The sequence below is a fragment of the Anabrus simplex genome, chromosome 5, assembly GCF_040414725.1.
Source record: "Anabrus simplex isolate iqAnaSimp1 chromosome 5, ASM4041472v1, whole genome shotgun sequence".
Lineage (NCBI taxonomy): Eukaryota > Metazoa > Arthropoda > Insecta > Orthoptera > Tettigoniidae > Anabrus > Anabrus simplex.
Window position 1 is genome coordinate 401,670,516 of NC_090269.1, and position 72,089 is coordinate 401,742,604.

The window sequence follows — 72,089 nt, forward strand, 5'->3', positions numbered from 1 at the left end:
GTGCCTTCTGTAGGATAGGCCAATCTGTTTTATTCTGATTATTGCTTAGAACCTTGGTAAAGTAGTTGTTCTCTTTCAACTGGGCTGGATTAAATTTTGGGATTCTGGACCTGGTGTAACTGTTACGTCTGCACTTCGTGAGTGGAATGAAATTTGCTTTGACCAAATATAGGTAGTGGTCTGAATCAATATTGGCACCTCTCAATACCTTGATGTTCATTATTTCCTTGCTATTCCTTCTCCTGATGGCAACGGGATCTAGCTGGTACTCTCCTAGCAAGGGCTTGGGACATCTCCAGGTCTTGGCTTTTCAGGGGAGATGTCTGAGTGCTGTAGATTTAAGAACAAAGTTGTGATTTTTACACAGATTGATCAGCCTCTCACCATTACAATTGGTTCTCTTATGGGCCGGGTATTCTCCTACTATGTTCTTAAACCTGCGCTCCTTATCAATCTGGGCATTAAAGTCCCCCATCAAGATGATCACATAATGTTCTGGAATCTTATCAATTGTCTCTTCCAGTTCTTCCCAAAAGTATTCAACATTTTCAATATCACTCTTAATAGTATCATTGGTATGTGCATGGAAGTTAATGATCGTGTAGGCTTTGTTGAGACTTCTGAAGGCTATAGTGGATGTTCTCCCATTTGGTAATGAGAAGGAGATAATGGAGTTGATCATTTTGTTGTTGACTATGAAGCCTGTACCCAGGTGAGGCATATTCTTCATCACTCTCTGACATGGCTGTCCCTTGTAGATCCTGAAGCCTTGTGACTCAAAAGGTTCTTCGTCCGTAAATCTTGTCTCCTGTAAAGCCATTATAAGAATGTTGTGTTTTGTTAGGATGCCCAATGTATGTTTCAGTTTTCCAATTTGTAGGAGGGAATTAATGTTTATCGTTGCCAGATAGTTGATGTGTTTCTTCCTCTTACATGAAGATGCAGGCTCCCCAGAATCCGATGACCTGCTTGCCCCACTGTGAGTGGGGGTGGATTTGTTACCACCTGGGGTAGATTTCCAATTAGTCATTTGCTCCATGTTTCCAGAGTTACGAAAAAGTTTAGTGTTGTTACCTAAAGATAACGTGGTAATTAACTGTCAAGGTTGTAAACCTTGAAGCCCCCAGCACTGATCAGTTCACTGACCCAGCTTCCCACTGGGATTGGTTACCCAACCTTCCACTGGGTTGCTCAGCTTAACAGGGGGCACCTCATGTAGGTTACGTGCTGGAGTTGTTGTGAAAGTTTTCCTCTTTGATACTCTTGGGCAACCTGCACGTCTGTGTGTGGGATAATGGTTATGAGATAAGGAGAAAATGAAGCATACTCCTGTCGAATAACAACAAGGGGTCATCTGATGGATGAATCACTTTCAGCAGTGTCGTGCTTTCACTCCACATGAACACTGCAGAGAGATTTGAAATTGAATCTAGTGTTTTGGCACACAACCTAGGGATAAGATATTATATACTACCACCTCTCCTACCCTGCCAGGAACATTCTAATGGTGAAAACTTTTTTCCACCAACAGGACTCAGATGGGCTAACCATGGTGTCAGACATTATAGACTTGATATCTTAATGATCGTAGACAGAGGTCCAAATCAAATGATGATAAATACGGTAATTATAATATTCAAATTAGTCGAGCTCTTTGGCCTTTTCAATCATGAAATTGCCAGCGTTTCCCCTCAGAGGGCTCATCAGTTGGACTGCTGCACCTTTCCAAGATGCTGGCTGCTTGTGCACCATTGAGGCACTACCGCAAGCCTCACTTGTAAAACTATGCGGTAACAGTGCACTAGGGGAAGTATTTACCTCCACTTGTATAAATGCTTGCAATTGTAATCAATTAAATTAAATTATGATTTCCTTCTGGGAGTTTAATTTTTAATTATAATATTATTACTTCTCAGACAAATCTTTTACATAGTTTTAATGGGGTTAAATTTTTAATTTTTTCTTTTTTTCTTCTTCTTTGACTGATTGCACGAAGCTAATTTAAGTGTAGAATTAACTTGCACAGTCTATGTATACAAGCAATAACATGTGCAATATTCTTACAATGTTGTGTTATCAGCACAATCAATTCATTTCATAAAGCCACTCATGTTGCGTTAAATCTGTGTAATCCACGGACACAGGGATGTATTAATCTGTGTAACATTTGGACATTGTGTTTTACATCATAGTCATGTTCGTGTCAGTTTTAAGGGTCATTCAATATATTGCCAAGGTTTTATTGGCAAGACACCAACACACCACATTGCAACAAGATGCAAAGACTTTTTATCTAATGGTTTTATTGTGTCCTTACTAAATTTTTAATGGTTTTTGATTGTGACTGTAGATGTCTCGAAAGCGGTATGACACATGTCTCACTAATATATTTTAATGTAGTCTTATCAATAAAGACAATTTATAGAATTGTACATTGAAGTATTGTAAATTATAGTACTGTAGAATTGTGGTAAATTGTAGTATTGACAATTTATAGTATTTGATGTATTTTACAAGTTAATAGGTACTGTACTTAATGACAATATGGGCTCAAATGTGAAATTTATCACATATAAATTCAAAATTTCAGCCAATGGCATTGCGTCTTTATGTTTATGAAGATGGAAAATATCACACAAATACATTCATGCCAGTTGTGCAGGAGGAGAAGCAGCCTCTGATATCAGTTACATTATTCGTGTTTGATTATGCCAAGTGTTGACCAAAAACTTCTTCGTTGCTTGGTGAAATATGGTATCAATGTGCAACTTTTCTAGAAGGTTGTAGTAGTGACAAGGCTGTGTATTGACTAATGAAAGAGTATATTATGACATCCTAACTGACATTTTGGACAATGAATTGGAGGGTTAGCGTTTGAATGAATGTTACATCTGATGAGGAAATACAGCAGCTTTCAAAGACTGCCATGGCCCCCTTCCACATGCAAACACTATGTGAATGAGACTTGCATCAGTGTTTGGCAACTGATGATCACTGACAAAATGCTGAAACATATTGTGGCGTGCATTGAGACAGAGGCACATTGCGTACTGAGGTCAGATGATTAGTCTATAAAAATCCAGGAACTGGAGGAATTTTTAAGTGTACCATACATCTGTGGTGTGATAGAAACAAAGAGCTTAGAACTGGATTTCCTATGGTCAGTGAAGTGTGGGTGTTCCTTTCGTTTTTTTTTTTGCTAGTTGCTTTACGTCGCACCGACTCAGATAGGTCTTATGGCGACGGTGGGACAGGGAAGGGCTAGGAGTGGGAAGGAAGCGGCCGTGGCCTTAATTAAGGTACAGCCCCAGCATTTGCCTGGTGTGAAAATGGGAAACCACGGAAAACCATTTTCAGGGCTGCCGACAGTGGGGTTCGAACCTACTATCTCCCGAATACTGGATACTGGCCGCACTTAAGCGACTGCAGCTATCGAGCTCGGTGTTCCTTTCGTAAAGGCTACAACTGTATGGGACAGGTTGAGGGAAATGATGTGATTTTTGAGATTTTATGCCAAATCTACAAGACCCAAAAGGATGAAATAAGATAAGATTGCTTTGATATCCAATATTTGGTATGATTTCATTGCAAATGCACAATGTAGCTACAGACGAGGGCCATATGTAACTACTGATGAGCAACTCTTTCCTTCCAAATTTTGCTACAGATTTACACAGTTCATGGCCTGAAAGCCAGATAAATATCTTCTTCTTTCTTCTTTCGGTGCCTATCCGTTTCGGATGTTGGCGATCATGATGGTTATTTTCGTCTTGTTTGTGTCAGAGTGGAACAGTTCAACTGATGACATATTGCACCAGCCTCTAAGATTGTCAAGCCAAGATATTCTTCTTCTTCCAGGACCTCTTTTGCTGTTGATTTTCCCCTGGAGTATTTTTTGGAGTAGGTTGTATCTATCTGTGTTGTGCATTATATGTCCCAGATACTGCAGCTTTCGGCATTTCACTATCTTGATCAACTGAGGTGTTGTGTTCATCCTTCTCATTACTTCCACGTTTGTAATTCGCTGGGTCCAAGATATTCTCAGGATCCGCCTATAAAGCCATGTTTCAAAAGCCTCCAGCTTCTTCTCTGTGTTTTTATTTAAGGTCCATGTCTCTACACCATATAAAAGAACAGAAAATACATAACAGTGCAGAAGTCTGATTTTAGTCCCTAAAGTTAGATTGTGGCTTTTAAACACATTACTCATTTTCTGGAACACACTTCTTGCTTTTCCAATGCGTACCTTGACTTCTTGTGAGCAATCCCAGTCTTCATTTATTATGGTTCCAAGGTATGTATATTGTTTTACCCTTTCTATACTCTTTTGATTTATAACCAAATATGGTCAGAAATATTGGGTGGCAATAGACAAGGACTTGAAGTATATTGTGAATGCTTTCCCTTATCCCGGAACAGATGCCAGTGGACCCGATGGTAAGCATCTTGGTGACTTTGTTGTAAAAAAAACTGATGTTATCTTTCATGCACAAAGGAAGAAATGTTACATGCAACAGTTCCTTTACCTCATTGTCTCTAACTGAAAGCTTGAAAACCAATTCAACTACCCTTGTGGGTACTATGAACAGAACTCATATAGAAGTACTAGTTTGTGTCAAAAAAGGCAAGGGAAAAGTCATATACCACAGCACTGCTGAAGACCAATGATGCTACACTAATAATCGATGAACAAAAATGTTCTCATTCTGTGTACATACTATGCATCCAGATGTTCACATTGAGTGTGGTGAAAAGAAGAAAACAGACATTGCAATATTTTATAATGGATCTAAATAAGGAGTTGATGTGGTCGACTAAAATGTCCCGTAAGTACTTATCATCCAGGCGATGGGCAGTTCACACTATATCTACGTCTCATTAAATCTGTCATCTCATTGCATTTCCTTGTTAGCGTTACTATGTTCAAGATTCCATTCTGAAGCTGATTTCTTTGATTGGTTGTTCTTCTGCTTCTTGTGTTTCTTGGAGGATCTTTGTACCTAAAGATGTCATTAGTTCCAAGAGTACTTAAAACAGGGTCTACAATCAGTATATTCTTTCCCAGGCTTGCTTTAACTTTGAAAGCACCACCTTATTTTATTCTTATTCTGCTGAGTTGCTAGGCCTGTCACAGAATTGTATTTTCTATTGAGGTTTATGCCCCTAATCTTTGAAGATCCTTCTTCGCCACAAGGCAGTGGTGTCCCTTCAAATTAATCCTTGGGATTGCCTTTTCCACCATCTATACCATATCGAAGAACTACTACTCTGCCACAGATACTGTTAAGATCTTCACCCGCAACCCTCAGCATAGTTTCCGCATCATACCCTGTGGGACCTGAACTTAGCCACCCTACCATTCTGGCCTACTGAAGAGGAAGATGCCCACCCCCACAACATAGATACACCAGGCAAAACTTACTCAAGTGGAGGATAGGGAAAGAGACCCAACTCCCTTGAACCTGGTTAATGATTGTGTATGATGCCACAACCGACAAAGTCATACTTAAGATAATTTAAACTTTTTTTTTTTTGAGGTTGTAACAATTGCATTCTACCTTGGAAATCTTCACTGGTGCAGCACTAAGGAAACTTAACAATCTCCTACTTGACCATCTTCTGTCGAGGTGATTCATAGACTAAATGCAGTGTCTCTGCATGATTCAACCATCCACATCACCACCAGCATCACACTTTCCATCTGTGTTCCATCTGAATAAAGTTAAATAATCAAAAACAAAGATATGGGAAAGGGCTTCAGTCAAGGATTATTTTCAATGTGTTACACCAAATCACACCAAATGTTTGACAATGCAATATAAGAACTTTCACTAAATCACACAATCTACTGTACCCAGGAATGTGTGTACACAGCTAACAGATGATGAAAGATGCCATGAGGGCAAGAGGCAGATAGCACTCCACACTGTAAAACTATGTGCACAACTTTCAAGGCAAATAAAGAATACATCGTCAAGTTTGTACTGTAGCTATGTTCCTAAATCTGTACTATCCTGAAAATCTGCTCTTTTCACTGAGCTTAATTTACATTCATTTTAAAATGAACAACGTTCTGAGTCATTTTGAGACTCTAAATACCAGGTAAATTGGCCATGTGGTTTGGGGCACACAGCTGTGAGCTTGTATCCAGGAGATAGTGGGTTTGAACCCCACTGTCGGCAGCCCTGAAGATAGTTTTCTGTGGTTTCCCATTTTCACATCAGGCAAATGTTAGGGCTAGACCTGACTTAAGACCATGGCCGCTTCCTTCCCACTTCTAACCCTTTCCTGTCCCATCATCATCATAAGACCTATTTTTATCGTTTACATCTTGGACAGGTTCTGCTAAGTTTTTTATGTTAATCTCATGGGACCATACCATTTTTCCATTAAGGTCAGGTTTTCCCTATGTAAAGGTTACATAGTGGGCAGGTTTCACTGTATATAAGAACAGACCAAATGGTGCAATGATCCTTTAATAATTTGAAGATCAGTAAGGCTACTGGCTAAGACAACCACACCATCAGCAAAGAGGATAATATCAATGACTTTCCATTGAGTCTGGTGCCACCAAGCTTTGGTTGGCCTTGCAGCTCTACATTCAGGAGGCAGATGGGCTGGTCCCCACTGTCTGCAGTCCTGAGAATGATTTTCTGTGGTTTTCCATCCTACTTTACTCCCACGTGGCACTTCCCAGGTGGCGGATAGGTGGGTCCTAACCGGCTTGCCGGCGGACTTGAGGGAAATAAAATACCTCTCGCGGACCAAACACACACCCCCTGTGGGTGGGGGAGGCAGACGAATAATACACCCATGGTATCCCCTGCCTGTCGTGAGAGGCGACTAAAAGGGGCGACCAAGGGATGATTGTATTAGAACCATGAAACTACTTGTGATTAGTACCATCACGCGGAGAACACCAAGGGTCGCATTTACTTGCGCATAGTACCACTATATTAGGTACGAAATAGGTCTGTGATTAGTAGCATACAGGAGCACTGTGCGGTCGGCTTTTGCAGTACCTGTGATTAGTACCACCATATGAGCAGGACCATGGGATGATAGCTACCATGGTTCTGCCTTGCCTATGATTAGTACCCACTATATGAGGAATACCACGGGATAGGGGAAGGTCCCTGTGGTTAGTACTCTTATGCGATGAATGCCATAGGGTTGCGTTGCCTATAAATGGCACGACAATGTGAGAAAAACCATAGGTCTGTATTATATATTGAATTTCATAACTTGTGAGTAGTACCATAATGTGTGGAATACCACGAGTCTCTGCTACTTTTGATTAGTACCGCAACAGGACACATAACATGGTTCTACTTTCCTAGCGATAAGTACCATTATGAGGGGCCGATAACTTGGATTTTGAACCCCCTTTAGACTGCAAGCATCCTCGATTCAGTATTATGCTCTAGCAGCAGTCCCTTGGTCAGTAATCCTATTGTTTTTCCGTCAGTTTCTATGAATATAAGGTATTGCGGGTCGCATCCACTGATTGTTTTAAATTCATATTCATCCATTCATTCTTCATCCTCATGTTTTGAATTCTGCTCAGTGGAGAATTTTGGACTTTTAATTTGTCATGCCATTTCGTCTCATTTCGTGCCATTAGGGGCCGATGACCTCGATGTTAGGCCCCTTTAAACAACAAGCATCATCATCATCATCATCATCCATTCTCCTGCGCTAAGGCTGATGCCAGACAATTCCTAAATAACGATTTTAAAAATTGTTATTTGCTTTAGGTCCCACTAACCACTTTTACAGTTTTCAGAGACACCAAGGTGCTGGAATTCAGTCCTGCTGGAGGTCTTTTACCTACCAGTAAATCTACCGACACAAGGCTGATGCATTTGAGCACCTTCAAATACCACTGGACTGAGCCAGAACTGAACCTGCCAAGCTGGGGTCAGAAGGCCAGCACCTCAACCATCTGAGCCACTCAATCTGCAGACAGTTCCCATTATAGGCCATGGCCACTACCTCCTCACCTTCTCAAATCTCCTTGGCTTGAAACTAAGAATGAAAAAAATAAAAAAAATAAAAAAATTAACGCCACGGGAAACATCCTTGACAGTTTTTCTGATCACAGCCTCAGAGTAGATGTTTAAAGGGAGAGGTGAGAGGACACAGCCCTGTCGCACACCTCTCCGTATAGCTGTATCCTCAGTTGTGGCTCCCTCTATTTTGACTTCTGCTGTTTGGTTTCAGTAGAGTTGAGTGATTATACATAGATCTTCAGCATCAACACAAGTAGTTTTTAAAATCTTAGTAAGTTTTGCATGAGATACGCAAACAAAAGTTTTTTGGTAGTCGATGAAACATGCATACACATTGACATTCATATCCAAGCATCTCTGATTCAAAACATTCAAACAGAAAAGAGAAGCCTTTCTCATGGAAAGTCGAGATTTTCTTCTGATGGATGCAGAGCAAAGTTCTCTGGGAAACGTAAATAATTTCACCTTATTTTCTTGACATGACATAAACCCACAAGCCTATATCATGTCTAGAAAAGAGCTTTGCAAGTCCTGAATCCATTTCTAAAACCAAACTGGGTATGACCAATTTGGCATTCACATTTTGCATAGGTATGGGAGTGAATGATACGTAGGAATATCTTTAAGGCATGGAACACCAGGCTGATTATGTGATAATCATCACAATCTAAGGTATTTAATTATTTCATTTGGGTTTAAATGCTCAAATGTTCTGCCATTCCAATTGAACATGGGTGTGTTAGGAAGCCTACCCTTTTTTATGTTTGTGATTTTTTATGTTAAGGGGTTTCTAAGATAAAATTCTAAAAGAATTTAATTGTATCAAGTCCACCTGTTAGGTAAATGGTCTGTCTAAAAAGGACATGTTTTGACCTAGCCTAGAGGTCATCATCAGCTAAAATAACAAGTTATTTTATACTCTGAGAGATGCTTCTACTTTTCCAGTCAGTGTAATTTCATCTTCAACCACCATAACAGAAATTCTTTCTATGCCATCATATAATTGAAAATCATCATTCTCACTTTTAGTAAGTTCTTTGAGAATGTGGTCATTAACAAGGACACAAGACTCTAGAAGAAATAGGAGAACATTGTGCTATATAATACCACCGTCTACTCTTAAGATTCTTATAGCCTACATCATCGTATGCTTTTGAAATACCCAGGAACATAATGCAGCACTCTATTTTATTTTTCTTGGCATTTTTAAGACAGCCTTTGATAAGGGATGTATTGATATGTGTACGCAGGACTGTAACAAATTCACATTGGTAACTGGAGAATGCTATATAGCGTCTTGATCATTTGTGAATCACTTTTTCAATAACACATCTCATTACTGAGACAATGTCCAGTTCCATGACTAAATGGTTAATGTGCTGGCCTTTGGTTCAGGGGATCCTGGGTTCAATTACCAGCCAGGTGAGGATTTTAACCTTCATTGGTTAATTCCAACGGTTTAGGGACTGGATGTGTGCACTGTCTTAAGCATTGGAAATCATTGTAGGTGCACAGACGCGCAGGTCACCTGTACAGAGTCAACTCTAAAGATTTCCACCATGCCATTTCAGAGGCCACACGCCATTATTATTTTGCCTCTGTGGATCAGTGGTAGAGCGTCGGCCTCCAGATCTCAAGATAGCAGGTTCAAACCCGGCAGAGGTAGTTGGATTTTTGAAGGGCTGAAAAGAGTCCATTTGACACTCCATGTCGTATGATGTCGGCATGTAAAGGATCTCTGGTGACACATTTGGTGTTTACCCAACAAAATTAATTAAAATCTCAGTCATAAACACCGAAGAGAGCTTCAGTTTACTCGGTCTGCTGTCTAGTAGGCCTAGAATAAAACGGAACGTCAAAGTTGACAAGCAGACAGCCAGATTGCGTCAAATTGAAATGTCTGCACATGGTAGTTTAGGCCATAAGATTATTATTGTTATTATTATTATTATTATTATTATTATTATTATTATTATTATTATTATTATTATTATTATTATTATTATTATTATTCCGGGATATCTGTGGAACAGCAGAGGTGAAAGAAGGTGCCGGGATGAATGGGTCTAACTACAGAGTCAAAGTTAATTTAAAATTTTAACAAAGGTTATATTTTCCAGAAAACAATAGAAATTTGATAGCTTTTCACTTTAGGGAAATTACAAAGACATAGTAATCTAAAAACAAAACTTAGAAGGATCCAAGAATTTTAACTCTCTTGGGCTACAAGCCCCTAGTTTTACAATTTTGAGCACAAATTTGTTCAAGGGCAAAAATCCCCTAATAACATGGAGCACTTGCTCCCACTTCACAATGTCAAGCCTCCCAGAGGCCTTCTTACAACACTAGAAAAGAGCTGACACGCTCTCAGTTTTTCAAGCCTATTCAAGGCAATATCAGACTTTACAATTACTTGCCATAAAGGCACAACTTACACAAATGAAACGGGGGTATCTCGTACCCAACCTACTGGGCCTTAGCAGAAAAAGAACAGGTTAACTGTATGTTGGGTATTCAGCCCAAAGGCTGGTTTGATCCCCTGCAGCTCCACCAACAGCGGTCATAAATAGCCTAGGCGTCACTGAAGAGGCGTACTAGGGAAATGAGGAGCGAGGTAGTTTCCCGTTGCTTTCCTCACTGAGCCAGAAGTTGTTATTACATATCAGTCTGCCAAGCCCACTGAAATGCATGCACCAACCGACCCTATGAGCGATATTTTCACACCATTCATAACAGGGACTGGCTAAGTAAATGGCCCGAAACACCAAGTTGAATGGAGGCGTGTACTTGCACTCCTAAATATGCATTCCTAAAACCTAAAAGGCACTAGGCCGATGAAACAGGGGCTATTCCCAAACTATGGAGGTGACTCGTATAAGAATAATTTAAGACATTACCGAAAGGAAGAAAACCAGTTACAAAACATAGTCACCTCAAACCAATATGAAGGGGAGCTCAAGAGTGTAAATCACTCTCTAATCCCGAATTACAGTTGCAGATTTTATTAAGTTTTTATATAAGCCGGCAGAAAATTACATTTTTAGAAAAGTAGGTTACATGGTAAAAGTTTCGGAACTTTCCCGCAGGTTAAACTGCTGAGCTAGCAAGAAATAAAGATTTTAAACGGCCATTACCTTGCTAAAGAACTATTGCCTGATGAAAGAGGCACCTCCCGCCTCCTGCTTCACATTGCAAGTAATCAACTTCATTTTCCGTATCAAAATTTAATCACTAAGTTTTACAATATTTAAAATTGCAAGTAATCAACTTCATTTTCCGTATCAAAATTTAGTCACTAAGTTTTACAATATTTAAAATTCTTCCACCGTTTTGATACTTTTTTTGCCTTTTGGCAAATTTTTTATTTATCAACAGTACATGTTTCGTTCCTTATTTCGGAACATCCTCAGCTGTTATTGTAGCTTAGGTGAATTGCTAAGATTTAAAACATGTTAATTTGCAGGTACGGTACATTGATTTACTTAAAAACTACTAAAAATACCAATTAAATTAAATGATATTAAAAAACAATGTAGGGGTTAATGTGTTAATGATATGAGAGCGGATGATGATATAGTTGGTCAGCTTAAAAACTATGTCTATTCATTTGAATAGTTGTTAAAAATTTCATTTTCTTACATTAAAATGTCTGTTTGCGGTTAAAAGTTTAGAAAATGTTTGACTTCGTAACACTGTTCAAATTATTGAATGTTTTATCTTCTGTTCCTTCCAGGTAAGTTGTTATACATTATGAGTTTGCTTATGGTGCCTTTGATTGAGTCTAATGTGGAACTTTGAAGCTGATTGCTGAACAATATTTGTGAAGGGAGCTTCGTTTCAATTTCTGAAATGAAATAAAATAAGGAAATGGAAATTTGTTTAAAAAAACATGTGTCTTTACATAATAACTAAATGTATAAGAAAGTTCTTTACCTTGCTATGTTAGACTCCAATTCTACTGTGACCCTGGAGAGACGTTTGTTGCTGCTTTGCGTCTTGTATAGTAATGGTGTGTGCGTTCCGTTGTATGCTCCTCCTTACGGGGTGGCAAGGTTGCGGAGAGGGGAGGGGGCGTGTCGGTTACTGTCACGGCATCAACTTTAGAAGGGCTAGGGAGAGGAGATGTACAAAATGGCGGAAGTTCGGTCTTATTTATCCTTTTACTATTTGTATTGCGTCTTTTGCCTAAAATTTCAAGACTTGATAGTGTCCCTTCAAATATAGGATTTCTAATGTCAATAGTTTCATTTAGGTTATTGTCCTGATTGCTTTTTTGTTCTAAATAAATGTATAGATTTTCTAATGTGTTAAAGAGAGCTCCTTTGTTTATTTTATGCAATATAGTTAAATGGTTGTAAATTGATGTCCGGTTGAACTCATGTGTTGACCCATCGCGGAAAATTTTTGTCTTTCAGCGTTGACATGCTCCTGGTATCTTACAGTAAAACTGCGCCCTGTTTGTCCGACATAACTTTTTTTACATTGGTGACACTTCAATTTATAAACTCCTGATTCAGAATGTTTGTTTTTTTCCTAGGGAATTAACACTATTGTAATTAAATAATTTATGCTTTGTGTTATTGCTGGTTGAATATGCGATCTTATAATTATATTTTCTAAACAAATTGGTTACTGTGTATAAGTTAGGGTTATTGAAGGTGAACTTGGCGTATTTGTCTTTCTTTTTTGTTTCGGGTTTTAGGTTAGTTTGTAATTTCTGTTTGAATTTACCGATTATTTTGTTTATTATTTTTGGTTCAAAACTGTTGTATGGGCTTGCTTGCGAATAAAGCGTAGTTCTTTTTCTCTTTCTGTGTGTGTAAGGGGTATATTAAACGCTCTGTATATGTAACTGTAATAAGCTGACCTTTTTTGCGATTCTGCGTACAATGAGTAGTTCTTTATTGTAATGGGGGTAAAAGTGGATTTCCTGTGTATCTTGAAGACAAACTCTTCCTTTTTCCCTGTTACATTTATGTCTAAAAAGTTAATGGAGATTTCTTTTTCTTTCTCTAATGTAAACTTTATTCTGGAATCAAGTGTATTTAATTTATTGAGGATATCGTCACTGTTATTCTCTCTTTGATCTATTACGGCATAAGTGTCGTCCACAAAGCGGATCCATAAATTGAGACCTTCTATTTGTCCTATTATTTTGGTATGTTCGAGGTAATCAAGATAAATATTGGCTAAAATGCCGGAAGCGGGAGCACCCATTGGGAGGCCTTCTTGTCTGCATATTTTTTTTATTGAAAGTGAAGTAATTGTGTTTAGTAACGAATTTAAGTATATTAATGAAATCTTCTACTTCTGGTATGCCGAGTTGTTTATGTTCTATAAGATTCTTCCTGATAATTTTTATTGTTTCGTCCACTGGAATATTTGTATACCTATCCTTGATATTAAAGGAACATGTTACTTGATGTGGTGTTACTTTAAAGTTTTTGAGTACTTTGCAAAAGTCCACTGAATTTTTTATTTTTGTCTAGTTGTGAAAAACGTAATGTTTGGTTAGGAACGTATGTACGTATTGCGACGTTTTATAAGTAGGGCTGTTGAGGAAGTTTATTATTGGTCTTATGGGAATTCCTTCTTTATGTAACTTTGGTAAGGCTTTTGCTGTTGGAAGGCCAGGATTCATGTTTATCAGTTTTTGGACGTCTTGTTCACTTAAAATAAAGGTTGCGTTTCTTAATAGTGTTTTAACTCTTTCTGAGTTTTAGTTGTAGGGTCTCGATCTATTTCCGAAAAAGTGCTATTATTGAAGAAAGTTTCTGTTTTTTTAATGTATTCCTCCTTATCTAAAACTACTATTGTCCCTCCCTTGTCCGCTTTGGTAATTACTATTTCCTCTTGTTTTATTTTATGTGATAAACTTGAAGTAGGTTTATTTCTGTTATGGGAAACTATTAAGCCTTTTACTAGGTTCAAAATTTTCTTTTTTACCTCGTGTCTGACGTCACTCTGAATTTCGTTAGGGAGTTTTTGTATAGCTGTTTCTACTTCTGCAATGGTAGTTATTAGCTCTTTTTCTTTGTTTCTACCTATCCAATTGAAATTAGGGCCTTGACTTAGGGTTTTCATTTCCTCCTCAGTGAGATTAACCTTAGAAATATTCTTAACGGGCAAAGGGTATTCTTCCAATTCATTTTCTGAACTTGAAGAGTAAGCTTTGCCATTTTCATTTTTTATTTTGGTATTTTAACGATGTTAATTTGTTATTAAGGGTTTCCTGCTTTTTTACTTAAAATGATATCCATTTTTTCATGGATGTATCTTTGAAACGAATCCCATTCTAAGGGTAACAGTAGTGTTGGACTTTGGAGATGTCCCAAATACATTTTACCATTGAGAAATGCTTTCTTTCTATAAAGGTATTTTATTTCATTTTTTAGCCATATTTGATTGACTCTCTTTTGTGTTTCAAAGTGGTGCCTGGAGGGTACGTGTTTCTTTTGGGTTTTACTTAGAAATTTAGGAACTAGGTTGTCTTTAAGACATTTCTTTAAGAAACTTAGCTACCTTCACCTTTAGATTGAAATAGATGTTGCCTTGTTTATTTGCCTGGTTGGCCTTAGAATTGCAAGTAATCAACTTCATTTTCCGTATCAAAATTTAATCACTAAGTTTTACAATATTTAAAATTCTACCACCGTTTTGATACTTTTTTTTGCCTTTTGGCAAATTTTTTATTTATCAACAGTACATGTTTCGTTCCTTATTTCGGAACATCCTCAGCTGTTATTGTAGCTTAGGTGAATTGCTAAGATTTAAAACATGTTAATTTGCAGGTACGGTACATTGATTCACTTGAAAACTACTAAAAATACCAATTAAATTAAATGATATTAAAAACAATGTAGGGGTTAGTGTGTTAATGATATGAGAGCGGATGATTACATAGTTGGTCAGCTTAAAAACTATGTCTATTCATTTGAATAGTTGTTAAAAATTTCATTTTCTTACATTAAAATGTCTGTTTGCGGTTAAAAGTTTAAAAAATGTTTGACTTCGTAACACTGTTCAAATTATTGAATGTTTTATCTTCTGTTCCTTCCAGGTAAGTTGTTATACATTATGAGTTTGCTTATGGTGCCTTTGATTGAGTCTAATGTGGAACTTTGAAGCTGCTTCACATACACACACACTTAGTTAGATGTTGATCAATTGGCCAAGAGACGTGAAAATCAGCAGTTTATAAACCCTCGGGGAAAGTTCAAGACCTTTCATGAATAATCAAGCCACACCCTCTCACTTTTATTGGCTACCTGAAAGTTACACACCAAATCGAAAACGAAGCCGGTGATTGGTTAGAAATTAATTACAGAAATTCTGGATTGGCTAAATTCAAAACTGGCGGAAAGAAAAGATAATATTGCCAACCCAGAAATGAATGAACGAAATTTAGTAAGGAGAAAACTTATGAATACAAAATTTCTTCAAAAAGTTCTTTCACTTCGCACTAGGGTGCATGATCATAGGTTTTTTGTAGTGATCTCTATGAGAGAATGTCCAAATTTCTTGATGAACGGAAAACAAAAACAAGTTGAAATACACACAGTACTGGAAATTTCACCATCACAAAATTAAGGTAGTGACATCTTCTGAGTAAACGTTTAAGTAGGTCTAGTTCCAAGTTCAGTGTTTCTCCTGTAGAGGATGTTTTGATTGGCACAAGATATAAATGTGCGGCGTATAGGTGTACCTCCCGATACAATTATTATTATTATTATTATTATTATTATTATTATTATTATTATTATTATTATTATTATTATTATTATTATTATTATTATTATTATTATTATTGTATGAAGAAGATAGAAATAGGACACAAATTTGAAATTATCTTTTCATCATCACCTCCCTTAAAAATTATGATAGTTATAAATAATAATCTTAAGGCCAATAATTAAAAATAGAATACATTACCCCAGACCATGAGTTGAGGTGGCCATGACTATATCATTACATATATGGGAAGCCCTCCTCTGCGAACCATGTGACCTTGCCACGGTGGGGAGGCTTGCGTGTCCCAATGATGCACATAGCCGAGCCGCAGGTGCAACCATATCGGATGGGTATCTGTTGAGAGACCAGACTAACGAATGGTTCATCGAAAGGGGGGTAGCAGCCTTTCGGTAGTTGCAAGGGCGGCAGTCTAGATGATTGACTGATACGGCCTTGTAATAATACTCAACATGGCTTAGCTGTGTTGATACTGCTACACGGCTGAAAGCAACGGGAAACTACAGCCGTAACTACCTCCCGAGGACATGCAGCTCGCTCTGTATGAATGATGTACTGATGATGGCTTCCTCCCGGGTAAAATATTCCAGAGGTAAACTAGTCCCCCATTCGGATCTCCGGGTGGGGACTACACGAGAGGGGGCGATCATCAGGAAGATGGATACTGACATTCTGCGAGTCGGAGCGTGGAATGTTAGAAGTTTGAATCGTTGTGGTAGGTTAGAGAATCTGAAAAGGGAGATGGATAGGCTAAAGTTAGATGTAGTTGGTATAAGTGAAGTTATGAACCATCCTGTTCATTGGGACAATTGTATTAATTGGAGTATTGGATATTAGTATCACACAAGGCCACCCACGAAGCCAGTGTCTTACAGTATATGTCATAAAGGAGTCCAGAAGAAGCGTTCTTGTGTGAAGTGAGCGCGAGCGTCATTATGGGAAATCTCCAGAACTCATTAAAAGGAGTTATGTCCCAAGCCAAGCCTCTTGATGAAGATTGGGGACGCTTCCCAGATCCCGGCTAAACTTACTATAGGAGGGAAGAAAGAATTAAATTAATATCTTTGGTTACGGAGGAGTTGCATTGGATTTGAGACAAGAATTGCAACCTGTATAATTTCTGCTTTATTTTGATATGCATTAGGGCTGCATTCATTAATGCATTCGTTAATTAGAGCTCATGATATACTTAAAGCGGGAAGAATTACGCGGGCGCGCGCGGATTGCACGCGACCAAGCGGCTTGATGACGCTAGACGGGATTATAAAAATAAGGCCGCCTGGCATATCAGGCTCATTCTTGGACAAGAAGACTGCTTGAACGATTCGTCATACTGCGTGTTGGTACTGAGAACAACGCTTTGTCTTCGAGCTACACCTACTACCCGTACTGCTATTTCTGCAAGGAAGTAAGTAATCAACTTGAATATTCAGATGAATTTAAGATTTTACCTGTGAGAATATGCTATGGGGAGATGAGGTACTGCTTATAAGAGACTAATGAACTAGTAGCTTCATATTTCTATGAGGTCAAGTTATTACGGACGAACTGCTAGAATTAATATTGGCTCAGGTTAGGTATTCTGAAACTATATGTTGTCCGCGTCACAGGGTGAAAGAACAGTGACTGAGAGGAGTGAAGAAACTATTGTGTACCAGGTTAAAACTCTGAACGAGACTTGGTTAATGTGACGTGTGAGACACGCTAGTAGTGGAGACCGGCATCGAGTTTGGACAGTCTGTAATATATGAATTTATTTTCAGTTACCCCAGCATCAAGTCAGAACGAGTGTTCGACATCACCATTGCAAGGAAGCCACAACCAGGAGCTGAAGCCAACACGACAACGGGCATCGATCCAGGAACGTTGGGAGCACCTGATCAGCACAACGTCGAAGGGGACACCTTCCAACTACAGAGGGAGCTGTACGAAGACGCAACACAAGAAAGAATGTCTCCAAGTGGTCAACAGTATCTGATGCCAGCCCCGCAGTCTATCATGAGGTGGTAGATTCAGTGGTCCACAGCGATGGCCGCTCCGTAATGTCAGCGATAACATAAGGTCAGAGCTTTCCAATTCTGTTTCAAGCATGTCATTTAAATTTAGATAGGAATATGGGGGCCGTCAGTCAAACAGATTAGTTATGGTAGGACAATTTTTCCTTGTAATTTAGAGCTAGGCCTCAAACTCGAACCCCGTACATTAAGGTAGATGTTATTTGTAGAGTCCTTGTTAGCGTGTTCATATTTCATTTTGAGTGTGTTATTTCTATGTACGTGTGTTTTTAAGGGTCTGATCGAACTCCTTTGGTTAGAGGAGGTTAGTCTAACAGATAGGTACTTTTATTAGATCGCATTTAGGCATTTGTTTCTGCAGACGTAGATGTGTATAGTTGTGACCAAGACGTGACCAGTAATCCACCCAGTTTCACTAATAGAGCGAGCGAGTCCGAATATGTAAGAGATATGAGCCCATGATAGGCAGAATTAAGATTTGCGATTGATATGAGAGAGCCCAGCACGATTGAGAGTTTATTGAATATTTTTGGAGATGCCTAGTATGGCCATGTGACTATCGCTTAATGAGTAGTGTTTTTGTAGCACCAAGATTTAGCCATGAGAGGCATAAGGAAGATTTGCGATACTGCTGGAGATATTATGACGAGGGCAGATAGCCCAGATGTATTTGAAAGAGGGCTTTAGCAGCAGATTACGTGAGATGTTTCTTTGAAAGGCAAGATTTTAGCCTGCCGCCCATTTGAGCTCATAAATTAGGGGGCTGCCGCGAGTGAAGTGGTGAGGGTGGAGGTCATTGAGCTTGACGTCACAGGCTTGTGAGTTGGTTATGGTCGTCTGCAGTGTGTCAAGTGTGCCAGGGGGGGGAAGAAACGACCTTCATGTTTTGAAAGCAGGGAGAGATCTTTTTATGTCCTATTTGTTCTACGTTATTTTAACACTGGCCCGTTTGATATTGACACCCGTGTATATGTTGGGTGTGTCCTTTTTATATTTTTGCATATGTATCTTATACGCCTTACTCTTCATGGGACTAGGGTTCGTGACCGTGTCAGGTCATTGTACATTTTGTCGTGATATTTGTTAGCACCGGGGTTCGACGGCGCGAGGCATTGTAACTTTATGGGAATTACTGTTTATGAGTATTTAAACGGATATCCATCTTTCTAAACTTCGTTACTTACACTATTGTAACATGCTTGTTGCAGCACAACTGTTTTCGTGAAGGCAGTGAACTGGTTGTCATCGACTCAGCGTTATTTTACCCTGTCATAATGAAAAGCTCTATCCTTTGTAAATAATTCAATTTTATGTAATAAATCCCTATTTGTTAAACTTTGAATGCAGCGATGTTTCTGTTAGATATTTTATTTTATTTTTAATTTAGCCGAATCTTACCTGATTTGCCACATATCCTCTTGTTTATCTTTTGTTGCCCCGTTATACCCATGTTATCCCTGAGAAGATTGCTTATCTGGCTGAGTGAAGAGGAATGTGTTCAGGTAAGACTATGTGCACCAGCTCACGTTTGTGAGAGTTCTTTCACTACCGTACTCTGGGTTCGAGACCGGCTTTAGCCTGGCCGGAACTTCAGAGTCCAGTAGGGCACAGTACGTTGGCAGGAAGAACAGGATTTTTGGTCAGGCGACTACCGAATTATCAACACGAAATCAAACAGCTGAAATGCAGGAGTTGGTTTTAATAATGAATAAGAAAATAGGGCAGCGGATAAGCTACTACGACCAGCATAGTGAAAGAATTATTGTTGTCAAGATAGACACCAAACCAATGCCCACCACAATTGTGCAGGTCTATATGCCTACTAGTTCAGCGGATGATGAAGAAATCGAAAGAATATATGAGGAGATAGAAGATTTAATTCAATATGTAAAAGGTGACGAGAATCTAATTGTGATGGGAGACTGGAATGCAGTGGTAGGCCAAGGAAGAGAAGGTAGTACAGTAGGAGAATTCGGATTGGGACAAAGGAACGAAAGAGGAAGTCGGCTGGTTGAATTCTGCACTGATCATAATTTAGTCCTTGCCAATACTTGGTTCAAACACCACAAACGGCGGCTTTATACGTGGACGAGACCTGGAGACACTGGAAGGTATCAAATAGACTTCATTATGATTAGGCAGAGATTCAGAAACCAGGTGTTGGATTGCAAAACTTTCCCAGGAGCAGACGTGGACTCTGACCACAACTTGTTGGTCATGAAATGCCATCTGAAGTTGAAGAAACTGATAAAAGGAAAGAATGCAAAAAGATGGCATCTAGACAAGTTGAAAGAAAAGGGTGTGAGAGATTGTTTCAAGGAACATGTTGCACAAGGACTAAATGAAAAGGCTGAAGGAAACACTATAGAGGAAGAGTGGAGAGTCATGAAAAATGAAGTCAGTAGGGCAGCTGAAGAAATGTTAGGAAGGAAGAAAAGATCAACTAAGAATCAGTGGATAACTCAGGAGACACTAGACCTGATTGATGAACGACGAATATACAAGAATGCTACAAATGAAGAGGGCAGAAAAGAATACAGGCGATTAAAGAATGAAGTGGATAGAAAGTGCAAGGTAGCTAAGGAAGAATGGCTGAAGGAGAAGTGCAAGGATGTCGAAGACTGTATGGTCTTGGGAAAGGTAGATGCTGCATACAGGAAAATCAGGGAAACCTTTGGAGAAAGGAAATCTAGGTGCATGAATATTAAGAGCTCAGGTGGAAAGCCACTTCTAGGGAAAGAAGACAAAGCAGAAAGATGGCAGGAGCATATCCAACAGTTGTATCAAGGTAACGATGTAGATAATTTCGTTCTGGAACATGAAGAGGCTGTTGATGCTGATGAAATGGGAGACCCAATTTTGAGGTCAGAGTTTGACAGAGCTGTGAGTGACCTAAATAGGAACAAGGCACCTGGAATTGATGATATTCCCTCTGAACTACTGACTGCCTTAGGAGAAACCAGCATGGTAAGGTTATTTCATTTAGTGTGCAGGATGTATGAGACAGGGGAAGTCCCATCCGATTTTCGGCAGAATGTTGTTATACCTATTCCCAAGAAAGCCGGTGCTGACAGGTGTGAAAACTACCGCACCATTAGTTTAGTATCTCATGCCTGCAAAATTTTAACACGTATTATTTACAGAAGAATGGAAAAATAAGTTGAAGCTGAGTTGGGAGAAGATCAATTTGGCTTCAGGAGAAATGTAGGAACACGTGAAGCAATCCTGACTTTACGTCTGATCTTAGAGGATCGAATCAAGAAGGACAAGCCCACGTACATGGCATTCGTAGATCTAGAAAAGGCATTCGATAATGTTGATTGGAACAAGCTATTTATGATTCTGAGGATGATAGGGATCAGATACCGAGAACGAAGAATTATCTACAACCTGTATAAAAATCAGTCTGCAGTGATAAGAATCGAGGGCTTTGAAAAAGAAGCAGCAATCCAGAAAGGAGTGAGGCAAGGCTGCAGTTTGTCCCCTCTCCTTTTCAATGTTTACATAGAACAGGCAGTAAAGGAAATCAAAGAGAGATTTGGAAAGGGAATCACAGTCCAAGGAGAGGAAATCAAAACCTTGAGATTTGCTGATGATATTGTTATTTTATCTGAGACTGCAGAAGATCTCGAGAAGTTGCTGAATGGTATGGATGAAGTCTTGGGTAAGGAGTACAAGATGAAAATAAATAAGTCCAAAACAAAGTAATGGAGTGCAGTCGAACGAAGGCAGGTGATGCAGGAAATATTAGATTAGGAAATGAAGTCTTAAAGGAAGTAGATGAATATTGTTACTTGGGTAGTAAAATAACTAACGATGGCAGAAGTAAGGAGGACATAAGATGCAGACTAGCACAAGCAAGGAAGAGCTTTCTTAAGAAAAGAAATTTGCTCACTTCAAGCATTGATATAGGAATTAGAAAGATGTTTTTGAAGACTTTCGTGTGGAGCGTGGCATTGTATGGAAGTGAAACATGGACGATAACTAGCTCAGAAAGAAAGAGAATAGAAGCTTTTGAAATGTGGTGTTACAGAAGAATGCTGAAGGTGAGATGGATAGATCGAATCACGAATGAAGAGATACTGAATCGAATTGGTGAGAGGAGATCGATTTGGCTAAATTTGACGAGAAGAAGAGATAGAATGATAGGACACATCTTAAGACACCCAGGACTTGTTCAGTGGGTTTTTGAAGGAAGTGTAGGTGGTAAGAACGCTAGGGGTAGACCAAGGTATGAATATGACAAACAGATTAGAGCAGATGTAGGATGCAATAGTTACGTAGAAATGAAAAGGTTAGCACAGGATAGGGTGGCACGGAGGGCTGCATCAAACCAGTCTATGGACTGATGACTCAAACACACATATGGTAAGCTCTGTATTAGTACTATTATAATTCTGTTTTTTCTGAATTGATATAGATTTGATGCTGTTGTTATGAAACTTAAAAGTCATCTTTGTAATATACACTTACTGGTGTCCCGAATTTTATAGTAGTTTTTTTGGAAAATATGAAAATTATGGTGCTGTGAAGGATTAGTGACAGTTGCTATGGTTATTATAGACAAGTCGTTTATATTTTGGAAGACTGAAGTTTCCTTACACGGTGAATATCTTAAAATTATGAAATATTTTACACACTATATGTATTTTATCTATACCATGAAGAACTTGGCATATTGACCTATTTGTTATTGTTCTGTATATTATCCAAAATTATGTGGAATACATAACCTCTCCTGGCAATGAAAAGGACAGTGAAATGGACAAAGATTGGAAGAAGAAAAATACTTTTATATGTGCTACCTGGAATGTACAAGGTATCTCACACAAAGATGACCAGCTGGATGACATTCTTGCAAAAAAAGACATTTTAATTGCAGCAATTTCAGAAACAAAAATAAAGCTTCAGGGATCAAAAGAGACAGTAAATTATTTACAGTTTTACAGTGGGGTTGACAGAGATACTAGAGCACGGGCAGGTGTACTGCTCATGGTACGCAAAAGATTAAGATCAACAATTGATAGCTACACTTTTTGGAATGAAAGGGTTATCCAACTAAGACTAAAACTATTCAGGGGTTATCTTACAGTTATAGGGGTATACGCTCCAGTGGAGGGCAATTCAAAAGAAAGTGATTGGTTCTATAATGATCTGCAAAAGAGAGTCAATAAAATTAACAAACAAGATATGCTACTATTACTGGGAGACTTCAATGCCAGAGATGGTAATGAGAAAATTCAGAATCACATCGGAATCCATGGAGAAACAACCCGTAATAACAATGGAATGAAATTAATAGATTTCACTGTTTTCAATCAGTTAAAGATTATGAACACAATGTTCCCACACAAGGACAGCCACAAGTACACGTGGTCTGCATGAAATCAGAAATCGAGATTATATAATTGACAGATGTCTTGGATACGAGAGTCAATCGAGGCCCTGAATTGGAAACTGATCACTATCTATTAGTAGCACCTATTCGTCTGAGGCCTAGATGATATAAAAGAAACAAACAAACACCACAAGAAATTAAAACTTCTTACAAGGTTAACCTATTAAGAGACCCCAGTATAAAATGGCTGTACCAGAACAGACTTAATAATCTTACACATATGACACCAGTTAGTGACAACGTGGAAATGGAGTGGTCTAATTTGTGTTCAATGTTAAAGCAGTCTGCTTTTGAGAGTTTGGGAGTTAAGAAAAATTGCAGAGGAAAAAGGGTTTAAGAATCTGGAATGAAGAAAAAGTTATTTCAGACAAAAGAAATGCTTATAAATTTTTTTTGTCAACTGGCAAATTAGAAGATAAAATAGAGTATCACCGCAAGAGAGCAATAGCAAAAAGGGAAGTGCGGGAAAAGCACAGAAAGAGTTGGGAAAACTTTGTTTCACAACTGGAGACTGATATAACAAGACCACAACCACAGACTTATAAAATACTCAAGAAACTGAATAATGATGTAAAAGAAGACATACGCATTAATGCAATACCTCTAATGAAGTGGCTCATTTATTTTTGGAACCTTTGGAGAGGTTCAAATACTGAGCCATTTCTTCTGCCAACATCTCTTAACAGCCGGGCTGAGTGGCTCAGACGGTTAAGGCGCTGGCCTTCTGACCCCAACTTGGCAGGTTCGATCCTGGCTCAGTCCGGTGGTATTTGAAGGTGCTCAAATACGACAGCCTCGTGTCGGTAGATTTACTGGCACGTAAAACAACTCCTGCGGGACTAAATTCCGGCACCTCGGCGTCTCCGAAGACCGTAAAAGTAGTTAGTGGGACGTAAAGCAAATAACATGAATTATTACATCTCTTAACAAGTCTTCGGAAATCATTACACTCGAAGAACTGGAGCTAGTACTCAGGAAACTTAGAAATGGAAAAGCATCTGGAGAAGATTCAATAAATGCAGAATTATTCAAGTACTCCAGTGACATTTTCAAGCAAAGATTTCTCAAATTCATCAATTTAATTTGGAATGGCAGCAGACCACCAGAGAATTGGCAAAAAGCTATAGTTATTCCTCTTCATAGGAAGGGCAGTGTGAAAGATTGCGGAAATTACATAGGGATAAGTATATTCAACTCAGGTTACAAAATTTACTCTAATATTGTCAGAGAAAAATTATTCAGGTATTATGAAAATGTGATTGTAAATGAACAACATGGATTTCAAAAGGGGCGCTCATGTGCTGATGCTTACTTTACCTTGAAAATCTTAGTTGAAAAATGCAGGGAATTTAACTTGGAAACTCACATAGCATTTGTTGATTTTAAGAAAGCTTTTGACCTAGTTAACAGGAACAGACTTCTTAATATCTTAGCACCGAGCTCGATAGCTGCAGTCGCTTAATTCCGGCCAGTATCCAGTATTTGGGAGATAGTAGGTTCGAACCCCACTATCGGCAGCCCTGAAAATGGTTTTCCGTGGCTCCCCATTTTCACACCAGGAAAATGCTGGGGCTGTACCTTAATTAATGCCACGGCCGATTCCTTCCCACTCCTAGCCCTATCCTGTCCCATCATCGCCATAAGACCTATCTGAGTCGGTGCGACGTAAGCAACTAGCAAAAAAAAAAAAAAAAAAAAATTCTTAGCAGAAGATAATGTCCCACAACAGTTAATAGATAACATATACAACATGTACAGTGACAACCTTATTGCAATAAAGTTTGGTAATCATCAGACTGAAAGGAAACCGATCAGCAGAGGTGTGAGACAAGGTTGTGGACCTTCTCCTTTGTTGTTCATAATCTATATGAACAACATAATACAGGAATGGAGGCATGAAAGGCATGGATCAATCCCAGTCAGCAGATATCTTACACATCTAGATGCCATACTCTTTGCTGATGATGTTGCATTGGTAGCATCATCAGAAGATGATCTTCAGTGGTCAGCATTTAATCTCCAGAAAGTCTCTTCAAAATTCGACATGATCATTTCACCACAAAAGAGCAAAATAATGGCCTTTAAGGGGAAGGACCCTATTCCGAGTAAAATCTGTTTAGATAATAAAATTTTGGAAAGAGTCAATGAATTCAATTATCTGGGATACAATTTACCTTACCAAGGGGAAATTGATATCTCTGCAAAAATAACCAAATTTACCAGAACAACAGGAATCATAAATCATATCATGAAGCCATCTCTTGTCCAAAAACACACTCGCTTACGTCTTTATAACACTTTAGCCAGACCAACCCTTTGCTACGACAGTGAGGCATGGACAATAAGAACTCAAGACATTTCCAGAATTACAACACGTGAAATGACGTTCATGCGCAGAACAGCAGGCTATATGAAATGGGATCGTATAAGAAATGAAGATGTGCTTAAGGGACTGAATGGGAAATCAGTAATCAATTAAATCTATGATTACCAAGAAAACTGGAAACGTCATGTTCAAAGGATGGAATCTGGAAGACTACCAAAGGAGATCCTCCGCTATCAACCAAGAGGACAGAGATCTATAGGACGTCTAATGAAGCGATAGAAAGAAAATGCAAGACCGTAACAGGCCACATGGCCCAGTACTTGGAAGGATGATGATGATGATGATGATTATGACATAACCTCTCCTGCCCAAAGGCCAACCTCACCTTCCCAAAATGAAAAAACCTGTTCCCACAGATGAGGCCCTGTCGACCGAGTCATGGCGGTATAACCATTACATCCATTATAGAGGAAATGCTGTAATTTCAGCTAGTCCATTAGCTGAGAGGTGGCAGCCCCACCAATGGTCTTACTTCCTTCAGGCTAGCAACCCGTCGGAAGGACATTTGATTGCTTTCAAGTCTTGCAAAAAGAAAAATGCAAGACCGTAACGGGACACATGGCCCAATACTTGGAAGGAAGATGATGGTGATACATTACCCCAAACCCAACTCAGAAATTTATTTCTTAGTATCTAAACTTATGGTTACAATGAGACTGCGATGGAATCAATTTATCAGCCATTTGGAAAGAATGATTAACAAGAGACTTATCAAATACACAAATTTTTGCAAATCAAACCTACGAGATCAGAATGATATAAGCAAGTAGAGAAAGACCTCACTGAATTAGGATCACCAAATCTGCAGGTTTAGAAATGTAATCACAAAAATTGTCCACACAAGGGGATTTGAGGAGGATGAGAAGAAACCAACACAGCGTACTTGGTCGGAGGAACAGAAATTACAACAATCTATGAAAGTGAAGAACTATTGGACAAGGAAGAAAGCTCAACAAATGTTGATTCTGCGTGATCCTAAGTGATCCATTCGCGCCTAATAATAATAATAATAATAATAATAATAATAATAATAATAATAATAATAATAATAATAGTAATAATAATAATAATAATAATAATAATAATAATAATAATAATAATAATACCAGGAGGTACACCCCAACGCCGTGCATTTAAAAGTTGCGCTTAATAGAACTCCTCTACTGGAGGAACAGTGACCTTGAAACTAGACCTACTTCAACCTTTACTCAGACGATATCACTACAGTGTTTTGATGTAATTTTCTTGTTGTGAAGTTTCATGTACTGTATGAAATTCTACGTGTTTTGTTTACCATTCATCAAGAAGTTCGGAGTTTCTTCAACAGTGGTTACTGCTAAAAAACTATGATCATGCACCCTGGTGCGAAGTGGATGAACTGTGATTCAGAGAAGTTTTGTATTCATAAGTTTTTTTAACTAATTAAGGTTCCTTATTTTTGGGTTGGCAATATTGATCTTTTCTTTCCGCCAGTTTTGAATCCAGCCAATCCCTGATTTTTGCAATTAATTTCCAACCAATCCCGCATTTTTTCTTCGATTCTGAGTGTCACTTTCAAATTTGACCTATAAAACCCTGTGGGTGTGTCTTGATTATTCATGAAAGGTCTCGAACTTTCCCCAAGGGTTTATAAACTGCGGATTTTCATGTCTCTTGGCCATTTCATCATCGTCTAAGTGTGTGTATCAAGCAGGAGGCTTATATAATGTTGTTGTGCAATAAGAATTTCATTCTATTCAAACCCCAAAACAGAGTGAACTTGCAATCAATTCTAAAAGGAACTGTTTTGCCCACTAAAAATCTTTACTCAAGGGACCTCTACAATGGAAAAATAATGTTTTAAAGTCTAAAATAATATTAGCCGAACTTATCATTTTACTCGATTTGTTGTTAAATAACCAAACTGCATTAACGCAAGACATTGAGTTACCAAAGACTTATACTGTAACATATCTCTACCCCTAGTACAAATAGGTTACTGTTTCCAATTTGATAATAGGTGAACTCATTTTAATACATGTCAGCTTTAGGTATATTTTGACCAAAATGCACAATTGCCTTTAAACGCCTAGCAGTTATTAAAGTTTTCAAAGATTGAATTTTTTTTTAACTGGACGCTAAATCAGCATTTTGTAATATTTAAAGAACCTGACAAAGTTTTAACTTTAGTCAAAAATTGTATAGAAGTAATAAGTCGTAATATGTTGCATATAATATGCTACCAATTTTAATCTTAAGTTTTAAGGACTACACCAAAATTTTTTAATAGTTATGTAAGAATATGGTCAATTTTTATATATATTCATGTTGTATGTCATGTTAATATTGTACTTAAGACTTGTCACAAAGTTTCCTATGGTTGATGATGGCATACAAATAATGCCGAAACCAGCCCCAATTTTTTGAAAGGTAATAAATTCGTGATGTGTTAATGACGTCACATTGTATTTGTATTGAAAAGGTGGACATAATTATCCTCAATTTATAGTGTAATATCAGGGTACGCAAAGGTTATGTAGAGTCAGACCACCACCTCTCACAAATCAAAATCCGTTTCAGACCCAATCGAAGGAAATACCAAAAACCTACAATCCCAAGCATTGACCCAGATAATCTGCAAGAACATGCACATGAGTTTGCACAGTCATTGCGTGCAAATGAAAAACCTGGGATGCACTCCTTGAGACTATCCAAGAATCATCTAGGAAACTTGGCCAACCACCCCGTAAACGGAAACATAGATGGTGGACTTCGGATTGTGACAGAGCACTGGCAACACGTATGTGAGCCTGGAAGAATTGGCACAGTCATCAAACACCAGAGAATTGGCATATCTTTTCAGAAACTCAGAAGCAAACGTCCAAAAGACTCAGATGAATTAAACGTGCATACCATAACAAGAGATTAAAGGAGATCGATAATGACTTCAAACGGAATAACACGAGAAATTTCTACAAAACCTTTTGCGAAGAGCTGACCAGCTACAAGCCACCCACTCTTTCTTTTCGGCGCCCCGACGGAACTCTCGAGACAAACCCAAAGGCTAACTGTGACATCCTGAAACAACACTTCAAAAAGTTACACAACTGCGAACCACCAACTGATAAACTCCAATTCCACATACCCACTCCAACCCAGATTCACTTCCACTGACTCATGAGGAGATAAGGAGCATCATACTACATCAAAAACAATAAAGCACCAGGAGAAGATGGTGTAATCGCCGAGATGCTGAAGATTGGAGGGTATCAAATGATCGACCAATTACAGGTCATCATTGCGAACATATGGAAAAGTGAAGTCATACCTGTAGATTGGAAAACTGCCCTGATCCATCCATTGCATAAGAAAGGTGACAAGATGGATCCAAACATCTACCGAGGTGTTTCTCTTCTGCCAATAGCATACAAAATTCTTTCACGTGCTCTGCTTACCAGATTGGAACAACAGACAGAAGATAAGATCGGCGAATACCAGGCGGGCTTCCATCCATATCGATCGTGCGTGGAACAGATCTGGAACCTGAAGATGATACTCCAACACCGCCAGTCAAACCGCACAGTGGTCACTTTCGTAAATTTAAAAAAAGCATACGACTCAATAGACCATGGTACCCTGTTCATTGTCCTTCGAGAATACGGTGTTGATAACAAAACAGTCATATTAATCCAACAAACAGATACAACCTCTAAGGTGAAGTTCATGGGTGAAATTTCTGCACCCTTTGAAATAAAAACAGGCGTTAGACAAGGTGATGGATTGTCCCCACTTCTGTTCAACCTAGTACTGGCTAAAGTCATTAAAACATGGGAGAAAGAAGTACCCGGAATAAACATGGGAACGAAAAGTAAACGGATTAACATTAAATGCCTTGCCTTTGCTGACGATCTAGTAATAATTACCTGGACTCCCGAAGAAGCCAGGCACGCCATCGAGAAGCTTCACGAGATTGCAATCAAAACTGGTCTCCACATCTCTTATGAAAAAACGCAATACATGGACTCCAAGTGCACACACCTAACATCACTAGTGACCAAATATGGCAACATTTTGCAAGTCAAACAATTCCAGTACACGGGTGAAATTATTGGTGATTCAGGCAATGAAAAAGCAGCCAACAAAAAGCGCGCCGAAAAACTACGTAAAGCATACCTAATCACCTGGAACTTCTGCAATGAGAAATCAATATCCACAAAAGCCAAACTCTGACACTACCACACTGTTGTCCTCCCTGAGGCACTCTACGCAACTGAGACATCAGCACTTACCATTAACATCAAGGACATTGAGAAAATTGAACGACAGGTACTTAGGAAGATATTCGGGCCCAAGTTTCAAGAGGGTACATGGATGCGAAAAACCTTGGAAGAGCGATTCATTTCAGTTGCACGCAAACAGCGTATGAAATTTTATGGACATTTAGCACGAATGGATGACTCACGACTGACTAAGAAAATTCTTATTATCAATGGAAACTGACAAACCAAAACTCGCTGGCTAGTGGATGCACAAAAGGACGTCGCAGAAGTCGACGTTGATCCAATGGCAACCACAAGGAATACATACAGACAAAAGATCAACAGCCATAAATTTGCACCCAAGAATCCATCTGAGAAAAGCTTGAAACTCAAAAACTCATGGACGCAAGAAAGATGGCAGGCCCATAGTGAAAGGATGAGGAAGTTTTGGGAAGATAAGAAGAACAAGAAGATGAAGAATACGGTACCAGTGCTATTTAATGGTTCCACGTGCTCCTTAAGGGGCTAAACGAATGTATAATAATAATAATAATAATAATAATAATAATAATAATAATAATAATAATAATAATAATAATAATAATAATAACTTACCACGTGCACAAATTAATACAAGGAAAGATCTTCACTGGGCTAATCAGATAAATGGGACTCTAAATAAAGGATAAAGGTTTCTTCACATGATTATGAGAGTATTTAAGGGTTGTAGTAAGGATGTAAATTAGAGGGCATATAAATCTTTGGTAAGACCCCAATTAGAGTATGGTTTCAGTGTATGGGACCCTTACCAGGATTACTTGATTCAAGAAGTAGGAAAGATCCAGAGTAAAGTAGCACAATTTGCTCTTGGTGATTTCTGATATAAGATTAGTGTTAAAAAACTGTTACAAATTTTGGGCTGGGAACACATGGAACTAAGGAGGCAAGCTGCTTGACTGAATGGTATGTTCCGAGCTGTCAGCAGAAATATGTAGTAGAAAAGTTCATAACATGGAGATAAAGCTGGAATTCAAGAGGGAGAATATGGGTAAATATTTGTTTATAAGAAGAGGAATTAGGGACATCTCGAATATTCCCCCTTTGTTCCATAGAGTTTAATTAATTTCCGATAGGTGGCAGCGCTATAAGTAGTCTTCAAAATGGCATCTGTAACGGAGATGTGTAACAAACAGAGAGCAGATATTGGGTTTCTTTTTGCGGAAAACCAGGGCTTCACAAATATTCATTGGCACTTGCAGAATGTCTATGGAGACCTGGCTGTGGACAAAAGCATGAGTCATTGGGCGAGGCATGTTTCATCATCACAACAAGGTCAAGAAAACCTGTCTGATCTCCTGCGTGCCGGCCGGCCACACACAGCTGTGACGCTTGCAAAGTTCGAAAGTGCGGACACCCTTATTCGAGGTAATCAATGGATCACACCTCGCTGCTTAACTTGACGTCTCAGTTGGTAGTGCTGACACACTTCTCCACCAGTTGGAGTATTCAAAGCTTTGTTCGCGCTGGGTTCCTTGACACCTAACGGAAGACCATGAAGAGCAAAGTTATGAGGCTGAACGTGACAATTTCTTGTCAAACATTGCCACAGGTGATAAACTTTACAAAGGTGAAAAATGAGAGTATCCTCCTAATTCAATATATTATATGTTCTGTCATTAGACGGAGTAAACAAATTCAAACATGTTTCGGCTTGTTTGAGCCATCTTCAGTGAAAAATGAGGGGGTACTCTCATTTTTCACCTTTGTAAAGTGAAAACCGTCAATACGGAATGATTCTAATATCTTGTAACAGGTGATGAAACATGGATCCATGGAGTGGCACCACACCAACTCTCCCACAAAGAAAAAGTTCGAAACCGTACCCTCAGCTGGTCAAGTCATGGCTACGGTCTTCTGGGACTCTGAAGGCGTTATTCTGTTCGATGTCCTCCCTTATGGTGAAAAGATCAACTCTGAAGTGTATTGTGCTACTCTAAGGAAATTAAAGGAATAACTTCAGCATGTTTGTAGCCACAAAAATTCAAACGAACTTCTCCTTCTCCACGACAATGCAAAATCTCACACAAGTCTGCACACCTGACAGGAGCTCACAAAACTTCAGTGAAGAGTTCTTCCTCATCTGCCCTACAGCCCGGATCTCTGACTTCCATCTGTTTGGTCCAATGAAGGATGCACTCCATGGGAAGCACTACGTGGATGATGGGGAAGTTATCGATGCGGAACGACGATGGCTGCGACATTGACCAGTTGAATGGTACCATGCAGGAATACAGGCCCTCACATTACGGTGGCGTAAGGCTGTAGCATTGAACAGTAATTATGTTGAAAGATAGGGTATTGTAGCAAAAGGATTCGAGAATAACACGGTGAATTTGAACCCTCAATAAAACCAACCTGTTTTTAGAAAACAATGTGTTGCATTATATGTTGAACCCCTCTTCGTATTTTAGTGTTATCACAAACAAGACATAAGAGAATATTTTGAACTTCTAGTGTTATACTGTTCATTCATAATCCTGTAATACTGGAACTTACTACTCAGTTGCTGTGGAGTGCCATATGGATTCTTGACGTCATGCGGAATCGAGCGCTCGCATGTGATTCCATGCTAATCAAGACAGCGCTCGCGCATGACACTATGTGATAGTCAAGCTAAACCTTTAAACTCCAGTGTGACTGATGCAATTAGGGTAACAATAATGAACATTTATCACTTAAATAAACAGTTTTCCACTATTTATATTTTAATTTGGAGCACCCAATGACTCAAATATGTATTAATATTATGTAACTAGCACATATCTAGATTATGTTAGCTGGGCAATCTGTAAAAATGGCAAGATGGTGGGCCCATTAGAAAGGTCTTAGGTAGAACACTGGCCACAAACATATTGATGAAAGTCAAATACCAATGATGTACCATCAAATGCAATGTGTTTTATTAAAATGTATATGCACTTACCCTAGAAGTACTGTATATCTTACCATGTATGGGAATTTGTGAATTGATCCTTTTCGAAATGTAAAAGATCCAGGTTTATCTAAGGATGTCTCACTTTGTGGAAGCAGCATACTGCTTCTTGCGTTTCTTTCTTCACACTCAGCGGACCCTGCATAGAAGAGAGAGTGCTGCTCCACTACTGCATATCATAATGAAAACAGCATGCCAGACTAGCTGCATGGCTTACGATACTGCTTCTCAAAATGAGATCTGTGAACTCATATGGTAAAGAAAGATTTTTTTAAGAAAGGTCCATACCTGGGTTTGTTTATTAATGTAAGAAACAGATTTGATAAACAGTGGATGTGAATTTAGTTTACTAAATTACATGTGGACCAAACGAAATAAGAAATTGAGTTGCTGAGAGAGACAAATCACAACTGACAAGAGGATGTAAAATTATGTCTAATTTCAGTTTTTAAAAAATCTAATATTCTGTTCAATATAATCATTCCTATATACACAAAGTATAAACGGAAAAAAAGACACGTTAAGTCCACCAATCATTTCAAATCTACCTACCCGCTCCCCACCCCCCCTCCTCACACATCCCTCCTCCAATCCCTGCCATCATAAGCTATACTCCTGCTCCCTTTCAACAATCAGTCTGGTGTTGGTATCCGTACCAAATGCACTCAACTTACGAAGAACATAGGGTTGAGTCTCATATAGCCATATATATTTATCTCGATATTCTAGCTCCCCTTTTTTTTTCTCAAATATTTACTTCAAATTATTTTCTTTTCAGACATTCACTTCAAAACAAATTAAACAATAGAACAAACTGAACAATAGATCACCACTTCTGATGAAAAGGAATACCTATTCAAATTATGAATTTTCCCCTTAAAGCTACATAAGTTATTACCCATATTACTAATGAACAAACATAAATTATCAATCAAGTTGCTCATCTACACAGATAAGGATACCAACTCCCAGATCAACTCAAGAACATTGGCTGCTGTAATAACGACTAAATAGTTCGACATCAACCACAGCAGTGTGATGTGTTATTTAGTCTCAAGTTTCGGTATGTTGTTCGGACCTCATCAATGTTTTAAATTAAGACTGTAAATTGTATCATACCAGAGTGTTTATATTATTATTGGTTATATGTGTGCTTATGTCTTCCAACTGGAGCGTGGCTGAAGATGACCCAATATATATGGGGTCAAAAACTAGTCGCAGTTTTATAAGACAATATACTGTACATTCTAATGGTACTGAATAGGTGGACCCTTCCTACCCTTTGATGGTGATCAACTGTCATATGGACCATAATGAAATTCATAACTTATGAATTTTGTGTCTGTTCTCAAACCATTCAGCACTCAGAGATTCAATTATACCAGAGTAGAACTCAAGCCTAGTAATGTTCTTTCCGTTACAGTTTTCTAAATACAACAAACAACCAGTTAAGAAAATGAAAATCCACAGCCTGTTTCCAGTCATTTGACCGGGTCAGAAATGGAATGAATGAAGCCCCATTCTAGGGGCGAGGATGGGAATTGTGCCAGCTGCCGAAGCCTGTCGCACTCCTCTGGTGCAATGGTTAATGAATGATTGATCAAATGAAATGATATTGGAGAGTGTTGCCGGAATGAAAGATGACAGGGAAAACTGGAGTACCCGGAGAAAATCTGTCCCGCCTCTGCTTTGTCCAGCACAAATCTCACATGGAGTGACCAGGATTTGAACCACAGAACCCAGCAGTGAGAGGCCAGCATGCTGCTGCCTGAGCCATAGTGGCTCTAAGCATTTAAGACCATTCTTAAAATTATATTGAATGCAACTTTTTTTTCAGAATTCCAAATTTCTATGTTCATCTAAATAAAAGTAATGATAGAGAATTTATTTCTGAACAGAATTCTATAAAGTAATTACTCTGAATGAGAAAAAGTAAAAACAAAAATATAAATTCAAATATAGTATGTCACTAGTGAAAAGAAGGAAAATGACAAAATAATAATGTACTTACCAAAAATTGTTGAGATGAAGACTTATCGCAAGATATATATAATGTTGTTCAAAGTCAACAGGTTTCAGCTTCTTTTAATTTTTTTTTCATTTATTTGGCAACAGTAAGCTTTCTCCTACCATCATGTCATTTGTATCAATGCCCCCCATATAATGATTATTAGTCTAAGATTACATTAGGTTTCCTCTTGGGTTGATTACTGTTTCTAGCAGTTGCAGGCACTTCTGTGTGTACTTATAACCATCACCTGATTTTTCTGGGATTTTTTGTTTGGATCCCACTAGTAAAATTGGTCCCTGTCTGAAACATTAATACAAACTAATTTGAATGACTTTTTCACAACATCTGGTAGTCCCTTCCTGTTTCTTTGTATAGTGTCGGTAATAAATATTCCAACAGAATATATGTTTTGCAAGGGGGATTGACATAAAATAATTATCTGCATAAACGTGAAAACCTTTCATTAATACCCTAGAGACAGAAGTTTTGTCACTACAATGTAGGCCAGTACATTAATTTTAATTTTGTTTTTGTCTTCAATGGATCTTGTTCCTCGGTACATAAAAAAACCAACGCAATACTTACTAATTGCATCACACAACATCCACAATTTTATCACCCCTCTTGTGATGGTGCTTATTCAGCATATATTGGAGTAGTTGTGTATGGCATTTAGTTCCAACTAAATTTTTGTCTATGGATAGTTGCTGGTGGGAAGTATAATGATGTCCAAATAGCCTATTAACATGATCTACAAGAGGTTGAAATCGAGCTCACGGATCATAGTTTGGAGAGCCGGTAGGAGAAAGCTTACTGTTGCCAACTACATGAAAAAAAATTTAAAAGAAGCTGAAACTTATTCCTTGAGAACATTTCACCAAACCAAGGGGATAATGAAATGGTCTACAGTACTCCAGTACGAAACAGTGGCACTGTAGGCTTTCTTATCAGTCACATATTCAAGACGACAGCGATGAATGTCTTTATTTCACCAACAGTGGCGCGTCTCCAATATCAAGAGTGGAATTTGGGTTGACAGTTCATTACAAGTATGGAGTTGGTCAGCATAGCGATTGGTCTCTGCAAATTGAAGCATGATTTGGGTGGCGAATCAGATGTAGGGGCATGTTTAGGTCCAGGAAGTTCCATGAAGGAGATAGGAGGCTGAGGAACGTTGTCAGGTTCATTGGGAGAAATACGAGAATGACTTGAAAAGTTCTCGGAATCACCGCTAGATGTCAGTACTAGAGCAACGAGGTTCCCGCGCAATAATCACACATCCTTTGTGAGTGAACACGTGGCGCGTTAGTGCTCTAGCTGCAGGAATGTGGTAGTGACGACTCTTTGTTGTTGTTCCCGCGTAGTGATTTGTGACATTGGAAAGAACTGAGATTCGAGCAGTGATTAAATACTTCGTAAAGAAATGTATGAAAGCAAAGGAAATTCATGCCGACTTTCAGAACACACTGGAGGACTCTGCTCCTTCATTTTCAACTGTTGCCAAGTGGACCAGCGAGTTTAAATTTGGTCGGGAGAGCTTGGATGATGATCAGCGTAGTGGACGGCCAAAAAGTGTTACGACCCCAGAATTTATCGCAAAAGTGCATAAAATGGTCATGGAAGATCGTCAACTGAAAGTGCGGGAGATTGCTGAAGCTGTAGGGATGTCTTCTGAATGGGTATATTATATTTTAACCGAAGAATTGGGTATGAAAAAATTATCCGCAAGATGGGTACCGCGGCTCTTGACATGGGACAACAAATGCACCAGATTGGAAATGTCCGAACAAAGTCTGGCCCGTTTTCAGTGCAACCAACAAGATTTTTTGCACTGGTTTGTGATTACAGATGAAACTTGGGTCCACTACTATACCCCAGAGACAAAACAGCAGTCAAAGCAGTGGAAACATGCTGATTCACCACCACCAAAGAAAGCAAAGGCAGTGTGTTCGGCCAGGAAGGTCATGGCCTCAGTTTTCTGGGATGCAAAAGGCATTCTGCTGATAGATTATCTTCCTACTGGATAAACAATTACGGAGAAATACTATGCAAACCTCCTAGACCAACTACAGGAAAAGATACGCGAAACAAGGCCTGGTTTGGCAAGGAAAAATGTCATCTTTCATCAGGACAACGCTCCGCCGCATACAAGTGTTATTGCCATGAACTGGGCTGCGAATTGTTGCCACATCCACCTTATTCACCCGATTTGGCACCATCAGACTTCCATCTATTCCCCAAGCTGAAAATTTTCCTCGGTGGACGGAGATTTTCTACAAGGGAAGAACTGACAGCCAAATTGGAGAGGTATTTTGCAGGCCTGGAGGAATCTCATTTTCGAGATGGGATCAAGGCATTGGAACATCGCTGGACCAAATGCATTAGTCCACAGGGAGACTATGTTGAAAAATAAAAGCAGTTCTAGCGAGGTAAGATACTTAATTCTAGTACATTCTGAGAACTTTTCAAACCACCCACGTATATACACATAAGAACCTCGTTTATCTGGATTAAGTTGGACCGGAACTGATCTCTATTATTGAAAATACGGATAATCCGGAAAGACTAAAAAGCAAGTAAAGTACATGGTATATAATATATTAACATAAGTTGTACAGTAATACCTTTTTTCAATTGTACAAAAAAAGATATAAGAACACTTTTCTTTCATTTACGACTCTGTTTTATGCACTAAAATAATGCGTGAGCCTTTTCTGTTTTGTATTTGTATAGTGTTTGCGCGTAGCATGATCATGAAGACGTTTTACTAACATCAGTTCTGCCGGTGTGGTTTCAGTCTGGGATTCTAAATAGGCCATCAGTTTGTCCAGCTGCATTGTTGCATCTCCATGAGTCATTTTTTCTTCTGATGGAGCGCTGGTTTCATTTTCGAATTCACCATCACTCTTGTCATTACCTGCCGAGGAACAAGGGGCAATAATTTATTCATCTGTCATTATGCCATTGCCTGAATTACAGTCATTTTTCAACCAGTCATTTACGTCGTTCACATCTACGTCCGAGCATCCGGGAATGCGTGAAAATGTGTCAAGGAACTCAGAAGAGTCCACGGTTTCCCATTCTCAATTCCAGGCTAATGCTGGGATGGTACCTTTGATAGACTGCGGCTGACTTACTTCCAATTCTTCCTTAACTATCCTTGGCAGAAAAGACATTCAAGAAGAATCGACCCTATAAAAGAAAGGTGTCGTCCTGATTGCGAACAAGTAGGGACCTAAAGGGGATGATTTGGGTTTGACACACACTAATGAGTCCAGATCGGGAGCTAGTGGGTAACTGAAGGGGATAATTTAGGTTTGACACACATTAATGAGTCAAGATTGCGGCCAGGCATAAAGTAGAGGCGCTTAAGTGAGAATATAATGAGCAACAATATATCATTTTATATATGTCATGCTGCTTATCTAGGTGGCAACTACAGTCTTCTGAAGTTCTTTAGGAAACCGCTTTAATTATTACCAGAGAGATTTGAATTTATTCACAAACCAGCTCTGGCAATAAAGAAAGCGGGCCATCAGGCCTTGTCATTCTAAATTAACCTAACATATAACAATCCCGTCACCTAAAATAAATGATATATTTACAGTCAGTATTTACAAATCTACATTTATGACTTTCCTCAACAGCTTCAGCACTACTCCAGATTCAGTACATATTGCATTGTTTTCAAAAACTGTTTTATTTCGCCATTTTCCTCGTAGCGTTTTGTGATTTTTGTGATTCTTTCATCTAGCGCCACGTACTGGTACTTCTTCCTTTTAACCCCTTCCTTGTGGAGTTCCATTCTCATTATTTTTAGGTTGGAGTGCTCCGTTTCAGACTTTAAATTCTTGAAAAGCTCCCTAACTTTTGGGTGCGGTTTTCCAAACTGGCTATTAATTTTGTGGTTCCACCCTTCCACTGAGTTGTTCGTTCTGTGTTGACGACGATAGCAGCTCCATACCTGGGGAAAATTTTTAACATGTAATTATTTGCAAAAATATGATTGGTCTTTTTATGGTTGTTGTATGTAGTAGCAAGTTAGTCCAGTCATTATTTTTAAAAATGTTTAAATTGGTATAAAAACTCGACTCTTTTGGCACAGTTGGATTATCTAGCCACTGTTCCACGAAGTAGCTGAAGAATTCTGTCAGCTTATCGTTTGATGGAGCTGTCTCTTGGATAAAAATCCACCCTTCGTCTACATCTTCTGGCTTCAGAAAGGCCAGTGCAGCGCACAAATGAATGTAAGACTTAACTTCACTATTTTTCTTATACAAATTTGTCAAGCCAACGTCTTGAACTTGTCGCCACAAGCATTTAGTAAAATGAAAATAACACTCATTTATGTTCACTGTAGGAAACACCTCTTTGAGAGCTGAAATAGCACTTGCTTCAAAGTCAGTGTTGACTGTATCCGGAGCCCAGTTCAGCACTTCTTCTAAAATCATTCGAAACATACGAACATAAGTTTCTTTCTTCTTCCCACTTGTTTCCAAATAAACTGACTATTTCACTTCTTATGTATTATTTTGAATAATAATAATAATAATAATAATAATAATAATAATAATAATAATAATAATAATAATAATAATAATAATAATATTCTAAAGGCTAATGCCTTGTTGATGCAACCACTCACTTCTTTCATTGACATAATAATAATACCGGGTGAGTTGGCCGTGCGGTTAGGGGCTCGCAGCTGTGAGCTTGCATCCGAGAGATAGTGGGTTCGAATCGCACTGTAGGCAGCCCCGAAGATGGTTTTCCGTGGTTTCCCATTTTCACATCAGGCAAATGTTGGGGCTGTACCTTAATTAAGGCCATGGCTGCTTCCTTCCCACTCCTAGACCTTTCCTATCCCATCGTCGCCATAAGACCCATCTGTGTCGGTGCGAAGTAAAACCACTAGCAAGAAAAGAAATAATAATAATAATAATAATAATAATAATAATAATAATAATAATAATAATAATAATAATAATACAACTCTCAGTAATCCACCATAAACAGCTACCCCTCTAGTTATGTTATACAATTAAAAAGATAATCTTCTTAATGGTAAAATTACCTAAAAGTAAATTATTAAACATTTACAATAAGAAAAATATTTTTTAAAATATGGTTAGGTTATCTATAATATCCCAATGTACCAGTTAATATTAATACTACTAGAACAAAAATTACATATGAGACTGTTTTGAAAATTGTATCTGTTTTATGTATCTCACATCAACCCTAATCTCTTATTCCCAATCTGGACAGGGTATATTTAGTTGTTCGGAATCTGGACGGTTTTTGCCTTTTTCGCAGTGTGGACTGTTTGCAAACAAGACACAACCGAAAGAAATACTGTACAAGTAAAACTAAATTTTTATTATTTTCGATCCGGATAAACCGGAGATCCGGATTAATGAGGGCCGGATAAACGAGATTCTTGTGTGTGTGTATATATATATATTATAAAATATTCTCCAGAGACATCATTATCATCATCATCATCTTCGTCATCACTAATTTCATCTACTGCTATATTCACAGTAGCTTTAATGCTGTTAGAAACAAATAAACGCCTATCTTCAGCTGCGGTGATCCCGAGGGCGTGTCTGGTATAATTTCGTCACTACTGTTTGAACTAAATTCACTATTGCTATCCAATAAATCATCAACGTTAACTTTGCACATTAATTTATCAACATCAATACATGCTGAAAAAATATCACGTGAACAACTTGTCATTTCAATGTCACAAATCCACTCACTGCAAGGAGCAATCTCTTACTGAATGGTTAGCGGTATTTCTAAACTCAGGAAACGACTCTTGTGAAAGCTAAAACACCCCCTTATAACTGCCAAAGCAAGGCCAGGCACTCAATAACTTATAGCCCCTTTACCATAGGTTGTCACAAAAGTATGCACGACACTATAGATTGCCAAAAAGTTATGTACATTATAGAATTTTAAGCCGGCAGATGTAATCGGCTCTGGCAACTTCCGATTGCATTTTTAAAGGTCAACCTGATCGGCTTTGGCAATTTAAAGGGTGAGTTCTCGCAGTACCAACTGGTTCTAAGAGGGTTAAAATTATTAGTACACAGCTTTTATTTTCTGTATGGAACATGTTTCATTTTTGGCATTTTGACATGTTCTCAGCACATGTTCCCTCTCACACACTATTTCTTTCATGCTTAGTACTCATTGGACCAGTCATTTATGATGCTGATGGCATAGAAGGCTACCACTTTACAGTTTCCATGTTCAGACTTTTATATACAAAATATTAACTGCTGACATCAAGGGAGTCATGATGGCTGTTACAAGTAGGGGATTAATTTATTTGAAGATGAGTGGCTTTGGATGTATAAATATTGCATTTCAAATGAAAAAGGGTACATTTAATAATAAATTACAACATACAAGAACAAAATACCAGTTCATTAAACAAAACAAAGATGAAGATCAAACAGTGATGGGAACAAAAACATTGTCATTGAGTTGATAATTTAAAAAACTGGAATTATAGTTCTAAACTTGTTAATAAATACATAGCTGTTTCTAAGAAGCAGTGGAGGGTCTCTCCATCCACTCTCTATCCTATCCCCTGATATACTTATGGTGACATTAAATAATAAAAAATACATGTTTCTTTATTTTTAATAGAGATAAAAAATACCATTTTTTTACTCCTGTTTGACCCCCATTAATTGGATTTTCCAAAAACAGGTCTGTAATATCTTCAGTATCGAAAAACAAAAAATACGTGTTTCTTAATTTTAAAAGGAGATTCTAAATACCAATTTTTATATCTGTAAACTTCTAAAGTTTTGAGATATAGACACACTCGTTTTAAACATTTACCCCCTTTTTCACCCCGTTAGCGACAGAATATAAAAAAATCTTCCCTTAGCGAGCACCTACATTGTAATATAAATGTATCCTAAAAATTTCATTTCTTTATGTCCAGTAGTTTTGGCTCGGCGATGACGAATCAGTCAATCAGTCAGGACATGTTCTTTTATATATATAGACTAGTTTTGATTATTTTTATATATCACTCGCCGTCTCTCCCCCTACCCAAAGGAGGTTGAATTTAGACTTTAAAAAGTGCGGAGTGTCACTATTTATATCAGCGACCCCGAAAACTATGGATTCAACATTATTTTCGATTGTTTTTATAACAGCCCCCTCGCCCCCCGCCTTTAAGGGTGTTTATGGTGTCTTTCCCCCACGAGGTTTACTCCTGATACTAAGTCACAAGTGTACCAAGTTTGGTTGAAATCGCTCCGGTGGTTTAGGAGATTTAATAGACTACATACATATCCACATACAATGACATCTCTATATATAGACCTATAGATAGATTACATAGACTCGACTTTGCTCGTTGGGTACCCCCAGTTGCTTTTCGTTAGGAGTAGGTGATAAGTCATGTCATTCAATTGTTGATATTTTATATTTTTCACAGTTTCTTAAATAGTTTACACATCCGATACACAGCTACATTCTTCAAACTGGGCAGACATATCAAAGTTGGTCGTACGGTATGAAAGTACATCACGATCACGGCATGTTGGATTGCTGTTTCCAAATAAAAGGCATAAGAATGAACCTCCTTTCAAAAAAAGGTACTTTTATGGTGGCATGTTCCCATCCTCCTGTTTACAGCATTTATTACCGGATTCTATTATGATATAGCGTAAGCTGCTGTCGCCTAGCAACAATCTGTTCATCGAGTCGATCCAGTCTTGGGGCGGCTTTGCATTTTCATAAAATTACATAAAATTACTCAAAATAATAAAACTTTCTATCCGATTTTGTTCAAACCACTTTATAAACCCTTTACTATGTAATAAGAACAAATTGTGAAATTTTCAGCAAAATAGGCCCAGTAGTTTTTGAGTCTATTTAATCTTAAATATACCAACATCCAATTATATATATATATATAGATTTCACTTTGTTATGGAATTGTAAAATAGCGTTTTAAGTAATTACAATTATTAAACCTTCATTTCAGTTGAACTATGCATATTATTTCATACTGGTACCTCTGTTCTATTTGCGGAATTTTACGAAAATTGGTCTGTTATTAAAGTGCGGCCCGCGATCGTACCTAACGTTGCTAATGTGTCCCTCGACCCCTTACAAATTGGAAACCTCTCCTCTAGAAGAACCCAGAGTGGACAGGAAGACCAGAGAACTAATCCAGCAAACTCCCACGAATACGACTTCTTAAGTGAAATTCCTTGGGGAAATTTCTGAGCCTTTTGAAATATGTACGATCGTTTGTCAAGGTGACGGCATCTCCCCCATTCTGTTTAACTTAGTACTAGACAAAGTTATTAAAGAATGGGAAAGGGACGTCAACGGTGTGAACATCGGAAATTTGAGAAGCAAAGTCAAGGTGAAATGTTTGCTGGTGATTTGACAATCATTACTAAGACCAGAGATGAAACCAGATCCGCCGTACAGAGATTACACAATATAGCATCAAAGGCAGGCCTACAGACATAGTACGAAAAAACCCAGTGCATGGAAAATCTACATCAACATAGTAAAGAAACTTCGCTAGAGATGGAAAACGGCACAATTTCGCAAGTTTCCTCCTTCAAATACCTTGGAGAAATCATACCGCCATCGGGACTAGACCGTGCGGCCAACGTAGAAAGGCGTACAGACTAACGTGGAATTACTACAGCAAAAGAGTCATATCGCGTAATGCAAAATTACGACCATACAAGTTGTTTTGCCGGAAGCTTTATACGCCTCAGAAACCTTATCCTTTGGAGGCCACTCTAAAATTATAGAAATTGAAATGCAAGAAAGGAAAATTCTCCGGGAAATTTATGGTCCCACGAGAGAAAATTGAATGTGGATTAAGAGGAGAACAGCGGGTCTTTACTCATTAACTGACAGGTTCACTGATGCCGTGTGCAAAGGACCATATTTGTCATATCTATAGAATGGACAGCGACAGACTCACCAAAAGATTATTTAGAGTATCCAACTCAAAGAAAGTCAAAATAAACTGGCTAGAAGAAACTAAGGTGGACCTCCAAGAAATTTATTTATTTATTTATTTATTTATTTATTTATTTATTTATTTATTTATTTATTTATTTATTTATTTATTTATTTATTTATTTATTTATTTATTTATTTACAAGAAAGCAAGTACATTATATTTTAATATCCAAAGATGTTATCAATTCTAGAGCCTCTGTATTGGCCTCTAGAAAATCAAACCAATATCCAGGATAGGCTCTTCTGCTACACCCCTTTACAGTGTGTTCGATGGTTTGAAAATACATCACGGAAGACCGTGGAGCCTTTAGTACAATAGTAGCCAAGCGCAAATTCGAGGAGAAACCTTAAAAGACAACTGGTAGAAAGTGGTCCACAGAACACAAGATACAACTCGTGCATTCATGAAGAGATTTTGGGAGGATAAGAAGGCGAAAACCATTCGGCCAACGAACAAGTTAAACGCTTGCTTTGAATGGGCATAACGAAGGAAGAAAGAATAGTAATAATAATAATAATAATAATAATAATAATAATAATAATAATAATAATAATAATAATAATAATTGTATTGTGCTAGAGAAAGTAGTGAAATAAAAGGGGGTAATATCTGCAAGCTAGTTAAAAATAACATTCACATCAAATATTTGGCCTTCGCAGATGATCTGATAATTCTATCCAACAACAGGCAAGAAGCAATTAATTCCCTGGGAAAACTTCATGCAACTGCATCTAAAACTGGATTCCAAATCTCGTACGAGAAAACCCGATACTTGGAAGGATCTCTTCGATACTTAGACAAGAAAACTCTGGTAAATCACTTTGGCAAAATCCCTCAGGTAAATAATTTCAAATACTTCGGGTAAGAAAAACAAGGAAGAAAAATCATCAGGAAAATATTTGGGCCAGTATGCATAGAGGGAGTGTGGATGAAAATGAGGTCTTCTGAATAATACAGCATTCTGAGAAAATGAATATTTGCCTCAATTTGTCCTCTTGAATTCTATCTTTATCTTAATATTATGATCTTTCCTATTGTTAAAAGCTCCACTTATGCTTATTCTTCTGCTTATGTCATTTCGCACCAACTCACCAATGACAACTCGAAACATGCCACATAGTCGAGCATCTCGTCTCCTTACTCCAAAGTCTTCCCAGTCCAAAGCTTGCAACATTTTAGTAACACTACACTTTTGTCGGAAATAACCCAGAACAAATTGTATTGTTTCCTTTGAATTTTTCCAGTTCTCGTATCAAATAGTCCTGATGAAGGTCACATACACTGGATTCATACTCTAACTGCGGTCTTACTCTTCTTTAGATCCTTACTACAACCCCTAAATACTCTCATAACCATGTGAAGAGATATGTAACCTTTCTTAACAACGTCTTAATATGATTACGTACAACAGTCCAACTGCCACTGGGACTGTTGCTAATCAGCCTTGGGACCCCGACAACTGTGGATTCAGCACTAAACTTGGTCATTTTACATATTTCCTTTCACCCCTTCTGATGGGAGGCTACAATTGACTTAAATGGCACCCAGAATGTCACAATTCATCTCTGCAACCCCGAAAAGTATGGTATCAATATTAATATTGGCCGTTGGTTGTCACGAAAACACAGAAGAATAGTCCCTCACCTCCCAACAGTATTTTTATAGAAAATATCCAACCCCGTGGACATACTGGTACGTCCCTCTTTAGGACCAATTAGCAAGCAATACATTTTAATGCGTATTAATAGTTTATCGTCACATCCAAATTTAGGTTCTATTGGACGGTTCTCACTGATACTGGGTAAAATACTCGCTAGCCGAATCGAAATATACATTTTACAGTTTTCGAAGACGCCGACATGCCGGAAATTTGTTTCGTAGGATTTGTTTTACGTGTCTGTTATTCTACCGATGTGTAACTGTCGTTACTGAATACCTTCAAACCACTAGGCTGAGTCGGGATGGATCACTCAGTCAGCCCACCTAACGACAGCTAATATTAAAATCAATCTTCGTAATTATTTCGATTGATTGTACACTAGCAATATAATAGAACAAGTGTGGGATGGTAGTGATATTAATATTAATTAGTGAAACTATCGAGAGAGTACCATAACCTGTATTTTACAAAGCATAGCCTAAATAAAGAAGCGATGAACTATAATGTTATTCCAGTGGAATGCTTCTGGTGAAATTACTAAATATTACTGTCTGAGCTTACCTGCTGCCAGCCTTACCATAATCGATGAGAAGACTATGAAAATGCCTTCCCACCGTGACTGACAAAGTTTCGACATGATAAACATGGTTCACAGCAACGAGCTAGAATAAGAGGGGCTGGATGCTCGACATCAGCGCTCCTTGTTGAGGCAAATTCATAAAGAGCAGCCATGTGTTGAGTTGTCGACTTGGAGCGAGAACGTATGCTCAAGTGACTAGGAGATTGTGCGTGGCGATTGCACATAGTAAGTTTTAAGAAGTTGTTTTACAGCAGTTGATTTAAAATATTGTATGAAAACATGCTATAAAATATATTATAGGAGTTGGTTTCAAATATAAAATGTGCATCTTATTTCCATTGCTATAAAATCACGTGGTAACTAATGTACATGATAGTCAGTTATGTACGAGATCCCCTGACCTTAGTATGTGACATGGAATACCTAACTAACAAATGAAAATATTTAAAAAAAATATATATCTGATTGTCAGCACCACCTCTAGTTGGTTGTTAGAACCGCAGGCATATAATTAGTAAATAAACTGGCAATCAGCAGCTGGTGCTGAAGCTGGAAGATTGCGGCCGCCGCCATCTTACATCACTACACTGTTTCAAGGCATTAACGTAAAATCCGTTGCCTACGTTATAATACAACGCCGGAAGATGCTGTGCAGCGACTGAGTAATGCTGTAATTCAACGCTCTGCCACTAGAATCACTTTGTGACACCCTACATATGAGTCCACTAGCCTAATATAGAGACGAGAGAATGTACCGAATCTTTTTATGCATATTTACAACTTTCATGTTTCTAATTCATATCTACAACTTACCGGAAGATCATAAGCAAGCAGGTACTCATTAAAAAATCAGTACTTTTCTGTTGAGAGGCTTTTTGTGCAGCTGCAAACTTTCATTCCTACTAGTGCGATTTAAGACTAGGCTGTTCAGGGGTGGTTTCATGATTTTTTTCAGGAGAATAATCAGAAGTTCAGAGTCGTTGCATTTGTCACATTTAATTGTTTGAAAGAACTTATTAAAAAAAAAAATAACAGTTTGTGAGCAAGTTCTTCCGAGGCAGATACTGGACGGCATGGGACAGGAATTGCATAACTTGTAGGAATGGGATGTTCCTGTGTATCCGTTACACTGTAGTATTAGGTTTGAGCATTAGGACATCAAAGTACCGGTAACATAATACAAGTTGCAGGTCAACTTTAGGAAGGAATATTCACTATACCTGCTGTCTCTTGCAGCTCCTAACCGCACCTTACTAAGTAGCCTACTTGTAAATAGCAATACTATATTTTCATCTCGCTTTCTCCTCTTCCACTGTCCCTTTCGCCAGCTCGTCACTCACATTCTTGACTATTCCCAGAAAATGTTTGCAAAGACCCATTTGCATTCCGAAAACTAATACTTCGAAACCTTCATTTATAAAAAGCTCTGTAACTGTTTGGTAGCTCTGTATATTCCGAGATGTCCAAGTATCTGTAGTTAAACAGATACTCGGTCCCGACGTTATAAAATATGTTGATGAATGACTGTCGTATACACTTCAGATGCTGCGGGAATGAGATGAGAAAACAGTCCTTTCAGGCAAGTCGTAAGCAGAGCTTAATCCGGTACTCTTTTCTTTCTTTCTTTCTTTCTTTCTTTCTTTCTTTGTTTTGCTTTTTTACTTCGCACTGACACAGACTGATATTATGGGATTTTGCCCTAATATATTTGCTGGCGAGATGTAGTGTTTACAGTATACTATGTCTTCTGGTATGGGCTACATCAAATTTGTTACTTTCATTGACCTGTCTCAGTCTCATCCTTGGCTTTGACAATATGAAAGTGACTGAGGTATGAGTGATGCTGGTAATACCATTGCTTATGCAGCCAGTCCCTGTTATGAATGGTGTGAAAATATCGCTCATAGGGTCGGTTGGTGCATGCACTTCAGTGGACTTGGCAGACTGATATGTAATAGCAACGGCTGGCTCGGTGAGGAAAGCAACGGGAAACTACCTCACTCTTCATTTCCCTAGTACGCCTCTTCAGTGACGCCTAGGCTATTTATGACAGCTGTTGGCGGAGCTGCAGAGAATCAAACCAGCCTTCGGGCTGAATACCCAACATACAGGATAGGACAGTACTAGGACTGAAACGACCGTGGCCTCAACTTAGGAACACTCCCAGCATTTGCTTGGTCTGTACATGGGAAACTACTAAAAATTATCTTCAGGGCTGCCGTTAGTGGGGCTAGAACCCACCATCTCCCGAATACAAGCTAACAGCTACGTGACCGAACTGTGTAACCAACTTGCTCTGGAAATCCAGTGTAAAATTCTCCAAAATCTTCGTCTTCCGCCACAAGAAGAAAGTTGGGAATATGCGGTAAGCAACTGTGTAAGTGGTTTGTCCAGAGTCTATTTTTTCTATATCACTCCTTTTCCTCTGTAGTGGTAAAATTATGTTTGCAGCAGGTTGCAGTCGATGCCAAAGTTTCAGCAAGGATAGATACACGTGATGCCACTTGCGATGGCTTTTCAGGATCTGATATTTGAGTACCATGTATATTATCGAGAGCTACATTAACCGGTTGATTTTTAAAATTATATTTATTATTATTATTATTATTATTATTATTATTATTATTATTATTATTATTATTATTATTATTATTATTATTATTATTATTATTATTATTTGATACTGTACCTTCTTAAAATACGTTTCTAAGAAACAATTTCCCTGTAATCGAGTTTTTGTCCACATAAATCGTATCGGGTCTTTTGCTCATTGTCCACAACACGGCGTGAAACACGAGATTCAAAGTGGGAAGACCACGCGGAACAGTTTCAAGTTTCTATTAGGGTCTCTGGTGGAACATAATATTTCTGGAACAGCTTAGTAACGCCACAAATTAATATTGTTTTAAGGTATCGTAGCACTCCGCGATCTTGAAAACGTATGAGGCTGAGGACTGGGTCTTCACTCGTGGGAAGAGAAATAGGTTGTTAGCAACCTTCACCGCTAATATTTTCTTCTTCTACGCCCATCAGACAGTCTGTTACCAATGTTCGACCAGCCATGTTTAAACACTGCCGAAACACAGTTTAACCTGAAATTTTAGGAGTGAATCACAATCAGAGGTTGAACATCGGTTGTAGACAGTGTCTAAGTGATAAATAACGTCTTTGCAATGCGGCAGCCATTGTTTAACCTAAACATCGTCTAAACACCTTTTGTGCAATCGGTCCTATACACCATACGAACTAATAGATCTTAACAATGCGATCTAGCGGTGCATTCTTAAACAACGCCGAGTCGTTTCTCAGAACAGCCCTTTCACGGCCTATAGCCCAGAACGACATTATAGTGGGCATGAGATGGGCATGATTAAAATAATATTCCAAGAAATCTAGCACGTGACGTAGTGATAACCAATTTACTCTATTTTCGTGACTGGACGATAACACATGAGTCCAACCACACCTTTCAAGAAGAAGAAGAAGAAGAAGAAGAAGAAGAAGAAGAAGAAGAAGAACCAATTTACTCCCCAACAGATAGGGTTAGAATGATAATTTCAAGGTTTCAAGAGAATGATCTGACCAGTTAACTGCCAATGCTTACTGATACGAATTGACTTCATAGACCACATTGCAATCTGGTTCATACAGTGATCTATGTTAAAATATTTGATTCTTTTGATCTGTATGTTAAGAGTGAAAGGTAAGTTTATAGAATCAAGTGCCACTTATTAATTATTACTTATGAATCTTCATTCAGTGAGATCCAGCGGCGTATTATATGTATCCCGCTCCTAGGCCTGAGGTAAATGCCACCCCCAAATGCTTAATGAACATACCGATTTACATACATGAACTCTAAATTTCATAAATTTATACTACCGTATTTATTCATGTCTCATCCAAAATTCCCTAGAAGTTCTACGCCTTGTTGCTCGCCCAGCGAAGATATTTATTACATTCCCAGTAGTCCAGCCTTGAAATGTTCTCAGTTTGTAGAACCTCAAGATTATTTTGTCATTATTGTACTGTAGTAGTCCTTCATCATCCTCTGTGGGTGGGGGCGGTAGAATAACACCCATAGTATCCTCTGCCTGTCGTAAGAGGCAATTAAAAGCGGCCAGAGGGGCTCTCAACTTGGGATTGTGGATTGGGGACCACGGGGCCCTTAGCTGAGTACTGGCATTGCTTCCACTTACATGTGCCAAGATCCACACTTTCATCTATTCTATCAGACCTCCCTTGGTCAGCTCTTGTTATTTTCCGACCCCGACGGTATTAGGTTTGTGAGTCCTAGGGAGTCTTTCATTTTCATGCCCTTAGTAGCCTTGTTTTTCTTTGGCCGATATCTTCATTTTTCAAAGTGTCGGACCCCTTCCATTTTTTTCTCTTTGGTTAGTGTTATATAGAGAAATGTTGCCTAGTTGTACTCCTCTTAAAACAATCATCATCATCACCATCACCACCACCACCACCACCGTAGTCCTTCGGCTAGCGCTGTAGTCCCCAAATTTTCACAGGATAGGCTATACTCCAAGGCAGAGCATGACAAATCCCGGATGCAAGACCACCCTGACATTTAAAATTAGTTACAAAAAACTCCTCTCAATTTTGTATAAATCAGGCATAGGGATGCCATTGTATGATGACAAAGAAGAAATTCATATTTAATGTACTAGTTTGAAAATGTTAATTTGCTTACACGGTAGTTTTCTACTGGACCTACTTCCAGCTATTTATTAAAAAACAATCCAAGGCGCCTCTTTTCATTTGCGATCACACTTTTCACTGGAACAAACTCTTAAATTGGTGTATGTTGCAGTATGGTGGTTTAGCAGCCACGTCTTAATACATCTCTCAGGCTTAAATTGGTCAACTGGTGACACATTTGAATGTATGAACATACGGCTGGAGACGTAAGCAACGAACAGTGGTGACCTTAAATAAGTGATGGCTGATAATTTTATTCATCACAAGCTGAACCTTCGATGTCCGCGATTACGACCGTAGCTGGTTAGTTACAACTCACTGACAGAATGACGAAATTAAAAAGAAAAGAAGCCAAAGTAAAAGGAATACGCAAAAAATCAGAAGGCAGAGTAGCCTGGAGTGGAGTGGAGTTAATCAGAGGGCATATGGCGTATATCTGCGTGTAACTTCGATTACAGCCCTGTCTTCAGTTTTTCTCTCATGAATTTAACTGCCATATAAAAACGCGTTTCATGTTATAACAACGAATCTTCGCAATCTGTGCCACCATCTAAAATTTGCCGCTCTAAGCATGGGCCTATATGACCTGTTCCTAAATGCACCACGGGTGAGAAGGGGGTAGCTTTACTGTATGTTAAACTTTTAAATGCTATTTTTTCGGGGCGTCGAACTATAGAGATCTTTTGCCCCTTTTACTGTATGTACTCCACACTAATAACCACAAGTATTTTTACTAATTTGTCAGTTGTTAGACTACATTTTAATCAGTAACCACAGAATTTCAGCCATTGCATTTGGGATGAAGTTAGAGAAATCCCAATAATACGTTGCTCATTCATTCTTTCATTTTCTTTCGGCTGGAATTTTCAGAACCTGTTATATTAAATCACTTTTATAGCTGGGAAAGTAAACTCATTTGGATTCATTGACGTAGACTATGTCCAAGTCACTCACCTTATAGGGTGTTTACGGCAAGCACAGGGTCCCAGCTGAGTCTGGTGTAATTTGCACTTGCACATGACTCTTACGAATGTTTTGAAACACACTTTACGTAATTAAGAAGACGAGAAAAGTTATTTGGCTCATATTCACCACTTTTCAAACAGCAAAAACATTGAGCAATCGCCCGACTGCAATAGCAGCGCCACAAGCGGCAAGAACATAGACATCCTGAATATTAGCATGTGACTGAGAAAAAGTCGTCACACTTGTATGCTCGTTATGTTTCAGTTTAGAAGGAGAAAACATCACCGCACGGTAACTCCAAGCCGGAGTACCACAGAGTGAAACCATCTCCCCAAGCTTGTACGCTCTATATCTAAGTGACATTTCAATTCGAGAGGGAGTGCAAGTACAGCAGTACGCAGATGACATAGCTGTAGCTGTTCATACCTCTAAGAGGAGATACAGAGATGCCATCTTGGATCTTATTGTTCTGGAAGTAGTGCCTTCAGAGCAAAAATTAAGACTAATGCCACTAACAAGGGAGGGGCGCGTACTGGGGAATCACGGATCTTACGTAAATTTTGCACACACGTTAAATGACCTAAGAGCAAGACAACGGCTAAAACATTTCTTTCGGAAATGGACTTATGCGACCTACGGAAAGCATTAAAGTTCGCATGTTTGAATTGGCACGCTTAACTACGCAGGACTGCGGCGCGTGCTGGGTTCACTCGCTGAGGGACTGCGCCACTGATCTTGCTTATTCCGTTAATAATAGCGTAGCACGTCGCGAAGGGGACGTAGCAGCATGAAAAGAAATAATTTAATTCCTGCATTGATTGTGGGTCAATAAAGTCAATAGAATAAGACTGTTATAGTGAAAATAAAGGTTAATCAATATAACAAGGGACATTGCACACGAAAGCAAGTTAGTCCTTACAGTTTCTGCAACAATGATGCTTGTGCTAGAAATGTTCAACGCACAAAGCGGTTCTACACCAACCACGCCTAACGAAGCGAGGATATGGGCAAGTGGAACATTTTAAGTCATCGCAGTCGAAACAATATTGCACAGGATGCTCAAATGCTCCCAAGTTTTTGGACCAAGTTCTGACTTCGGTACCAGGCGTATTGCCACATGCAACGAAAACGAAGTGACAACAGTAGGTGGCAAGTAAGAGACTGAATTTTCAAGATGGTGTTCCTCTGCGCCAATACAGTATCCAAATTAAATAATTGAACAATGTCAGATAATATACGTACAGCGCCTTTCCATACTCTAAACCCGTATACATTTCATGGTTGACAGTAAGCTGTGGCACCAGAAGGGATCATCATCAGCTGTACGGTATCTTCATTTTGTGAAGATTTATGTCCAGAAAAGGAATACAGAATGAGTGCAACTTTACCGGACGGTGTATTTTGCTTGAATACGCCATTAAACCATTCGTTCACTTGTATAAATCCCATTTTTTCGAATTTAGTGCAACCAACATGAATATTTTCATGCGAAAACATGTTCTTATTCACAATCTTACGAAATACACCTTTTGACTTCCTTAAGGGGTACCAACACCTTTGACCGACCAAAAATGCGTTTTTTCAATTTATTTTTTCATTTAAAATGGAACTTTTCTCATTATAACAGTTATAAATGTTTTGTTAATATCTCCAATACTTTCGAAGTTATGATCAAAAATATGAACTTCTCTAACTTTACCGGCATGTTTGTTGTTTGTTTCCCGTAACTTTTGTTTTTTCAGAACCGTTTCCCTGATAATTCCGAGCATTTTTAAGATATTAAGATGAAATTTTGCATGCATGCATGTTATATCATAAAGAAGAAGAAATTGTACTAGAATTATTGAGCTAGCTTCATTAGTTAGGTTTTAAAAAAGATTTTCAAATGAAAAGTAAGGAAAAATTGGCTACTTGAAAATAACTTGTTGAAAAAAATATTTATACGTGATGGACTTCAACTGATTCAACTTCATATTGTAGCTATAACATTACTAATCATAATAAAAACATAATCGTAGAAAAATATTCATGTGTTTGGCAATTATCAGGGAAACGGCAAAATAGTGGCCATAATACACCGCCGTTTTGAATAATTAATTATATAATGGCATAGGTTTACATGATTTATAAATATGTAGACATATGTGTTGTATGTCCGTCGCGCCCTTCTTGATCCGCCAGCCAGCTACACGCGTGCCAGTGTGTTATTCTTCGAGCCTCGACGCGCAGCCCTCAGTGCGCGTGCCTGGAACGTCGTGTGTGCTATAAAAAGGAGCTCCTAGTCTGTCCAGACACACTGACCCCGGTGTCCAGCTCCAGAATACACCCTACGTCGAGCACGGAGGCTACTCCTCTTGAAAATGTGCTTCGGCCAGGTGGACTGAATTTCTGGCAGTAAGAGGTCTCACCTCGGGTCACCGCTCCTCTTGCCTGTTCCACTGTCCATGTCCATGTCCAGTCGTACCATTATATGCCACTATCATTCCCTAGCTAATGCAAGCTCCCATTATCAACTTAGTTTCGCTAAGTAGGAACTCTTCAGTCATTGAACTTACGTTAATGAACTCAGACACTTCAACAAGGAAGGACTCTCTGAGATATTAACGTCAGTGCTTCTGATAGTTTTCGACTATCAAGAACTTTTCATGTCACAAGGACTATCTTTCCGAAATAGTAGTGAACGTGAATACTCCAACGTGTATATAGTGTGCAAAGACAGACTCTTTCTCCAAATTCATAGTTCATTTTGCTTCGAGATAACTTTCAGTTTTGTTAGTGTAAATATTGTAATTTTACATGTGAAACAAATAAAGAAGTTGTGTTTTTGTAAACCCCAACCTTGTTTACAACAATATCATACTAAGTTTCCTTTTAGTATTCATTTCCATTGGAGTGGAATAGAAAGTTTAACACACCCCATTTTTCTCTGTTCGAAGGTGTAGGTCCCCCCTTAAAGTGATGCATAAAGGCCTCTTAAGTTGGCCACTTACGTCAATTCTCGGCATTATAGTGTAACTGTGGCTGGTGGATACCACAGACTGCATTGCGGCGTTAACTGATTTTCCCCTGTTAAAGTCAATGCTCTTACCGTACACATCTCCAGGCTGAACCCATGCTGATCACTGTTACACACGTTTTCGAGGCCGTAGACCTCTATAACATTAAACTTCTTCTACGAATATTTCTGCTGCTGTCTTGGTTTCTGCTTTTTCGTCGTTACAGATGTTATTTTCCGTGACACAGGACTATTGCGCTTCTTAAAGTTAAGTACCCATGTGTGGCAAGCTTTAAACACCGCGCGTTGTTCTTCATGAACAACTTGCATTAGCCCACTGCTGGATCGTGAATTATTTCATTATTTTGAGGGACAAAATAGATTTTTTCTGACAGTACGTTCTATTTCCCTCAATTTGTCGCGGTGCGCCCCACTGTTCTTTACATGTTTTTCCCACAAGTGTAAACTTTTTTTTTTATTTGACATGATGGAACTTTTGTTTCATCGACGAAAACGAAAGCGGGCCCCGCTTATCACTTCTCCAATATCGAACAGCCTTCCTCTCAGTGGAGAAGTGTGCTAGTATCCACTGTTACCACTGGTAACAGTTTTGAAAATATTAACATCGAATATTCTTTATTGTTGTTGTTGTAGTCATCAGTCCATAGACTGGTTTGATGCAGCTCTCCATGCCACCCTATCCTGTGCTAACCTTTTCATTTCTACATAACTATTGCATCCTACATCTGCTCTAATCTGCTTGTCATATTCATACCTTGGTCTAGCCCTACCGTTCTTACCACCTACACTTCCTTCAGAAACCAACTGAACAAGTCCTGGGTGTCTTAAGATGTGTCCTATCATTCTATCTCTTCTTCTCGTCAAATTTAGCCAAATCGATCTCCTCTCGCCAATTCGATTCAGTATCTCTTCATTTGTGATTCGATCTATCCATCTCACCTTCAGCATTCTTCTGTAACACCACATTTCAAAAGCTTCTATTCTCTTTCTTTCTGAGCTAGTTATCGTCCATGTTTCACTTCCATACAATGCCACGCTCCACACGAAAGTCTTCAAAAACCTCTTTCTAATTCCTATATCAATGCTTGAAGTGAGCAAATTTCTTTTCTTAAGAAAGCTCTTCCTTGCTTGTGCTAGTCTGCATTTTATGTCCTCCTTACTTCTGCCATCGTTAGTTATTTTACTACCCAAGTAACAATATTCATCTACTTCCTTTAAGACTTAATTTCCTAATTTAATATTTCCTGCATCACCTGCCTTCGTTCGACTGCACTCCATTACTTTTGTTTTGGACTTATTTATTTTCATCTTGTACTCCTTACCCAAGACTTCGTCCATACCGTTCAGTAGCTTCTCGAGATCTTCTGCAGTACAATATCATCGGCAAATCTCAAGGTTTTGATTTCCTCTCCGTCGATTGTGATTCCCTTTCCAAATTCCTCTTTGATTTCCTTTACTGCCTGTTCTATGTAAACATTGAAAAGGAGGGGGGACAGACTGCAGCCTTGCCTCACTCCTTTCTGATTTGCTGCTTCTTTTTCAAAGCCCTCGATTTTTATCACTGCAGACTGATTTTTATACAGATTGTAGATAATTCTTCGTTCTCGGTGTCTGATCCCAATCACCTTCAGAATCATAAATAGCTTGGTCCAATCAACATTATCGAATGCCTTTTCTAGATCTGCGAATGCCATGTACGTGGGCTTGTCCTTCTTGATTCGATCCTCTCAGACGTGAAGTCAGGATTGCTTCACGTTCCTACATTTCTTCTGAAGCCAAATTGATCTTCTCCCAACTCAGCTTCAACTTGTTTTTCCATTCTTCTGTAAATAATACGTGTTAAAATTTTGCAGGCATGAGATACTAAACTAATGGTGCGATAGTTTTCACACCTGTCAGCACCGGCTTTCTTGGGAATAGGTATAACAACATTCTGCCGAAAATCGGATGGGACTTCTCCTGTCTCATACATCTTACACACTAAATGGAATAGCCTTGCCATGCTGGTTTCTCCTAAGGCAGATTCTTTATTATTAATATTTTTGTTTCTTCGCCTGGGCGTGTCGCGAGAACTCTATTGCAGCAGTTTGCCACCGTCAAAGCTGAGCGAGAGGCTGTTACCACTCCATGCAGTGGTTACGTTTTGAATCTCCTCTAACAGCTAGGCGAGTATTACTGCGCCTGCGCCAAGCAAGTCCCCTTTCCCCTCGACACTGAGATGTATCCTGCTACGTTCTCCGGCCGTGTTTCCACAGTGGAAAGAGGAAACAAAATCTTATAACTTTGGTGCTGAGCTGTTCTGTCAGTTCTTTCCGCCGTGCTCAACAGTGCACTGTTATATTATTGTGTTATGGTTTTCTATTATAACATGATATGATTTCTCTTGTTAAAGTGTGAATTTATATTCATGTTAGGTAAGGATAGTCTATAGGATTGCACAACGTATTAAACATTAACATGATTGCTGTCGTTTCCACCTCGAAAATAAGTGAGTTGGCGGGCCCAGAATGTTCATGTATAATAGAAAGCCTAATGAACACGTCATTTTCGTTGAGAACTTTTGAAGAAAAGAAATACATAATTTAAAAAAAAGTATACTCACTCCTTCTTTTAAAAAATTAGTCAAGGAATCGAAAAGAACAGTGCGATATTTTCATGACTCGTGATACATAAATCTGGACTGTTCATGTGGTTGTGCAAAAATGAATAAACTGTACTGTTGGCCACGTATTCTATTTTCCTCAGAAAATAATGTTTGGAATAAAGACGGTGTGGACAATTTGGATAGTTACAAAGTTTTAAAGAGACGCCACGAGGTGTCTTAAGGTAATCGCCCACTGCAGGGAACCGCGCCGCGCCGCGCGGAACAAGCTTGTGGAACATTCCACGGGCCATTTTCCGAGACTTCGCCCATACAGCACACCTCACCGCGCCGCCTCTCTCCAGTTGGGGAAGTGCAGCTCACACAGAAATGTGAGTTCCAGTTCCGAGGAGGACTTATTATTTGCGGTTGCGATACTTGCAAATGAGGAAGAAGAAAAACGCGAAAGAAAAGTTTGGGTCCACAACATTTATGAGAAAAGGGAAACGTACGGAGAGTTTCACTATTTATTTCCTGATCTACTAAAGGACCGAAGTAAATTTTCCCACTGCTTTCGTATGTCCCAAGAAAAATTATATGAACTATTGAACCTAGTTAAGCCGTGTGTACCGAGTTCGATAGCTGCAGTCGCTTAAGTGCGGCCAGTATCTAGTGTTCGGGAGATAGTAGGTTCGAACCCCACTGTCGGCAGCCCTGAAAATGGTTTTCCGTGGTTTCCCATTTTCACACTAGGCAAATGCTGGGGCTGTGCCTTAATTAAGGCCACGGCCGCTTCCTTCCCACTCCTAGCCCTTTCCTGTCCCATCGTCGCCATAAGACCTATCTGTGTCGGTGCGACGTGAAGCAACTAGCAAATAAAAAGCCGTGTGTAGAGTGAGAAAATAATATCACCTTTCGCCGAAAAAGGCGTACAGTGCACAATAACATAAACCGCGTGAAGGTACGAGCATGCTGGCACTAGTCGAGGACTCACGAAGAGAAACGCCACGAAACCACATTCTTTCCCTTATTCCTTCCTTCTACCCTCGCCCATACAAGCGCGCCGAAAGGAAAAAGTTCTGTTCCAGAAACCTGGGGGCTTCTGGTGCGGAAATTCCACAAGCTAGTTCCGCGCGGCTCCCTGCAGTGGGCGTTAAGCCATTTCATTTCACAAGAAGCAGACCACGGAAATTTCTTCTCGGCTGCGCTGCGCTGCGCGGCGCGGTGTAGTGGGCGATTACCTTTAAGCACACATCAACGTTGTTGCCGGTATGATTCTGTTCGGAAAGTCGAATAAAGTTGTGTTTGAGTACAGCTTACAGAAAGAAAATTGACGAGCATAATGGGCTAGTAAAAATTAACAGATATATTGTCAGCACTTTAATAGATAGTGTGTATTTTCTTTAAAAGCAAGGATTACCTTTCAGGGGCCATCGAGAAACTGAAGAATCTGATGACAGAGGTAATTACAGAGAGTTATTAGCATTAATTGCTAAGAAAGATGACGTATTTTGGCACCACATAGAAACATCTACAGTTTCTTCAGGACTTAGACTTTCACCTGATATTAAAAATGCTATTATTGAAGCGATAGCTACTTTTATGACCAGCGAAATTAAAGACTAGGTTAAGAAAGCAAACTTAATTTCCGTTTTTTTTTTTTTTGGATGAAAGTACAGACTTTTCTAACAGAGCACAACTCCCTACTGTATTTAGATACGTTAATTCCGAAGGCGAAATTCAATAGAGATTTTTGAGATTCAGTGATGTAAGCGGTAACTGTTCTGCTGTTTCTTTCTCTAACATCTCCTTGGAGTGTTATAAGAATGGTGGTGAAAAGTTAGTAGCAGAAACATTTGATGGCGCAGCAGTGATGGCAGGACAGCACAATGGGTTGCAGAAATTGGTCAGGGATAAATATGACCAGACTATATTTGTTCACTGCTATAGTCATAGGCTCAACTTGGTAATACAGCAATCTGTTAACCACATCAAGGAATCCAAAGTATTTTTCCAGACCTTGGCCGGGTTAGCAGGTTTTTTTCATCGTCCCCTAAAAGGGCCGCTGCTCTTGACAAAGTAATAGAGAGACGATTACCAACAGCAGCGCTTGCGCGATGGATATATGCTGGCAGGCTCGTTGAAGTTGTGTCCTCTCTCTATAGAGATCTGCTTGAATTCTTCAGAGAAATGAAAGATAACGTAGACGAATGGGACGGTGGAACGAGAATTCAAGCTAAGGGTTACTGTGTTGGTCAGTAACCCTTTGATTTCTATTTCCTATTAAATTTATTTTCTGAAGTGCTCCCTCAATCTGACGTTCTGTATGAGATCCTTCAGAAGGAAATATGTGATATTGCCTTCTGCTCCAAAGAGATCCAGCAGTTTAAGCAGTTTTTTACAGACAACCAGAAATAATTTTGAAACTATGTGGTCAAAATGGCAAGACAATGAAGGGAGGCAAGATTACCCTCAAAAGCGCCAGAGAATTGATTTTATAGGAACTAAGAAAACATCGTGCCTCCGATTGTATTTGGAAATAATTGACATCATATCCGTGCAACTATCAGATAGATTTCCTGATATTAACGAGCTGGAGTTCTTTCAATCAATTGATATTGACCAGTTTAACAATTTCGCGAAGAAGTTCCCGAACAGTACCTGTCAGTCGTTAGTGAAGACCTATTGACGAAATTTCAACTGTTTAAAACTTAAAAGTGAACTGTCTGTCCTCTACACCTTATGAAAAATAATGCATATGACCTCTACCAATATTTGCACACCAGTAGTCTTAAAAAAGCATATCCAGAAGCAACGAAATTGATTGACCTCATTCTCACCATTCCGGCAAGAGCGCTTCCGCTGAGAGAAGCTTCCCGGCCTTAAAAAGGATACACACCTTCCAAAGAAATTCAGAAGTACAGGACACCCGTTGCACTTTCTTTGATTGCGATTGAGAAGAAATTTCTGAGTGACTTAATGAAGAGGCCTAATTTCTACGATGCTGTGATAGACATTTTTGATGCCACAACATGCCGTCGTATCAACCTGAAGTACAAATAGGAAATACTGAGGTAAGCCTTATAGCTACGTTATAAATTAATTTTAAACTCTACGTTTATGAGTGCATGAGTAGTCTGCCATACGTTTTGCATGATGTGAGCCATTTTCAATTAGTGCATGATCGAGACTGCTAGTTTCTATGATGTTGATGCTCACTAGTGTTCAATATATTATGTGCCATTTAATCATTTTCAAATGATGTTATCTTATACAAGAGCAATATCAATTCGCAAGTCTTTCAATTTTATGAAATAACATCTGTACTGCTCATAAAAATGGTGCGGTGCGAGCGACAATTTACTCTCAGAAAGGGTGGTAACACTTTTCAGAACATCAATCAATCAATCAATCAATCAATCAATCAATCAATCATTTGCATTTAGGGAGGTCGCCCAGGTGCAGATTCCCTATCAATTATTTACCTAGATTCTTCTTAAATATTTTCAACGAACTTGGAAATTTATCGAACATTTCCCTTCATAATTTATTCCAATCTCTTACTCCTCGTCCTATAAATGAATATTTTCCCCAATATGTCCTCTTGAATTCCAACTTTATTTTCATATTATGATCTTTCCTAATTTGTAATGCTCCTCTCAGGCTTGTTCTTCTGCTTATGTAATTCCACGCCAACTGACCACTGAGAGCTCGAAACACACCACATAGTCGAGCATCTCGTCTCCTTACTCTTAAGTCTTCCCAGCCCAAAGTTTGCAACATTTTAGTAACAATAATCCTTTGTTGGAAATCACCCAGAACAAATCGTGCTGCTTTCCTTTGAATTTTTTCCATCCCTCGTATCAGGTAGTCCTGGTGAGGATCCCGTACTCTGGAGCCATACTCTAAATGCGGTCGTACCATATACGCTCTCTCCTATACATCCTTACTACAACCCCTAAATATTCTCATAACTAGAGAAGGGAATTTGCCTATTGCCTATTTTATTCCTGTGTTCAGAAAAGTAGGCTTTTGAGTTTTAAATCCGTTTTAGGTTATTTTTTAGCTAGATTTCATTGGTTATCTCGTGCCTATAAATGTCTATATAAGGGGTTTGTGCCTTTTCGAATATAATTTGCCTATTTTATTCCTTTTGACTGTATTTTAAAGAAGCCGGTTTTCTTCCAATGCATTATTTTGCAGCTGGTGTACTCGACAGAATTATCTTCTCATTTCTCAATATCTGTTTACCCCACGAACACAAATAGGAATTCTCGGAAGTCACCAGAAATAGTTAATTTAGCAAGGTTATTATGGGTCTACCTCAGTGTACAGCGAATATAGGGGCGTTGCTATTATGCGGAGAATACATAGAACTAGACAGCGCCAGAAGAGTGTTGAACTACTGGATGAGACTGAAACGGGGAAGGTGGCAGAGTGGTACAGGAGGCATATAAACAGCAAGAAAAATATATGTACTGGTATATAGAAAGTTGGCTGGCAAAAGTAAAAAAAAACTATCTTGAAAAATGTAGGAATGGGTTATATCTGGTTTGAGATATAACTAGCTAGTTGCTTTACGTCGCACAGACATAGATAGGTCTTATGGCGACGATGGGACAGGGAAGGGCTAGGAGTGGGAAGGAAGCAGCCGTGGCCTTGATTAAGGTACAGCCTCAGCATTTGCCTGGTGTGAAAATGGGAAACCACGGAAAACCATCTTCAGGGCTGCCGACAGTGGGGTTCGAACCTACTATCTCCCGAATACTGGATACTGGCCGTACTTAAGCGACTGCAGCTATCGAACTCGGTTTTGAGATATGGAAAGGGAAAGGAAGCAGAAGTCAGAGAGCGCTGATAGCTAGAATAAAGGGTAAACAAAAACAAAGATGGTTGGAAGAATGTAGGAAAAGAGGTAGACCAGGTCTCCAATATTGGCATAAGATTTGGAGATAGGAGGCGGAGAAGGGGTTTAATTTGGTGGCTCTTGGGGTTACACAACACTAAGGGATAGACCAGGAGGAAATACAATGCACTGTGCATTCTGTGTGGGAACAGGTCGGATGACTTACACTTAGTAAGAGAGTGTGTAGAGACAGGGAGGCTAAACAACAAGAAATGTGTAGAATTGGAGATAAACTTAAAATTATTGCGTGGAACTCGAAAGAATGGAACATCAATGGTAATCTGAATTTATTCCTAAGTGCCGTGAAGAAACTATGTGAAAGAAAAGTGAGATCAGCATGTGGTGGTGAAGTAAGAAATGAGTATGTAAACACACAAGTGGAAAGGAATTTAAATGGTAATGAGGACGGTCCTGAGACAGGAGAAAAGTCAGTGCACTCAGCGAAAAGTGTGATGTTGTCAGAGTTCGCTAGGGGTGGTATCGTAATACCAGACTAGCCAACTCAGGCAAGGAAAATGTGGGTCAATGCTATAGTAATCGCCGCGTAAGGAAATACCCCAGAAAGTAAATATCGCCGCCCGATGCTCTTCTTTTCTCTTTTTTGTAATGGCTGATCATTGCTGCCAACCTGCCTGGTTACATATTAAAATCACCAGACATAACCATAACAAACTAACCTCAATGTAAACACCGATAATGAATGTGTCCCTACCCTAGTAAATGCTAAAAGTTAAGATGAAATAAATCAAGATATTCATAATTAAGTCGGTTTCAATGAGGAATTAAGGAAATAAACACACTTTCTCACTCAAATTAATGTTACATGTATCTGTCTTTATTTTGACATACAGTAGGCGTACTAACCATATTCTTGAAAAGAGGGGCGTGTTAAACGATACAATTTATTTAATAAATCTTTGCAGTGTGATATTCGAAAGTTCCAGACATCCAATGACTTCCCTTTCTTTTGCGCGAACATTTCCTTCTCTCTTCAATTCCGGTAACCAGTAAGGAGAGAGATTACTGGGCATATTTTCAGCCTGCAGGCTGGTTATATCTTCAAGCTTACCAGGAAACATATAGGAATACTAATGTGCCAAGCTCCGTGAACGGAAATTAGGTCAGCTTTCAAGTTCACTGCGGATTTGAAAATAATAATGTAATAAGTTCTACTGCCAAAAAATTTCGTCGCGCAAGAGTTATTTCATGTACCGGTAGATCTAGACATGACACTGGCGTATTTGAGCACTTTCAAATACCGCCGGACTCGAACCCACCATATAAGAACACTAATGTGCCAAGCTACGTGAACGGAAATTAGGTCAGCTTTCAAGCTCACTGCAGAATTGAATATTACTTCTACTATCTACTTCTATCGTTTTCATATACGCCGAGGTGCCAGTATTTCGTCCCGCAAGAGTTCTTTATGTACCGGTAGATCTAGACATGAGGCTGGCGCATTTGAGCACTTTCAAATACCGCCTAACTCGAATCCGCCAACCTGAGCTAGTCATACATTCTCTCCTTCACTTGCTTAAATTAATTTAAGAAAATCCTGCCTTTATTCTGATGTACGCATTACTATAACTGCATTCTTAAAGGAAGGGGGGTCGTCGCCATAAGACCTAGCTGTGTCGGAGCGACGTAAAGCAAAAAAAAAAAAAAAAAAAGGAAGGGGGGAGGGAATATAGATTGTATAATTCATTGCGATTTCTGCAGGTTCAAGGACTTACCCCATAAGACATATCTGTCCTTCCTTTTAATAATAATGCTAACAGCTTTACATCCCACTAAGTACTTTTACGGCAATTTGGCATTTGGTATTTGAAAAATATTTTCAGCTTACAAGTTGGTGTATCTCAAGCTTACAACATTACAGAAACCAATGTACAGGAGCACTATGAGTCAAACAACATTACCAGATTTTTACATATACATTGCCTTAAATCACATGAAGACAGGTTGTGAGGCAAGAATGGGATAGGAAAGAGGGCTAAGATTTCAAACGTTTAAAATGTACATAAGCGTACAGACACAGCACTAGCCTGAAATGAAAATGACGGGCGAAAAAAAAAACTTCAGACCTGCCGAGTGTGGGGTTCAAATCCATCACCATCTCCTGATACCAAGCTCACAGCAATGTGATCAAACTGCACAGCCAGTTCACTCAGTTTCCTATGACGCGTAATAGGCCTACCACATGGGCGACCCACTTACCTGTATATGGATCTTCAGTTCTTCAATTATACATGTATGCAAAAACATTATGCACCTTAGTAAAAGGTACTTCCCTAGTTGGTTCTCTGATTGGTGCACGTATAACAAATATGTTTGGGAAGAAATACTTTTATTTTATATTTATTTATATCATAAAGAAGTAATGTTGTCATAGCAAAAAGAATATGCAACGAAAAAATGAATCCAAAGAGATAAACATTATTTACTGTATTAAATATTAGTTTATTTACATGTTAAGCGATATGTAGCAGTAATAATAATAACAACAAACATGTGCAATATGGAAAAAGGAAATAAATACAAGTAAATATAAATATAATTTACAACATTTAGAGCCATTCCATGGTCACTGAATTACAAAGCAGGGGTATGAATAAACAAACATAATAAACATGAATACTAATATTTAAAAAGCAAAAAGCAAAGTCATCTCCGTACAAACCATGAAAGCCATTGGAAGGGTGGAAGGTGAAGGCTTCCACTATCCATAACGTTGGCACTTGGTGGAGTGGAGTGGTTAGCTCTACGCATGCCGCCCTTGCCCCCGAGTAGTTAACCTGGTACTCGTTTATCATACGCAAAACATTCCTTCCAAATTACGTTAAACCCCTGTCACTCATTATTATTATTATTAAATTGCAAATGGGAAATATCCAGGTGGCAACGGTCACTTACAGTAATGTAATAATAAAGTAAAGTTAACATAATTACCCAACAACAACAAACAAAAAAACAAACAAACAAGCAAAGAACAAGAGTACAAGAAGCAGATATATGGAAGGAAAATATTGCAAGCATTACTGCTAGTTTAATATTCTAAATCGAGCAACATCATATACAAATTCTCACACAACTTAAGTATTTATAGTGCTTAACAATATGGCTTACAATATTATAGGTTGACCTTACTACTAGCTTACCATTATAAGTGATAATAAAGTGAAGTTAAACCGTAATTATCCTACAACAACAACATTACAATAAGCAAGAAATACTAGTAATTTAACTTTCTAAATCCAGTGTCATTATATACATATTCGCACACAACTTAAGTATTTCCAGTACTTAACACTACAAATTACAATACTACAGACTGAACTTGCTACTAGCTTAACACTACAAGTGATGATAAAGTTAAAACCTACTACCCAACAACTACAACAACTCAAGTATCGGTACAAAAAGGAATTCCATAAAAAATATTACAAGAAATACTACTAGTCGTTTTAAATCCAGCATCATGTACAGTTTCACACACAATTTAATTATTTCCACTATGGCTTACAAAACTATAGATTGAGCTTACTACTAGCTTAACGTTACAAGTGATAAAAAATAAAGTTAAAAACATTGTTAATTAACCAAGAACAACAACAATTACAAAAATATGAGTACAGCAAGCAATTTCCTGGAAAGAGAATACCACAAGTAAAAACCTCCCAGTTTCACAATCGAATCCAAGCAGAAAATCACAAATTCAGTGCCCATAATTTACAACTTTTACTTTTCACTTTTCTTAAATGACTTGATACCAGAAGGGAATCTATCAAAGACTGCTGCAGGTAATTTATTCCAATCCCTTACGATCCTGTTGACGAAGGAAAACTTGCCCACATCCGTATGCTGGTTTTTATGCTTATGATAATTTCTCGATAAGTATGAGGGAGGTTCCAAATTATTCCTAATACAACTCCAAGCAGCCCTTTCCGTATAGCTCTTATAAAGACCACACAGGCGAGCTCTAGTTCTTCTAGATTCAAGACTTTCCCAATTAATGGTATTCCTCCTATTCCCAGTTACGAAACGCATCGCTCTTCTTTGAACTTTCTCTAGGGAATTTATTAAACCCATCCTGTACGCATCCCAGCATGCAGATCCATATTCGAGAATGGGCCTTACGAAGCATTTATAAGGTTTATTTAAACCTACTAGGGTGGTGAACACATAAATAAGAATTCCAATGAAAGTATTTTCCTTCTGGACCTTCATGTCAGATTTTTTTTAAACAAATTTTTTTCACTATAATATGATTTATCTATAGAGCGAAACCGCTATGCAGTGTGCGTCTCATAGCTATCGAGATGGAATTGGTAATGTACTATGTATCTGTAGAGCCTATATACAAGACTTTTTACAATTACCTCTAAAGTGACATTTCATCTGTGTGACAACGCTAAAAAGACTATGGACTTTGAGATTGGCATTCCTGAAGAGGGTTTTCTGCACTTTCCCATTTTCACACATTGATTCAAGAGTCTGTATTGGCTTGTGACAAAACCACAGTATTCTTCCGAAAACCACTGATAGGGACAGGTTTGGTTGTGATCCACCGAAAACAAATTATAATGACCGGTTAGGTTGTGATCCACCGAAAACCACTGATTGTCACAGGGTTAGGTTAGGTTCGACAGGAATTGTACTCGAGCGACTGTTGTCATTGAAAGTACTGCCGTGATGACTGAAGGCAATAAACATAAAACTGAATCCATTGATCTACAAAGTTTTCATTCAGTAGATACGCTAGGAACTGGCGAACCAACACCGTACCGGTACATACAAAGTTTACAGGAATCAACAAAACAGGATATTAATTCGTGGTACTCACTGTTCTTTAAAGAGAAGAAATATCCAGTCAACAATAGCTGCAGTGAACGTGGTTTTTCACTATTATTGTCTGACCCCATGGCTAAATGATTAGCGTGCTGGCCTTTGGTCACAGGATGCGGGTTCGATTCCCGACAGGGTCACGAATTTGAACCACCGTTGGTTAATATCTCTGGCACGGGGGCTGGGTGTATGTCGTCTTCATCAACATTTCACTATTATTGTGTAAAATAGAAACTTACTAGTTTTGACAAGTACAGTATGTTCAACAGCGACTCATGAATGATGACGGGCAGGATGTCCAACCTCACTAATCTATGTTGACGATGTATTTCATGGTAAAGACAGCTGCCTCTGTGGATCAGTGGTAGGGTGACGGCCTCCGGATCCCAAGATAGCGGGTTCAAACCCGGCAGAGGTAGTCGGATTTTTGAAGGGCGGAAAAAAGTCCATTCGACACTCCATGCCGTACGATATCGGCATGTAAAAGATCTCTGGCGACACATTTGGTGTTTACCTGACAAAATTAATTAAATCTCAGCCAGAGACGCCCAAGAGAGTTTCGGTATACTCGGTCTGCCATCTAGTGGGCCTAGAATAAAACGGAACGTCAAAATTGACGAGCAGACAGCCAGATGGCGTCAACTTGAAATGTCTACACACGGTAACTGAGGCCATAGATTATTATTATTATTATTATTATTATTATTATTATTATTATTATTATTATTATTATTGTAAAGACGAATTACTTTGCAATGCTATCTGTCTTAATGGTAATGTACTATGTACCTGTACTAATGTTGGCTACTGAGTGCATGATTCGAAGCAGTGTATCGATTCATTCAAGTGTCCGAGTGAATCGATTCACAGGAACGGCAAGCTCACGGCACACAAATCATGCACAATCACGGCTAAGTGAGCCACATGACACACACGGCTCCTTATCGGCATAATGGACACTGGCGGGGAGCCGAGCTTCCGTTGCAGCGAGACACAGTGAATCATGGCACACTGAAAGAATCGTGCGTAGTCACGGATCAGCGAGACACAACACACACACACGGCTCATTATCGGTACACTGGACATTGGCGGGGAGCCAAACTTCCTCTGAAGCAATACATACAGAGTCATGGTACACTGGAAAAATCATATGCTACAATGGACTCTCGAGCTCAGCTCATTTGAAAATAATACCCACTCGCATTCACTGTCCTCTTCTTACAGGGAGTTTTAAATAATAGATGGATTTATTTGCAGTGTTAAAAAGATAGTCAGAACATAATTCCAAAGTACCTAGCTTGTAAGTAGGTAGGCAATTAGGTTATTCTAATTACCGTATTAGTTTAATCAATCAGTATTTTTATAACTAGTTGACGTTCGACAATTACTTAAACTCAGCTCTCTAGCCTCCACGCCTATCTGAATGGCTCAGACGGATGAGGCGCTGGCCTTCTGAACCCAACTTGGCAGGGCCGAGCTCAGTGCGATGGCATTTGAAGGTGCTCAGCCTCGTGTCAGTAGATTTACTGGAACATAAGAGCTCCTGCAGGACTAAATTCCAGCACGTCGACATCTCAAAAAAATCATAAAAGTTGTTAGTGGGGCATAAAGCCAATAACATTATTATTTAGCCTACCCTATGACTATGAGTTATGCTCATGAACACTCGAAATTGTCTCAGTTTGTATGTCGCATCATTGCACAATGCTTCAATAATCAAATCACCAGGTTACCGGTATACGTGGACAGTGAGTATGTAAGTAGACTGATGCAATAGCTTAAATAAATTATGTTTAATCAGAAAACCAGTGGGCTACTGTCCATCTCGCGTAGCCTATACAAAATATGACGATTTAAAAAAAGCCTCTGCCGATAGAAAAAGACATTTTCAAAGATGATCCAGTTAGTTGGCCGACTCGACAATCTTCTTCTCAGTGTGTTTCACTTCATTTCTCCACATCTCTGCTGTCACCTGTAGAATATATTTAAGTATCACAACCTGACAAGTATATTATAAACTCCACTTGCCTATATCAAATAAATAACATTTCCACTTGGCCTACCTGATCAAGAGATTCTTTCCACATAGCTGTAGCTCTGTCCAATCCATGACCAGGTCTTGAAGCCACTGTTTTGTTATAATACTGTTTTGCCACAGACCATGCAAATTCGATGGCATTGAAAAATGAGTGGTATGGAGGAAATCGTAGGACAGTATGGCCTTCACTGTGCAGCATCTCGTCAACAATGTACCTGGTTTTAAAGAAACAGAGAAATATTATTATGCATACATGAAAGTCAACAACATGAATGTAAACAACATTATCTAAACTTATGTTTAGGTGCTTCTGTACCTCTTTAAGTGACTTCGATTCATATTACACAACCTTTGCAGCTCATCTTTTGTAGCATAATCTTGATTTCTCTTCAAGTTTGTAGCATCAAATCAGCACCTGTAAGAATTTTAAGTTTTAGTTTGAAGTTATTTCTTCTAAAAAAAAAGTATTCCCTAAAAATATGAGATCCTCTTCAAGGATAGGCCTATTAATTGATAAAAAATGTGATTTCTGTTGAATGATACAAAAAGATGTCTGATTTTAAGTGAAACCAACTACTGTGTAGCAAAGTCACCTGATGATGAAGTCAATGAATTACTACTTACACTACTTTATCCTAACATCTCTCATGAATGTATTTCCATTAGTAGGCCTATATCTGGATTAGAAGTCCACGATCACTTGCATTAAAGATATAAGTATATAAACACCCATTTCAATACCTTAGAACAAATGTAATTGCTGCGAACACTGAACCTATATCAGGCAGTAAGAAATAAGAAGTTTGGAAGGTGTTCAACAGTCAGGTATCAAGCACCGATTCAGGTGGAGATTGTCGAATGCAGAATAAACATAATAAATAGGCCTGCAATACAAGTAATTTACTGATACAAATATCCAGTAATATTATATGAAAATACACTGGGGAAGTTTTGATTGAAGTACCTCTCTAAGGTTAATCATTGGCCTAAAGTGAATACCTGCAAGTCTTTTTAATAACCAAGAGATCCCTTGACAGTGGAGAAGTCAAAATCAAAAACCACGTACAGAACCCAATGAGCGGTAAGTTATAATGCCACTACCGATCTCGTGCCAGTCAATTTCAATCAATCGGGCACCACTCACCTGCACTTAGATCAGTCGCCCAGGTGGAAGATGTAGTTTCAGGGATAGGCCTAGTCTTTTCTTCAATAATTGCAAAGAATTTGGAAATTTATTGAACATCTCCCTTGGTAAATTACTCCAATCCCTAACTCCCTTCTTAAAAAAAACAAAAACAAATATTTGCCCCCCCCCCTTTTTTATCCTCAACTTTATAATTGTACTATGATCTTACCTACTTTTAAAATACCACTGAAACGTATTCGTCTACCAATGTCATTCCACACCACCTCTCCACCGACAGCTCGGAACACACCACTTAGTCCAGCCACTCGTCTCCTTTCACCCAAATCTTCCCAGCCCAAACTCGACAAAATTTTTGTAACGCTACTCTTTTGTCAGAAATCACCCACAACAAATCGTGCTTCTTTCTTTTGAACTTTTCCAGTTCTCAAATCAAGTAATCCTAGTGAGGGTCTCATACACAGGAACTGTACTCAAGTTGGGGTTTTATCAGAGACTTACGTGCCCTCCCCCTTTACATCCGTACTACAAACCCTAAATACCCTCATAACTATGAAAAGAGAGATCACCTCACTATAATAAAATGAAGTAAAATAAAGTAAGAACATACCAGGTGCAAAGCCATCTTTCTTTCCAGCATGAACAATAACCAGTCTTCCTCCCTCAGACACAGGTCGACGAATTACTCCTTGAACATCATGTCCAGATTTGTGTGGTTTATTCCAGGAGTATGTGGGCGACCCTGAAAGAGAAATGCACATTTGAAACCAAAGACACCTGATGAAGATAAATTATTCTAAGATTTTTAAATAAAATATAACATATAACATATATATTCACCACTACCCTGTAAGAATACACACACAGAAATATATTACATACACATACACCGTACGTCAACAGGAATACACAAAGGTTAAGTCTACAAACCGTATCGAAGTCGACACAAGACATGGTATAGGCCTACATGATTAGGTTAGGTTAGGTTCAGAATGAAATACTGCTCCATTTGAACTGATTGTCATTATGTCAGAAACTTATCATAGAAACAAGATAAAAACGAACACTCACCCCAGTTAATAATGAAACTCTTGCCATTAGCTTCGTATCACTGCGACTGATACCTTCTTCGTCGTAGTTCGTGTTTCAATTGCTCGTAGCAATGTACAAGCATTTCTTGACCTGATGTTTGTAAAGGACGTAACCTTGCTTTCCTTTTCGGAGGAGTTCTTGCAGATTTTTCTTCCTTCTTCCTTCTTAGACATCCCAATCGAATTCTGTTCGTATAAGTATGGGACGAAATAGGAACGTAATTAATAAAATGTTGTGCTCATCATTTCACACAAACTATGTTATTAAATGCATTATCCGAACATGCCACAATTCTACTTACCTGGTATTAGCCAAATAGATTTACAATCCCACAGAAAAAGAAAATATTCTTTAAATATTCTCGCAAATGTATCATTAGTGACTTTAATACCAATGCGGTGGCAACACGCAATTCACGCTAGAACAGTGATTGAACGTTGCCAACGTGCCAGATTAACGGTAAATGTAAGACGTCGTATCGGCAAGTAGGGTCCCTAAACTGTATGGTTACCGACACTGAAAAAGACCCAACAGCAAGAAAAGTTACTATAAATCAATACTTTAATATTACAGGGGAGAAAGGGTAAGGTTGCACCCTTAGGGTACGTCCTTACACGGGGACGACTATAGGTGTCGCTTGCAGTAGCCGTTCGCCTTAGTTTAACTTTACCTCTACATGTTATGTAATCTAAGAAGGATGCGTAACATTTCCTAGTCATCT